We start from the raw sequence: 72,089 nt of genomic DNA on the forward strand, positions 1-72,089 counted from the left end.
GCTGAATCCTTCCACTTCCAGATTTGATTTCATCAACAACTTCTGTCCAGTTTATGTGCTGAAGTGCAAAAGAATGGACACCCCATGATACAGTGATGAGCTTTATTCTGTTCGCTTATAACATGGAGCAGAGCACATGGACTGTAGAGGAGTTTTATTTCTTGGCTTCTTTAACACAGAATGTTACATTTGACAGAAACGGGTATTTACCACACATAAATGCATCATCATCATCATCACAGTCGTTGACAGTTATTCTGAGGATGGTATCCGTCAACCACGGCTCGTAAAGTGCATGTATTAGTATAATAGAAGACAAATGCAGAGCTCCACAGTAACGTCTGTGATTCGCTGTGAAAGCTCTGATCCTGTTTATATATTCTGACTGGCCTGTAAATGAATAAATATAAAAATATTTCTGGTTAAACAGTGATTTTTACAGCTTATTGTGCTACATGCAGTAATAGATTTTCACACGTGATGCTCTGCAGGGTTGATCTGGGTTAACTTCTCACAGATGTGTTGAAACAAGAACGTCACAAATTAGTCAAATAAATGATCTAAGGCAGTTTGGAAGTAGAGAAGACGGTTAATCAGCTGTTAGTGTTAAATGAATGAAACAGAAACCAGCAGGAAGCGTTTGAAGACTGAACACATCAGGACTGAAAACTCTGAAAATATTTCTTACTAAGTGATGTAATTTGGTCATGAAGATCTAAACATGTTAATTCATTCAGAGCTGATATTGTTTCTGCCTCTCACCATGTTTATTCGGTACTGATTAATTGTTTCAACCACAGGTTTCTGCACTTGTGGAAAAAAAGAAGCCGTGTTAAAGTTTTCAGTTCTGATTGAACTGCAGTCAGGCAGTGTTTCAGCTTTCTTCTGTGCTTTCTACTGAAATCTGCCATCATGTTCCAGCTGCCTGCACATCAGAAATCTGACCCGAAGCAGAACGTCAGCACAAATGGCACACGAGGAAAAAGATGCATGATGTCTGGGGAAGATTTGCAGGTGACATGAGGGTTAGAGGGATCTGTGCAGCATGTAGAGCAGGAAACTGGACCTGATCATTACTAATTAGGTTATTGTTACCCACTAACACTTTTAATTGTCAATAATCATTAATGACTATTTCATGAAATCTAGAACACAATTTAACCATGCACAAAGGAGAGCCAGTATGTTTGAGATTAAATCATGTCGACTATAAAAAGATGGCGCTTTTAGCTGTCAGCTGTGCAGATTTACTGCAGGATGTCATCAGATGAGGAGCAGCACTCCTTCTGAAGTCTGTACTCTGGAGGACGACAACACAAGCCAGCAACAAAGAAGAGAAACAAATTCAATTAAATGAAAATAAAGAAATAAAAAAGTAACCAGCAGCACAATAAATAAATAAATAACACCCATCTCAACGTTTCTAGTGTGGAAGTTACAGAGGATGTTTTCACTGTGGCGTCAGCTGCTTCTGAACCAGTGAAATAAAGAAAATGTTCACTCAGTTTTGTCTAAAAACCCTGCAGAATCCTGCTGGGTTGGCTCCACCATTCCTCTGATCCCAGAAGCATGACTCCTGGGTGATAGATTTCAAATACCAAACATCCCCAGATAATATTCTGGTTGGCTTGGGCGCTGCATGTAGAATCATTCTGAGACTATGGAAAACTGATGAGACTGCATCCTATGAGTCCATGCTGCACAGCCTAACAGGAAATGTGGAAAAAGAGTCCACCTGCTGGGATCCCTTCTGGAGTCAAGCACCTGTTTCTGAATCTGTTTCTATATAACTGCAGTAAATCATCATTCCTGCTGTCCTGTCACTTTGGTCTGGAAGAATTGATTTAGAGGAGGTAATGAGGTGTTTGTTTGTAGTTAATAAAAGTTTAAATGACCCCCCCCAAATAAATAAATAAATAAATGAAGGGAAGAGAAAATGGTCTTCCACTTAAAAAGCATTTCTAACCTCCTCAGTGTGCTCCAGGAGGATGAGACTTGCTGTTGGTGGCTGCAGTCCCAACAAAGCAAACTTCTGAGCAGAACCAGAACTCGTGCTGCGTTCTGAGGGCGACCGACTGCTTCCAGCCAGATGTTTACAGACTCCTTCAAATAACTGACGAGTGTGGATTCACTGCACAACCGGACCAAACTTGCTCCACAACTTCATTAGGATCTAAACTACTGGACGAGATAATCTCAAGGGATCACAACGGCAGAGTACAGATTATTGTTTATATACACTGGTTTTCTAGGTGATAAAGTCCACTAACACATACTCTAACACACATATCAAATTAAGATGGAACACATCTTTCTCAGGGTGAATCTTTAACATTGTTCTTCTGATAGATAGATTCTGACAAATCCCTCCAATCAGACTGGTAATTAATAAATCTTTTAGACTCAGATTTTTTTTTGTATCTTGCGTTTGACTTTTTCCAATTTACTGTCATACATGACTACAGATTAATCTTTCCTTCCCCACTAATCACATCTCCTTTGTTCCATTTTATTATCCTTTTTGTTAAACTCCCATCCTCCTGGCTGTTACTGTTGTTATCATGCAAATACTGCAGACATATGGCAGCAGCCCCACATGGCTGTTGGTTGGGGAGAGATCACTTTAGGTCGATGCCCTGGGACACGGCCTTCTCCTTGGCCTGAAACACACACAGGAGACAACACACACCATGATGAATGTGTTTTACATGAAAGAAAAATCCCGGAACCAAGTCAGTGACAGTGAGTCCACATGACAGGATGTTGTCTTGATCATGTTTGCATGAGACAGTCATTTCACTTTTTAATAAGTCAGACTAATACAGTTCTTACTCTGACATTTATATCTGTCTGCCCTCACTACCTGTAAAGCTAAAACAAGTCAGGTTTTGGAAGGTGTTGAGAAAACCTAAGTAAAGGTATGTTTAAGGTATGTTCCTACAGGTTCTAAAAGTAGAATGGAGACAGAACCTCCAGTTGTCAGACCCCTTTCTGTGGAACCAGCTCTCAGTTCAGCTTTAGGTATCAGACCCCCTCTCTACCTTCAGATCATCTTCAAACTTTCCTTCCTGATAAATCTTAGAGCAGGTCTGGCTTGGTGACTCTGATCCATCCTCTAGTCCTGCTGCTATAGGCCGAGGCTGCTGGAGGACGTCCCATGATGCACTGGGCTCCTCTCTGCTCTCTTTACTCTCCGTGTTATTAATCTGTTTCTCTTCTTTCTCAACAGGAATCCCTGGATTAGAGTTATGCTGCTGGTTGACCCCTTTTTCCTGTCCTCCCCCCCCCAACTGGTCCAGGAAGCTGGCCGTCCTTCCTAGTTCTGGTTCTGATTGAGGTTTTCCTCTCTACTGTCTCCTCGTGCAGCTCAGGATGGAGGATTGAGCAAAGAAAAGATTTGATCCAGTCCGTTGGTTTCCTTTGCTATGTCATTATTTCATGAACTGCTTTATATGAACACTGTTAATATAAATTTGACTAATGTGGATAATATCATGGATTTGTTTTTGTGGGATCCTAACTGGGCTACAATGAGATGGATTTAATTGGTCTGTGTCTGTAAACGTACCTGAATGGTATCTGTTTTTATAGAACATTTATGGTTTAACTTACCTTCAGAGATGGCCGAGGAGGCCTAACTGGTCTGACTGGTCGCAAAGGCTCTGCTATTGGGTTTTCTTGCCTTCTGACCAGGGGCTCCAGGTCATCAGCTACATCGGGACAACCCACGTATCCGCCAGCACCAAACACTGATCCCAGGTCATCTTCTAACAAGCTGTGACATTTTGGAGCAGTGGAGATATTACAGTCCTGGATGGCTGAGATGCTACTGGGAGCCATGCTGGGAGGGTTGGCGGTCTTTGTGGTGGCAGCAACACGGAGCTCTGGTCCTTCTGGGTCTTCAGATGCCAGATCACTGTCTGAGCTGTTATTGGTGGAGGAATCTGGTTCAGTGATGTGCTGATGGTAGTTCGCTTCAGGTTTGCTGTCCTTACTCAACAAATCCAGCACCTCCTGGTTGTCATGGCTACATAAATCTGCCTGTTCTTGGTTTTCATGGTTGTCTGAAGTAAGAACTTCTTGATTTTCTTTGCTGTAAAAATCCAGTAGTTCCTGGTTTCCATGGTGATCTAAATCCAGGACTTCCTGGTTTTCATGGTGGGAGAAGTCCAGCAGTTCCTGATAGCCATGGTTATATGGCTCTAGCACTTCTTGGTTTTCATAGTTACTAGATTCAAATACTTCATTCCTGCTGATATCAGGACAGGGCTCCACCATCTCTTGGTTGTCATGACTACTAAAATCCAGGAGTTCCTGGTTTTCTTTATAAACCAGCTCCCTGTTGCCAAGGTCAGGTGGTTCAAGCATTTCCTGGTTTTCACTGTTACTACAATCTACCAGTTCCTGGAAATTAGTTGCAAAATGTTCCAGCACCTCTTGGTTTTCATAGTCATGTGGTTTTAATTCTTCCTGCTTGTTATAGTCAGAGTTCTCTGCATCGTCATTCTTGTCAGAGGTGCAAAGGCCTAAAACCCCAAAGTTATGATGGCCACAAAGATCCAAGACCTCCTGGTTCTCCTCCTCACCACTGAGCTTAAAGCCATAGGGGTCAGAGTCACGTACCATCTGAGAGGCAGTGATGTCAAACCCGTACGGATCAAAGTTCAGTTCATGTGGCTGAGAAGAGGAGGGTTCAGGATCAAAGCTCAGAACATTTTCAGCAGGTTCTGGGCTCAGTTCAGCTTCATCTGGGTCTAGCAGGGTGTGACTTGAATGCTCTGGACTGAGTTTAAACCCATAAGGGTCGCAGGAAGACTGACTGACAGGTTCATAACTCAATTCAAAGCTGTTTTGAGATGAGTCAGGCTGGACAACAAGGTTCTGGGAATCAAGCGAGTTCTGGGGCGTTGCAGGGTTTCGGGGTTCCTCGTCCCTATCCCCCGCCCATTTAGCTGCTTTACTTGAAGTTAAATGGTGAGGAAGATCTGGCTCTACACCACCCTTTTCCAACAGGACACGATCTTTGTGTTCAGGGATGGCTGGAGCTGAACCAGAAGTCAGACCTAAAGGAAGAAGAAAACGACGAGAGGTTAAAGCTATGAGGTTAAATATTCTGACAAGGGAACATTTATGACACAGGGTGGTCATGAAACAATAAAAAGCTGAAGAATCATTAGAATCAGCCTCCTCATACCCGAGGGTTTAAGGAAACTGAGAGAATCTCAATGTTTACTATAAACATGAAAATGATGACGGATCATGCTCATTGAGCTTAAAAGGTGAAACAACAGAAATATTCATCAAATGTTCATCCAGGTCTTTGAAGGAAAACACAGTCTACAGCTCCAGAAAAATCTAAGAGACCCCTGCAAAATGATAAGAACGGAGGTTTTACCTTTTATATGTGCCAGTATTAGTGAACAACTTTGCCTTATTTTTGTGAACTCCTGACAATATTTCCCTTCTTTAAAGGAAATGATTTTATATCTAAATAATAGAATGATGAAGTGTTTATAAAACATCATAAATTCAAAGAAGTGATGAGCATGAAATGCTTTCCAGCATTTGGGCCTTTATGTGTGAAGCTCTCAGGCAGGTGTGGTTTCCACAGTGCTAGACAGATGTACAATCCTCTAATAAGCTAGCAGCATGCAGCCTTCTGATATGACACTATGTGCTACTGAAAGCTGTATCTTGCCAGAAGAGACAACTGTTTTATAACAAAGAGGATAACATGCCAAATTTTTAATGACAGCTCTGGACAATCTTCATAATTTAGTGCTTAGATTCACTCCTTAGTGTGGCTGAGCAAAGCTAAAGGGCCAACACAACCGGGAAAATTATAAATGACTGTACCTTGCTGTAATCCTGTCACTGTGGTAGCAGTCTCTTCTGTAAGAGATCCCAGACTTTGTTCTTCTATGTCAGAGGGCGGGGAGACAGTACCGAGATCAAGCTCATACCCATTAGGGTCTGACTCCACAGAGTGCTGACCCTGGGACCTCCAGCCCTGCATCAGTTCTGGACCCAGCTCGTCTGATGAGCTCTGAATGGGTTTAAAGCCACAGGAATCATGACTCAAAGCAATGGCATCCAGGTCCTCTCTGCTGTAGCTGATCTCTATGTCACTGTCTTCATCTGGGAATTCTGACTCGAAGCACTGAGTTCCTGTGGAGGCTTTGTTCTCAGCACAGGACAGACTGGTGTCGGCTTCGTCACCAGGGTTTCCTGCTCCCTCTTCTGCCTCTGGGAATAACATATCAGCTGCAAATGGGTTGCTGCCTTTGAAAGGGTCTGAACCAAATCCATCTGGAAAACAGATCATTGCATAAAGACTTCATATCTGAGGTTCTCGACAGAAATATTATTATTATTATTATTATTATTATTATTATCATTATTATTACTCACCAGACGAGTCAGTTTTAGGGAAGAGGTCCTCATTGAAGAGATCATCTACAAATCAGGCCAGAAAGAAATCAGAAACTCACAGATTTTTCTAAAACCAAAGAATTATGGGCAGAAAATCAATTAACTGCTTTTAGAAGCTGAATACTTCTAATCCCAGTCAGCATCAGACATGATGTTTCTCAGCTGTCGGATTCTGAGGCTAAAATGATGTAAAATGAATGTATGAATAGATATAGCAGCATAGAGGCAGACCAGAACTTTGCAGAACTAACAAACAGATCAACAGTGACCAAGTCTTTTCTCATCTTATCATTCTCTCAAGTCGGCTTTCAGGAGAAAAAAAATATTGGGATTGAAACAACCACACAACAGAAACTATGTACATATTTACACTTTAAATAAAATAAATAAATAAACTGGCAGCAACAGCATCTGGCAACTGAAACTAAGGACCTTCATCATGTGTGAACCCGAAGCCGCTTGGTCAGACTGCAGGTTGTCTTCATGTCATGACGGCTCTCTGTTATCCGGCTGTCTTACAAGCTTTTCTCTATTTAATATCTTTTTGTGAAAGATTTCTTTAACGACACCCCGGGCTCACCTCCAACTGGATGTAAAGTCATGTAAAGTAGCCCATGATTTCTTTACATAAAAACAAAAGTGCTACAGTAGACTATAGAGTATATATATATATATATATATATATATATATATAGAGAGAGAGAGAGAGAGAGAGAGAGAGAGTGACACTATCATGTAATCTCCAGATACAAACATATTAAAACCGTACAATGTTACCTGGGGCTACTATGGAGTACTTAAGATAAATAAGTGTCTGTAAATAAACGTGACTATAAATAGTATCAGTATTCTAGTGTTTCCCATGTCATGTTTGCGATAATTTGTCCTTATAAAAATGTTTCGGAGGGTTAGAAGGTACTGGGTTGAAAATAAATTTCAAAGGAAGTACAGTACTAAAAAAATGAGATATAATAATTTATGAAATGTGTATCTTGAAATGGACGTTTGTGGATGAAGCAACTGATAATAAAATAATGACCAATACCAAACAGGTAATACCTGCCAACAATGTTATGATTTTGGCCCTTAAATGTTATAAAGCAAATAACATAAAAAGATTTAATTAATAATGTAAAAAGCTATAACATTATTGGCTGGTTATCTAATATTCAAAAGCAGTCAGTGATGGAAAGATAAACAAATAGGACTGCATTTCTTGGAAATTAAAGATGTGTTTTTATAATTTTTATGCAGTTTTCTCATTAAAATAAAGTATAGAAAATAGAAACTATAGAACATAGTTCTCACATTTATTCATCAAGCAGTGTCCTCTCTCTCTTTATCTATAATTATAAGAGCTGATTCCTGAATTATTTGTTGTACAAAATCTTTATTGAGAACATGTTTTATGTGCTTAGATGTATAAATGAACTGAGGACTGTTAAATTGTTATTTGGATTGTTATTGGGATAAATAAAGCTGACTTTGACTTTGACTAAATTCATTATTTCATGACTTCGGATGTTGCATGGGCTAATTAATTTAACACAATTTTTTAAAAAGCTTTTAATTAAAAAAATCTTTGAAACATTTCTCATGAAAATGGTTAAATCAATTCAGACTTTAAAATAGCTTGAATTCTCACATTGCTGTTAGTTATTGGTTACCACAGTTTTGGTTTTGGTCATAAAATTGGTCCAGACTTTTTTATTGGATCGAATTAAACAACAGAAACTGTTTCTCTTGTTTGAAGCTTTGCAGTTTGTTTTTTAAGTTACAGCTTTTGTTAGTAAAATTACTTGAAAGATGATCGTTTTTTCTTCGTTTAGACGTGTAATTTGCATTTAAAAAATGAAACTTTAAGAAATAAGGAGTAAATCCCACCATCTTCCTTCTAATGTGTGATACGCACGGTCAGTCTGGCAGTGAGTAAACGGGTTGTCCTGGTAGAAGTCCAACTGGCTAACAGGGTTTGGGTGAAGCGTTGTCTCTTTCTGTCCTCTGTCTATGTCCCCTTCGTTGTGGATGTCATCTTCCTCTGGATCATCCTCTATGTCAGATCTCTCCATATCCTGTTGAAAGTTGTGATATTACAGCGTTAGCAGATATGATCAGATAAGATATATTCCAACGTTATCCCTGCTGATCCTTTTAACCTGCTTAAAAGTGATCATTTTAGTTAATAAACCTAATTAGTTTAGTTTGTTCTGTTTATAATGTACATTAATCAATATGTCAGTGCCCATGTGCCCAAATAGCAAAAGCGCTGATGTTTTTCCAAAGTCCACTGGCAGGTCAACACAAGAACATCGTTTATACTTTACAGTTTAAAGATTTTCATTTTGTCTTCTTATCTCAATGATATAATGTTCGTTTTTTTCTTCTGTTCAGACAATAATAGGATGTTGTAACATACCTGACGTGTTTCAGCTGTTACCTGCAAAAATAAATGTAATTTCAAAGTTCTTGGTATATAAAAATGCATAATAAGGTAAAAGATATATTGGCTTGCTGTTCATGAGTGCAAGTTTGATTACTTTTAATCTATGTGAATTCTTTGGCTTGTTTAATAGCTGGTGCTATTCCAGTAGTTTTAGGACTGGTTTTCCAAACTTACTGCTGTTTGCTTGAGACCAACTTCTAAAACAGTGGGATATTTTGGAAAAGATCACAGCATGCATGAAAAGGTTGGCGGCCTCTTGGTTAAATATGCTTTAATGTATTTAAAATCAGATCTGGGGCCTTTCTCCTTCAATAAAACTATCAGGTTGCTGTGTCATTGTGGTTTTAGACAGTACATATGAGTTTTCTTTTATCAGTCTTTGGCCGGGACTGCAGTTAGTTTATCTGCAGCTTGTTTGTTTTCTTCGTGTACATACAGAACTGTTTGGTCACATTCAGATGTTGACCAATAAACACACCGAAGGCAGATCATTAGTCTAGAAACTAAACATAGTTGGTCCCAATACTGACCCCAGGGGGAATTCAATATTAAAATATGTAGAATATATATAATCTACGCTTTGTTTCTTAATAGATAAGAGCTTCATTTAATGGCATGTATTGAGAAATTAATAGAGGATAGTTTTGATAACAGTGTCTGGTGGTACGCAGTGTCAAAAGCCTTCTCAAAGTTCAAGATCACTGCACCTACATCACCACTTTTATCTCATTTTGATTTATATTTTCAAAGAACTAGCAGTAAGGTCTGGCACACTCATAAAGATTACCAGGCTGGTTTTTTCCCGATTCTACCCCTTCCCGACCAATGACGGCAAATGCCCGATTATCTTGAATCTTACAAGGTTTTCGTATAAAATTATCATTTGGTCTGAGGTGTGTTAAGAGTGAATTTGTCCCGAAAATTGGCTCCAAAATGGGTCATGGCCGACAATCCGAAGTATTAAACGTTCAATATTTATGACAAAATATCTGCATGTGTGAATGGAAAGCCGACGACTCCTGAGCTGTGACTGTGTGACATGGAACAGAACGTAGCCAATCAGAGAGCAAGCTGACTGGAGAACAAGGAAGGATATAAAGTCTGTGTTCACGTTGCCTCCAGTCTGTTCATTTTTTCATTTCTGGATTTTTCTGTTAATAATAGCCCCAACACCACCATCATTCCCTCGTCCTGTATATCCTCTTCCATGTTAGGTGGTGTGTTTTCGGTTGTTGCTATCTTTCTTCTTATTCATTTTTTTTACCGGTTGTTGCTTTGGTCCTTCTACATTTTTGTTAGATCACGTCATTTTGGTCATGCGAGATTTCTGGCTCGGAGGACTAGACTGTAGATCAGTTGTGGGACAGCATCGTTGTGTGTGTGTTGTTCCGTGATGAGATTATTGGAGTCACCACACACAGTACGATCCTGATCCTTTCTCCTCACGTGTGAGGTCTCGACCTGAAAAAATCTCAAAAAAACTTTGTGTGTACCAGGCCCCAGCTGTCTTTGTGGACTGGTTGGTGAGGAATCCAGATGCATTTGGTGTAGAGGGTTGTGATCCAAGTTTATTACCTGTCTGTAGGATTTTTTAAAATTATGACTGCAGTCTAACATAGACCAAAATGTTTTCCTCTACATTATCACTTGCATCATGCATCATATACCATCAATACCTTCGGAGAGCTGGTTCCGCTGTCGTCCTCCTCTCTGGTACCTGCTAAGTTGTTGCAGAAAGATAAACCGTTGGCCCCCTGATGGCATCAGAAGACAGAGAAACAAAGACATTCAGAGAATGACAAAGACAATAGCAATACTAACTGGATGGAATTAATTGATTGTTTATATGTATGATGGAAATGGGGACAACTCAAGCTGTATAACCATAGTAAGCCTGAAAGAAATTTTCTTATTTTTTACACTATAAATTATTACTGGAACTAAATACAAGGGGTCTTGTTCATGAGCAGAGGTGAAACACAGCAGGATGCTGACAGAAGGAGTGGGGTCAGCATCTGTACTGCTGTGTGGTTTGTTTAATAGCTTATCCACTTTGTCAGATCCAGCTTCTAGTACCAGGATGGACCCATTTTTTCCTCCAGAACTGCCTTAATTTTCGGTGTGAAAGATTGAATAAGGTATTGGAAACATTCCTCAGAGGTTTTGCTCCAGACACACACTGATGAGTCGGATTGACAGGTTGACACCGCCTCAGTGAACATCAGCTGGTTTAAACATACACCATCTATTTATAGATGAATCCAGCAGACATTATGTCTTTTGCTGCTCTGCCTCGATGTGCACACACTGCTACCAGCGGACAGACAGTAAAGATCTGTAAGTTTCCAAAGTTGGCTGGGTTTTCGGCTCATTTCGGCCAAATCCCAATCATTCCTTTGGGACAAAATGTCTCAGTTTTTTGAGAATTACGTAAACGTCATTAGAGATTTGTACAGCAAAAGTCATTACACACTATTCCCTATCAAGGTGCACATTTAGATATAACTTTTATGGGGGTTGAGTCGATGCTATGGGTGGAGTTAGATGCCAAAAGTCATGACAAATTGAGAGTACTGTATGTATGCCTTGTGCTGACAACACTGACCCCCATAACTATTACATTTGCTTTTCCCTGAGTCTGTGCATGCGGAGATCATGTACGAAGCTCTGTTTTAACTCTTTGAGAAGGTCAAGAGAGAGATATGTGATTAATCTGAGAGCACTAGCAGAAGGTTGTGGTTTACTGCGCCTAAAAGTACATTCTCAACATTGTGTTTTATGCAGGCCATACAAGGAACCACCGTTTCACAGGTGTGTGTCATGGCTGCCACTTTAGCTCTTCTGATTTCACCCCATGAGGAATTTTCTAAGAACTTCTATAATAATCTCAGTTATCTCAATTAAATCATGTATAGCAGCATGATTAAAGTTATTTACCATTATTAGGTCAGCATAAGCAGGCAGTGATTGGCTCCTCCCCCATGGCCTCATGGGAAGCAGGTCATCATCAGTGGTGTCTGCAGGAGATGCTGACTCTTCGAGCTGGCTCTCTGGAGTTACTACACCTCCTGATAAAGAACACAGAGTATTCTCCTCCTGCAAAAACACAAGCGTGAAGTATGAACAGTAAGTTCTTGTCATGTACCAGAGAAATAGTCCTCATCTCTTTTTCTAATAATCTTTTAAAACTGAGAGGGATTCTATACAAGAACTTCTTTGGTCAACTTTATTTACACATATGCTGGAAAAGTAAACGGCTCCTTCTGAGTATTAAGATCTTAATTTAAGAGATCAATCAAGATCAATTACTGAAATACAAAATAACCTCTTCCATGAAAATGAAATGCATTTATGATCTGTGTAGAAACAAATCATATCTCAGCTGAAACATCATCAAAACAAAATGGCTAAGTGTTTATGATTTATTGTATTATAGAACATTATCACTGAACTGAGGCAACAAGAACATAATAAAAATAAATAAATAAATAAATAAATAAATAAATAAATAAAATCAGAAACAAATGGTAAAATAAATTATGTAGGCTCAGAAACAAAAAATAGCAGGACCTCACGTGGTTTATTGTATTATATGAATTGAATGTAATACAGTCACAAGCAAACCACTGAAGAAACGTAGCAACATCCGGAAAACACATGACCATGTTTGATATTCCCAGTTCTTGGCTACGACCTGTTTTGGAATGGATTATTGGGACAAACTGCTCGTAACACACCTCAGACCCAATGATAATTGTATAGGAAAATCTTATAAGACTCCTTGATCGGGAAGAGACAAAATCGGGACAAAAACAGCCTGAAAATCCTTATGTGTGTACCAGGCCTACTAAAAATATTATCCAGTTGGCTCAGTTAAAAAGTTTTTCTCTGATGTGCCCAGCTTTGTTTGATTTGTTTGTGTGGAAAACACTAACAATGCAAATACAGGAAAACAACTCAAAAAGAGAATCCTCTAAAGCTCTAATGATTGGGATAAGGAGCAGTTGCATTTTCATTACAGTTTTTTCGCAAATTAAAAGTGATATTTCCAAAATTTTGACAAAGTGTAATTGCGATATGCAGGTGTTTCCATTGAATGGTGTTTAGTGCACTAGCCGTTACTCTCGTAAAATCTTGTTTCACAAGACTCCACTTTGAGGAGAATGGAGATTTCTAATTCTTTGTAAAACTCATTTTGCTGTTGTTATCAAGGATGGCAGCTATATTTTTTTCTTTGTTTGTAAAAAGATTTCCGTCACCTCCCGTGTCTACTCATATCACGCCACCATTACTTGAAATGAACTGGTCCCATGATCCCCTTTATCATATTTGTAGGGAGTCACATGTAAATGCAAACGTATTTGTAGTACCCTTTTGCGATATACTTCTATATTGACATAACTGAAAATCCACCTCATAAAGTAAAAAAATTTAGCTATATTTAAGAGGTTTGTTGAAATTTAGGCATTTTCATTACCAGTTTTTTATTGCAATATTTAGGTTTTGCACAATTCTAGGGGCAATGGAAACGCTCCTAATGTGTTGGCTGACAGTAGACTTATGATTTCAGTTTTGTCTTTAATTATTGCTTTATAATTTTACTTTTACAACTGGGTCAAAACTAACCCTAACAACCCTAAAAACTAATAATTTTATCAAGAGCATGTTATAATAAAAAAAAAAAAAAAAAAAAAAAAGCTTTATTTTGATGAAAAGAGGTTCCTGACAAAGTACAAAAAAACATAGAAATATTTATGTGGTTCTTTCACTCATTTAAACCCTAAAAATGGGTTGATGTCGACCCAAAGACAAGAGGAAGGTTAAACGTGGATGCTGTTGATGGTGATGAGATTGACATTAATATTTTCATTCATATCAAATGTTGCTCTGAAAGATTGAAATAAACATCTGTTGTCAGCCATGATTGAGAAGAAAGAAGGTAGATGGACCAGAAGGCTGGAGAGACACAGGTTGACAAAAAAACTAATGGAGCTGCAAAAAATGCTGCAGCAAAGGTTCTGATGAGAATTATCATCATAAATTTAATTTCCCCACTTTTATCTTCTTTTCACCGGCTCCCTGTTAAATACAGGAACAAATTTAAAACTCTTCTCCTCACAAGATCTCAGTGACCAAGATCCATTGGCTCTTTAAGCCAATGGATCTTGGTCACAGTTACAGATGTTGCCCATCAGAGCACTTCACTCTCAGACTGCATGTTTACTGGACATCCAGAGGTTCAAGAAGTAGAATGGGATGCAGAACCTTCAGTTATCAGACCACTCTCCCATTTTGGCTTAAGGAAGCAGACCCTTAGGTCAGGGTTGCGTGACATGGAAAGTATGGACCCAAATGCAGGCAGATGAGAGGTAGGGGGGAGGCCGTGCAAGGTTTTAATAAACAAAACTAAATGAGAGTACATGAACAAAACTTGGCATGAACACTACTATGGACTGGCAATGTGAAAAGGAAACCAAGGGGTATGTATACAAAGATGGATTAATGAGGAACAGGTGTAATAAACGAGCAAATCAACCAGCTGCACTAATGACAAGAAGCAGAAAGCAAAACAGAAAACACAAAGGAAAGAATTACAAATTAAGACCAGGAAAAACAATACAACAAGGCTAACAAAAAACCCATGGATCTTGACACCTTCAGAGGTTTTCCTGTCCTCTATTTCCACGTGCAAGTCAGGATGGATGATTGAATCAAAGAGAAGATTTGATTCAATTCGTTGGTTTCCTTAAATAGGTCATTATTTTATTAATTAATTTATATGAACACTGTTATTATAATTTGGACTCATGTGAATCATGTATGTGTTTTAGTTTGAAACACATCCAGAACCAGGCGGAACAGGAAGTGAGTACAACAGAATACACAATAGGAAGACCTCCAAAAGACAAAACAGCCAGTGAGACTAACAGTGGTAATTGACAGCAGAATCCAGAACACAGAAACCCCAACCTTACCAGAATCAGTTCTTACAATACTTACTAGCATATTTACTCAAATACAATAAAAAATTACAATGACCTAAAGATTAATACTACCCAACTCATATGGACTAAATTCAGATATAATCAAACCAGTTTGAAGAGCCTTAAGATCAAACGTGCTGTGAATTGTCACTACATAATAAATAGATTTTAGCAGGTGGGCGTCTCCTGCAGCAGGCTGTATGTTTTTTTACCTGTAAGATCTCTTCATAGGACTGTCTGATGGAGTCTTGTAGAGGGGTGTTCCTCTCTCCAGCCTCCTCCACCTTCCTCTTAGCCTGCTTCACCTCTTCCCTGAGTTTCCTCAGCCTCCATCTAGCTCTGGCAAGTTCTCTTTCATATTCCTCCACCTGGCTTTCCTTCTGTGCCTCTTCTGCCTGCAGAGATAAGATCTGCCAAAGAAACAGAGAAACTCAGAGAAAAACAGACTTTCATTCATCTACAGATTCAAATGAAAGTGTGTAAAAGGACAGTGTGCATACATAGATTGAAGAAACTGTTGTCCACCAGAAACTATTAATCCAGCTGCTCCGTTTCTTGGGATGCCAATGGAAACTACAACATTTTCTAACCCATCAAATAGGTTTTCCTTTTTTTAATAAGACAAAGTCAGATTTTTATGGGTGGATTGATCATGATGGTCAGATGAGTTCAAAACTGTTTTTAGAATGCATTTGGGTCAGAAAATTAAATCAAATTGAGATGCTTATCATCACATCAATAATAACAATGACAGTTTGCCATCCGATTTTCCATTTTGGTTTAAGAATCCCATCTAAACATCTATTTTCTTGCCACTTTTCCGGGGTTGGTTGTAGGGGCAGCTGTCTAAGCAGTGAAACCCAGACTTCCTTCCCCCTGGCCACATTTGCAAGCTCGTCCGGGGCCATGTCCTGGGTCTTCCTTGGCTTCTCTTCCCAGTGGGATGTGTCCAGAATACCTCACCAGGGAGGCATCGAGAAAGCATCCTTACCAGATGCCTAAGTAACCTCATCTGGCCCCTCTCGATGTAGATGAGCAGCAGCTCTACTCTGAGCCCCTCCCAGATGATCAAACTTCTCACCCTATCTTAAAGGAAGAGTCCAGCCACACTGCGACGGAAACTTATTTAAACCACTTGTATTCAAGATCTTATTCTGTTGGTCACTACCAAGAGCATCACGGCCAGATGAAGCCAACAGAACCACTATCTGCAAAAGGCAAAGACCCAATCCTGAGGCCACCAATCCCCTCAACATCTTTGCTGATCCTAGAAATTCTGACACTGGTTGTACAGGGACTAGACAGCTCGCACAACAGGACTCAGTACTCATACACTAAATCCACAAAGCACATGAAGACTGGTTGGTCAAACTCCACTGCACCCTCCAAGAGCCTAAAGTGGGTGTAGAGTTGGTCTATTGTTCCACAACCGGGACTAAAATCACAGTGCTCTTCCTCAATCTGAGGTTCAACTATTTGACACTCCTCTTCAGGACCCTTGAATAGAGCTTACCTGGGAGGCTGAGGAGTGTGATCCTTCTGTAGTTGAAACACACCCTTAGGTCCCCCTTCTTAAAGAGGGGGACCACCACCCAGGTCTGACAGTCCTGAGGCACCGTCTCCGATGATTACTCTGAGCTGTCTAGAAGAAATTCTCCATGGCCTCTCTGAACTCCTCCCTGAATTTTCTCCTCAGCAACCACTGAAGCAGTGTTCTGCTTGGCCTATCAGGCCTTTTTGGCCTGTGGGACTACTTCTTCAGCTTGATGAAGTCTCTCACTGCTAGTGTCCACCAATGAGTTTGGGGATTACCACCGTGACAAGCACTGACAACCTTACAGACACAGCTCCAACTGGCTGCCTCAACGATAGAGGCACTCAACACTGTCAACTCAGACTCAATGTCCCCTGCTTTACCCAGGACATGTGGGAGTGGGAGTTGCAGCTCTTTCTGACAGGGGACTCCGTTAGACATTCCCAGCAGTGGCCACAAGGCTGATGATAGGACTACAAAGCCGATCATCAAACTCAGCCTAGAGTGTCCTGATGCCAAGTACGCATGTGGACATCTATGCCTGAATATGGAATTTGTTATAGACAATCCATGACAAGCACAGAAGTCCGATAACGAAACACCACTTGAGTTCAGATCAGGCTGGCCATTTCTCCCAATCAAGCCCCTCCAGATCTTATAGTCATTGCCTACATGAGCATTGAAGTCCTCTAGCACAACAAGAGAGTGCCCAGAAGGAGTGCTACCATCCAAGCACTCCAAAAAAGGTGGGTACTCTCAAATGCTATTCGGTGCATAAGCACAAACGACAGTCAGGACTCATCTCCCCCACCTAATGGTAGAAGGAGGCCACCCTCTCGTCCACTGGGGTAAACCTCGATATACAGGTACCAAGTCAGGGGGAAATGAGTATGTCCATACCTGCTCAGTGCCTTATACCGGGAGCAACTCCAGAATGAAAGAGAGTCCAGCTCCTCTCAAGGACAGTGGTTCCAGATCCCAAGCCATGCATCGAGGTGAGTCCAATTATATCCAGCCAGAACTGATCAACCTCACTCCTTCCCAGCAGCGGTGGCGTTCAGTGTCCCGAAAGCTACCTTTGACAGCCGAGAATCAGACCGCCAGGGTCCCCACTTTCGGCCACCACCCAGCTTGCATTGCACCCGACCCCTACGGCACCTCCTGCAGGTGATGTGTCCACAGGAGGCAGGGTGCCCATGTCAGTCTTTTGGGCTTAGCCCAAGATGCTCCATGGGCAATGGCCCAGCCACTGGGTGTTCATCTCAGTGTCCCACCCCCAGGCCTGGCTCCATTGGGGGACCCCGGTGACCTGTGTCCCCGGCAAGGAAAACTTGGCTGTGATGGTTTTGTTCATCTCAAAGGTCTTTTTTTTTTCAGGAAAAAAAAAGAATAGGAAAGTTTTTTTTATTATTATTATTTTAAAAATTTATTTCAAAAGAAAAACAAACTTCCTGAACATACACAGACCCCAGCAGCAGCTGTTGATCAGTAAAATGTGGTCACCTGCTGACTTTCTTCATAGCAGAGCTGTCTGGTTGTCTTGATTTGCTGAACCAACTTCTCTTTGTGTTTCTCTAACTTGTCCAGGGTCTCCTCCAGCTCCTTCCGATCCGACTCCTGCTCTTGAAGTTCCAGGCTCTCCACCGCTACCATGTTCTCCAGCTCCTGCACACACAGAGACTGGTTACACAAAGGATTCAGCTTTTTGTGAAAAAAACACATGAAGAAACAAACACATGTTTATGTGTGAATATATGTTAACATCCCAACATACCAATGACAGAAAAAGAGTCTGACATGAAATGGACATTAGATGGACATGAGGTGGACAAATGATTAACATCAGATGGAATTGTGATGAACATGAATCTGACATGAGCTGGACACAAAACTGAGGTGATTGTTTTTGAAGCCAAAGAGAATTGATTAAAGGTCAGCAGAGCTTCAGTCTATACACCTAAAAACCACCAACCAGGCCAGAAATCTGGTGTAGTGATGGACTCAGAACTTAACTTTGAATAACACATAAAGTGAATTACAAAGTCAGCCTACTATCACCTTAAAAACATATCAAAGGTAGAAGATGTGATGTCTCAGCAGGACCTGGAAAAACTAGTCCAGCTTTCATCATTAGTCGGTTTGATTATTGTAACAGTGTTTTTACAGGTTCTACCTAAAACATCAGTGAGACACCTGCAGCTGATCCAGAACTCTGCTGCTCCAGTCCTCGCTAAGACCAAGAAAGTGGACCACATTAGTCCAGCTCTGAGGTCTTTACACTGGCTGCCTGTTCGTCAGAGGATAGACTTTAAAGTTCTGCTCTGAATGGTTAAGGAGCAAAATACATCAGAGACCTCTTGACCCAGTATGAACCTACCAGAGTCCTCAGGTCATCTGGATCCAGGTTCTTATCAGTTCCAGAATCAGAACCAGACATGGAGAAGCTGCATTCAGCTTCTATGCTCCACATGACTGGAACAAACTCCCAGAAAGCCTCAGATCAGCTGAAACGCTCAGTTTATTTAGATCCAGGTTAAAGACCCACCTGTTCTCTGCTGCATGGGACTAGTTTTTATTTAGAGTCCAGATCTGCATCTGGTTCTGTTAAGTTTGAGTTTTTAAACTTGATCATGTGTTAATACTGTCTTTCCCCACACTGGAACTTTATTTCTTGAATTTTATCTATTTTATTTTAACGACAAAATGTTGATCCATTCTCTTCTCTCCTGGACTGACGGAGCCCAATATACCTGCAGGCTGCTTTCACAACGATGCACCATCACAGACATGATCTGGCGTGTCTGCAGCCCAGCGTCTAAGTTTCTGTTGCCACGGTTCCCAACTACCGTTTAGTCAGCGCAATAATTTACAACAATAAGCATATTTGACCGGAACTTCTTTCATAGGTGTCCATTATCACTTTTTAATGTTCACCCTTCAGCCAATCAGAATAGAGTATTCACCCAGACCATAGTATAAATCTGTCTGTCTATCTATCTATCTATCTATCTATCTATCTATCTATCTATCTATCTATCTATCTATCTATATATATATATATATATATATATATATATATATATATATATATATATATATATATACAGTGTTGGGGTAGTTACTCTAAATAAGTAATTAGTTACTTTACTCGTTACTGCATTTGAGAAGTAAAGTCATCTTATTATTTTACGTTACCATTTCTTAATTCACTGTTGGCATGGACAAACATAGCCGAATCATCACTGCCTGTCTGCAGAGTGTGTACTGCATATTGTAATCAAAATGGCTTTAAAACCACAAGAACAACATCCCTGTCTGTGGGAAGAAATGGACACACTTGTCTCATCATCATTTTATCTAGTATTTTTCTTTGTAACGTCCTGTTTTCACAAGTAACAGAAACAACAAGCAAAATGCATTCTTGACAGTGATGGACACATTGCAAAAATAAAGTATTTTAGTTATAGCCACAGTCTTTATCTGACCCTGATCATATAGGTGGAACAGCTGTTTTCATGTGGACAGATAGACCATATATATCATATACACATAGATCAGTGAACATACTGGCTGCCCTTGTATGACATGTATCAGATCATATCTGCTGGAGGATGCATATATATGCTGATTTTTACGGCGTTAACAACATGTGGAAAACATGTTTACAGAAATTCTTCATAACATGTGTTTCTGATTATTTATCTATGTTCAAGCCCGTAAATAAACCAGAAACAAACAGTTCAGGGTTAAACACACAACAGGTAAAATCATGCATAAAATAATGCATAATAAAGGACTTAATTAATTTCATAGACACATGATAATTCGTTAAATGACACAGCTCACAGCAACATGACATCATAGGGGTGCATTGTGGGAAATGAAGTGATGGGAGAATCCTAAACTGGAAATAGCATGTGATGGATGTTCTGTTAAAATGATTAATAAGCCTAAATAAGGAAAGTCATGATCAAAAAGCACATATACAGAAAAACCCAGTTGACAGAAACACACACAACACAAGAACACACACACCAGAGCTAGATGCTGCGGTCTTCTTACTCTGATCTCGGCTGCCTTGGCGAGGACTCTGTCATCTGTTTCCATGATGTCTGTATCCCTGGGAGATGACCAGCACAGAAAACAGGAATGTTTAAGAATGGTGGAAAGGGAGCATTCGTTTTTCCAGTCTGCCTTCCCTCCATCATCCCGCCGTTCCTGTGATCCCTCTATTTTTTCCTGCTGCACTGCTGCCTCCTCCATTGCTACCCTCCCCGACTGTCCCTACACTGCAGAGGAGGCGGAGCTACTTCTGAATGTGTGTGTGTGTCAGTGCAGATAAATGTATGGGTAGGATGTTAGGCTGCACCACTTCAACAGCACATAGAAAGGAGCGAATGAATCAGCGGGTAAAAGCAGTGATCCTCCTTTTCCTCAGGCTCCCTGCCTTCACGTGTTTCCTCCATTTTCCATCCATCCATTAGGTTGCTCACTACTCCTCACATCTCTCATCTTCCCCTGTATTCCCTCCCCCCCACTTCATCACCATCACTAGCCTCTGCAGTATGCATCAGTCCACACACCAAGATCCGGAAAGCTTCAAATGAGTCATTCATAAAAACTGCAGCGAGCACAGCAGCGCTCAGGGACAGAGATGGAACCATAACTGTTCAATAATCATCCACAAAGGGAATTAACGTGACCTGATGAGTACAAATCATTTATCAACTGATTTATATTTGCTGTGATTTCATCACAGTTACTACATATGACTGTTTGAATTCATCTTTTCAGAGCTTTTTATTAAAAAAATAAATAAATCAGTAATAACATAATGAACATTGAATAAATAATTGATACTAAATTTAAAAGATAGATTATAGTATTATTATTAAATATATATACAGACATGGAAAAATTGTTGACATTACTAGGTTAATGAAAAAACAAAAAAACAAACACACACAAAAGTCACTGAAATAATAATGCAGTAATGGGGGCAGTTGAGTCTTGTGGTTACAGAGGTAGGCTTGAGTCTGGAGAAACTTTGTTCAAGTCCCCGGGTAAGGTAAACCACTGTGGGCCTCTGAGCAAGGCCCTTAATCCCCAACTGCTCCCTCGGTGCTGGAATCTGGCAGCCCACTGCTCCTAGCAACTAGGATGAGTTAAATGCAGAGAAAAATTTCCCAGCTGGGATTAATAAAGTAGAAATTAAATAAATTAATCTGAAAAGAAAAAGTAAAAGTAAATTGTGGCAAATTCTAGTCTGTGAGGGAATGCCTTGGCCCACCCACATGATGGCTATAAATTAAGGAATGATAAATTGCATTTGCGATAATATCGCGACAAAATGAGATTTTCTTTTGGAAAATTTGGATTTGGATGGTTGCGAGATCTGGTCACGTGACTTGCGAGTGGAGCGCAGCGATGGAGGCAGGAAGAGAAGTCAACGCTGTGCTTTAACCTGTGGCACAATGGCCTCAAGCTCGGCAGAAGCCAACACTGCACAAAGTTTAGTACCAAAGTGGAACAACGTCAGTTGTGTGGAATTATTTTGGGTTTAAAAACAAAGATGCTGCGCATCGTCAGGTGTTGTGCAGAATCTGCCGTGCTACTGTTGCTACCTCATGAGGTAACACTACAAACCTTAACCATTGAAAAAAACATCACAACGCCATGTACGATATTTGCATGGCTAAAACACCATCAACCAGTGCTTCTACTTCAAGTAAGCAAAATACCAGCTGACAGGGATCACTGACTAAACTGTTCGAAAGTGTTACTCCTTACGAACATAACTCGAAGCGGCACGCAGAAATACCTCAGGCAATAACGAAGTTCATAGCTAAAGACATGATGCCCATTAGCACAGTGACCAAGCCTGGGTTTACGGCTTTGATCAACACAATGAATGAGGGGTACAGAATTCCGTCACGCACAGATTTTAGCCAGGTTGCTATACCTGAGCTATATAAGAAATGCAGACAGAAGGTTGCAGCAGAAGTGAAAACAGCGGAGTTTGTTTCAACAACAACTGATCTGTGGTTCAGCTGCACAGTGGAGCCATACCAGCGTCTAAAGGTGCATTACACTGACGAAGACTTAAACCTTTCCTTCAAGCATCCTACTCCCAAATTTCCCTGAGGACTCCCAATTTTCCCTGATAAAGTATTTCTATTCTATTCTATTCTACTTCCAGGACGACCACACGGGAAAAACATTGCATCCGGCCGGAGAGATGGGCTTGCTAGCTGGGATCTACAGGAAGAAAACCACGTCTGCGTCTGGCAGCACAGCTAAATGAATGGACAAGACTCCAGTGTTTTGGGCATGATTGTGTGTGAGCAGACAGAGACGGCATGTGTGTGTGATAGGTAGGTAGGTAGGTAGGTAGGTAGGTAGATAGATAGATAGATAGATAGATAGATAGATAGATAGATAGATAGATAGATAGATAGATAGATAGATAGATAGATAGATAGATAGATAGATAGATAGATAGATAGATAGATAGATAGATAGAATAATTAATGGATAAATTATGGTGCTTAGATCAGTACAATGCACAAGATATAAAACAAAAAACTAGAATAGAATTGAATTATGAATAGAAGAGTTGGAGGCAAGGAGGGAGGAACAGAATGTGAGTTTGTGTTTATTCCCAAATTGATAACATTGTATCACACAACTTTATAAATTACTGTTCTATTATTTTTATTGCAGGACATGCACTGAAAAACGACAGAGTCTCAAGAGCAATAGGACTGTGCAAGAGGCTGGTGGGACTCTTCCCCCACAGTTATAAGAAGAAGGCTGCAATGACTGAAGCACAGAAGGAGCTTAAACTTCCTGAAGACAGCCTCATCACAGGCCCAACAAGATGGAGTTCAAAGCCATATCTCACGTATTGTCAGGTGACTGATATTCATGCTCCTTCATCCCAACATGGCAGGATATTGAGATTTTGGAGTCTGTTCACAACGCTCTGCATCCTCTCCAGGACTTTACAGATGCTCTCTCTGGAGAGAACTATGTGAGCATCTCGTACCTCAGGTCAATCAAAACCAAGGTCCTGGCATACCTTAATGACAAGTACAATGACCCCAGGACCCAGGAGCTTTTGGATGTTGAAGCCTTCCTAGACCCCAGGTTCAAAACCCTGTACACCACCACAGACAACATTCTTGCCATTAAGAACCGAATCAAGACTGAAATGCTGGAATCAGCAAGGTGTGTGTGTTGTTGTTGACCTGCCCACTGCCCAGCAGTCTGCTCCTCATGTTGACTTGCCTGTGGTCCCTCTGGCATCTCCAGCTTCCAGCGCCCATGAGAATGAAAGTGCTGCAGGTTTAGAAGCTGTGGATGAAGTGTCCCAAGTGGCTGAAGAGGACGCTTTGGCTGTGGCTACAGTGGAATTGGAACCTGCAGTTGACTCCAGGGAGGAACAAAGGCCTCTCCAAGTCTGAATCTATTCTGCCTTGTAGCATTAAACCTGAACCAGACTTACCTGTTCAATCAGAACCATTATGTCCTGAACCAACTCTATGTCGTTCTGTCCTCACTAGGCACCCACCAGACTGGTTACAATATTAGCATCTTGGCCACCCACTGCTAAAAAGCATTAATAGCCTCCCTAATAGGGGGGGGGAGTGTAACCCATGTAAAGTAACGCTTGGCTTCCGGCTGTGCTTTTACTTTTGCGGGCTGAGTTCTTTTTAGGAGATTTAGGAGCTCTGTGTCACTTCCTCCTGCTCCGCAGCTAGCTGCTTCCTGGTTGCTGCTCCTGCTGTGGGCTGGTGTTTTGTCAGTTTAGCATATACATCCGAGTAGCATACATTATGTTAATACGCATGTGGGTTAAGGTTAGGGTTAGGATTAGGGTTGGGTGCAGTCGTCAGTTTGCATTTCCACTGAAACTCTATTGAAGACGGTTTTTTGTTTTTATCTTTGTTTTTTTGCTTTTCATCTGGTAGGAGAAGAGGTCTCGCACAGAAACCACTCCAAGGCCTGAAAGTGTGTAGCCCTCTGGCAAAAAGTGAAGAAGTCTCTTGGTAGCTTCTTCAAGCCCATTGTGGCGTGCAATACTTCACCCTTGCAACTTGAAGATGTTGCTGAGGCAGAGTTAAATAGTTACCTCATTGATGGAGAAGATGAGGTGTGGATGTTGTGGAAAGTGCACAAAATTAATTTTCCACGACTGTGCAAGCTGGCCCATAAGTATCTCTGTGCCCCTGCCACGAGTCTTCCTTCAGAGCGTCTTTTTAGTGAAGAAGGGAATACAGTAACTTGCACTCGCTCATCTTTAAAACCAGCAAAAGTTGACATGCTGGTTTTCTTCGCTAAAAATCTTGGAGCTACTTAGAACTAAACAGAAGAATCTTTCTGGCTGACTATGCCGTTCATTTTGCACTGATGTGTGTTGTTTGCTGCCGTTACTGAGTGAATATAAAATTTTAATTAGTGTTCAAAAAGTTTTTTTCTTTCTTAATGTTTAATAAGAACATACACTTGTTTATATTTGTTCATTGGGACTTTGATTTAATAAAAAAAAAAAAAAAAAACTCCAGAACATATTTAAGGACATATTTGTTCTCCTTAGTTTTCCTACATTTCAGCTTGTGTGATGTTAATGTTGGATATCGCTAAGCTTTATGTTTTATGTATGTATATTTTATTTTAATTATTTATAAATTTATTACTTCAGTTCAGACAGTGTTTAAGACATGTTCAGACAGGTTTACATACGTTTAATGAAACATGAGACTTGGAAATGTTTAAGTGGTAAAGCCACAGATTTGTTTGTGTCATTGTTGTAATCTGCTGCACTTTAGTTTGTGTGACTTATTACTAACTTACACTTATATTTACACCACACTAGTTTGGCTGAATTTTGTCACCTTGCCATGATGAATGCTTACAAGACTGCAAGTCAAAGTATTTAGTAAGTTTACAACTGTAATTAAAGTAGATAAATGGTCTTTGTTACATATCCTTCGTCTAGGGGTAAAAGGGAAGTAACATAAAAGTATACAAAAAAAACAGGTATCACAATTTATTTATAACAAAATTAAATATACAATATGCCAAAAGGATGGAGTCCTTAAAACCAAATATTCACCAAAATAAATATCAAAATCCAACTAACACAAAGCTCACATAAACATAAACCAAGAATTTTCAACAAAACAATAAAAACCAAGGATGTCCCTGAAAGGGTCAACACCCACAGCGACAGATACTAAACAAGAAACTCAAATACTCAGAAATCACCTCAGGCAGGAATATAAGTCTGTCCCAGACAACCAAACAAAAATTACTACTACTTACACCAATTTAGAAAACCCACACACACGGGAAAACTCCCAGGCAGGCAAACTGTGTCCCACTTGTCCACAGCTGCCCCGAATGAAGTGATGATCCAAGTTTATAGGAGCCCACTCTTCCTGATTGGACAGCAACCCTGAACATGTGTTGGCCAATCTTGATGGAGGAAGGCGGGTCCCAGCTCCAATCATCACGGAGCACTGGCTTCAGTCTTCATGGCACATACATTCACAGGCTGGGAAGCCTGCGGCCATAACAGTCTTTCTTATTCATTCCTGCTTCATGTGTCTTTATCTTAATATAAGCCTAATGTATAAGAAAGAACAATTTATATACAACAAATCTGATTGTTTATTATTGTCCAGATTGATTTATTACTTGTGTTTGCTGAAAAATACATGAGATGAGGATGTTGAAAAATAATCGCAAATGAAATCGCAATTGCAATATTGAGGGGGGAAAAAAAATTGCAATTAGATTATTTTCCAAAATCTTTCAGCCCTGCTATAAATGGTCAGGTGAATAATAAATATTCATCACGTCATTTCCATGATGGCTCAGGAGGGAAAAAGAGGGAAGAAGCAGAATTTTTTGGCATGTGAGACTGAAATCCCGATGGACCACATTGACAAACACAAAAAGGTTTTATTTGCAGGGCACACCGTGGGCATTACTTGTGTCAGAAAGTCAGAATACTGGCAGCAGGTGGCACGCTGTCATCACAGTGTCAGAAGGGAAGACACGCCAGAGGTATCGGGACATGTGGCTGGCTATCTCAATCGGTAGAGCATCTGTCTGCCATGTGGGAGATCAAAGTTTGAATCCCACATGGGTGAACAGTAAACTGGTAAATGATAAATGAACTGACTGGTAAATATTGGCAGCAGACTCTTCACCTCATCATTTCCTTGATTCTATTCTGTACCGTTGGTGTCAGAGTTTCCAGTTTTCCCAGATTTTGTGAGTACGCCATGCGTATGTCAGAGTTTGCATGGAGGTAGGAACATTCTTCCACCAAGTTTGGTTTTTATAAATCCCAAAAGTTTACTGTCCCTAGTCAGTGAGGCCTGAAAGGGTTCCTGGACACGTTGACCATTCACCAATTAAAAAAAAGAAAAAAAAAAAAAAAGAAAATCATATTTCCATAAATAAGTAAATAAATGTGGATAAACTGTTGCCATTAGTCTCCCCAGGGGAAACAGTTTTTTATGCAATTCCCATTGACTGTTTTTAGAGGAGATTCCTCCTCATCATCATGTCTTTATCCATCCATCCATCCATCCATTTTCTTCAGCTTATCCAGAGTCGGGTCGTGGGGCAGCTGCCTAAGCAGGGAAACACAGACTTCCCTCTCCCCGGCCACATTCACCAGCTCATCCGGACGGATCCCAAGGCGTTCCCAGGCCAGCCGAGAGATGTAGTCCATCCAGCATGTCCTAGGTCTTCCCCAGGGCCTCTTTCCGGTGGGACGTGCCCGGAACACCTCACCAGGGAGGCGTCCAGGAGGCATCCTAACCAGATGCCCGAACCACCTCATCTGGCTCCTCTCAATGTGGAGGAGCAACGGCTCTACTCTGAGCCCCTCCCGGATCACCGAGCTTCTCACCCTATCTCTAAGGGAGAGCCAGGCCACCCTGCAGAGAAAACTCATTTCGGCTGCTTGTATTCGCGATCTTGTTCTTTCGGTCACTACCCACAGTTCATGACCATACGTGAGGGTAAGAACGTAGATCGACCGGTAAATCGAGAGCTTTGCCTTTTGGCTCAGCTCTCCTTTTACCACGACAGACCAATGCAGAGTCTGCATCACTGCAGACGCCTCACCGATCCGCCTGTCGATCTCCCGCTCCATCCTTCCCTCACTTGTGAACAAGACCCCAAGATACGTGAACTCTTCCACTTGGGGCAGGACCCTATTGCAGGAGAGAGCACTCCACCCTTTTCCGGCTGAGGACCACGGTCTCGGACTTGGAGGTGCTGATTCCCATGCCAGCCGTTTCACACTCAGCTGCGAATCGCTCCAGTGAGAGCTGAAGATCATGGCCCGATGAAGCCAACAGAACCACATCATCTGCAAAGAGCAGAGACCCAATCCTGAGGCCACCGAACTGGATCCCCTCAACAACTCGGCTGCGCCTAGAAATTCTGTCCATAAAGGTTATGAACAGAATCGGTGAAAAAGGGCAGCCTTGGCGGAGTCCAACCCACACTGGAAACGATTCTGATTTACTGTGGACCAAGCTCTTACACCGGTCGTACAGGGACCGGACAGCTCGTACAAGCGAGTCTGGCACTCCATACTCCTGGAGTACCCCCCACACGAGTCCCCGGGGGACACGGCCGAATGCTTTCTCCAAGTCCACAAAGCACATGTAGATTGGTTGGGCAAACTCCCATGCCCCCTCAAAGACCCTGAAGAGGGTGTAGAGCTGGTCCACTGTTCCACGACTGGGACGAAAACCACACTGCTCCTCCTCAATCCGAGGTTCTACTATCTGACGGACCCTCCTCTCAAGCACCCCTGAATAGACCTTACCGGGGAGGCTGAGGAGTGTGATCCCCCTGTAGTTGGAGCACACTCTTCGGCCCCCCTAATTGAAAAGGGGGACCACCACCCCAGTCTGCCAGTCCAGGGAAACTGTCCCCGATGTCCATGCGATGCAGCAGAAGCGTGTCAGACAAGACAGCCCTACAGCATCCAAAGCCTTAAGGAACTCTGGGCAGACCTCATCCACCCCCGGGGCCCTGCCACCGAGTAGCTTTTTAACCACCTCAGCAACCTCAGCCCCAGAGATAGGAGAGCCAGCACCAGCTACCCCAGACTCTGCTTCCTCATAGGAAGACGTGTTGGTGAGATTAAGAAGTTCTTCGAAGTATTCCTTCCACTGCCTCACAACGTCCCAAGGCAAGGTCAGCAGCCCCCCATCCCCACTGTACACAGTGTTGATGGAGCACTGCTTTCCCCTCCCAAGCCGCTGGATGGTGGACCAGAATCTCCTCGAAGCTGTCCAGAAGTCATTCTCCATGGCCTCCCCAAACTCTTCCCATGCCTGAGTTTTTGCCTTAGCGACCGCTGAAGCTGTGCTCCGTTTAGCCCACCAATACCCATCAGCTGCCTCTGGAGTCCCACAGGCCAAAAAAGCCCGATAGGACTCCTTCTTCAGCTTGACGGCATCCCTCACTGCCGGTGTCCACGAACAAGTTCAGGGGTTACCGCTACGACAGGCACTGACGACCTTATGGCCACAGCTGCAGCTGGCTGCCTCGACAATAGAGGCACGGAACAAAGCCCATTCGGACACAATGTCCCCCACCTCACCTGGGACATGGTTGAAGCTCTGCCGGAGATGGGAGTTGAAACTCTTTCTGACAGGGGACTCTGCCAGACGTTCCCAGCAGACCCTCACAACACGCTTGGGTCTGCCAGGCCTGACCGGCATCCTCCCCCACCATCTGAGCCAACTCACCACCAGGTGGGGAACAGTTGACAACTCCGCTCCTTTCTTCACCCGAGTGTCCAGAACATGTGGCCGCAAGTCCGACGACACAACTACAAAGTCGATCATCGAACTGCGGCATATGTGAACTCTCTTATGTCTGAACAAGGTGTTCGTTATGGACAGTCCATGACGAGCACAGAAGTCCAACAACAAAACACCACTCGGATTTAGATTAAGGGGGCCGTTCCTCCCAATCACGCCCCTCCAGGTCTCGCTGTCATTGCCCACGTGAGCATTGAAGTCCCCCAGCAGATCAAGGGAGTCCCCGGAAGGAGTGCTCTCCAACACCTCCTCCAAGGACTCCAAAAAGGGTGGGTACTCTGAACTGCTATTTTGTGCATAAGCACAAACAACAGTCAGGACCCATCCCCCCACCCAAAGGCGGAGGAAGGCTACCTTTTCATCCACCGGGGTAAACCCCAACGTACAGGCGCCAAGTCGGGGGGCAATGAGCATGCCCACACCTGCTCGGCGCCTCTCACCGGGAGCAACTCCAGAATGGAAGAGGGTCCAGCCCCTCTCAAGGACAGTGGTTCCAGAGCCCAAGCCGTGCGTCGATGTGAGTCCAACTATATCTAGCTGGAACCGCTCAACCTTGTGCACCAGCTCAGGCTCCTTCCCCATCATGTCTTTATATTCAGTCCAATTTAAAACCACCCAGACTAAACGTAAGTGGAGGAGGCTCGGTTACATTCCGGTCCCTACCAGTAGCGAACTTAGCCATTTGAGGGCTCCAGGCAAAAAGTCATTTGGAGGCCCCTGCATCTACCAGTCTAATGTATCTACATGTACATTCAATGGATATTACAAATTTTCATATTTTATGAAAGCATGGGTTGTCAAATGATTAGTTTTTAATGAGATTAACCATAGCTTTCAAATTAATCGTGATTAATCACCATCCGTGACTATGCCTGAAATCTACCCATTTTTACTGTATCGTATCAACAGAATTAGCCGATGCTACAATGTTTGCTGTTAACTGACCTTCTCTTGGGTAAACGTCAGATGTCCAATGGTCAGTAAATGCAGCATGTAATGTATTTCTATGTGTTGTTGTACATCATCTCTACAATGTTTTAGATCATAATTCATCTCAACAACTGTCTCCATGATGATAATTTCTGTCCCAAAACCAGCAGATGTGGCGACTGACGCTAAACAGCCAACGTTGATGTAGAAACGGATAAAACTGATGATCTGGATAAAAACAGCTTTTTCCTTTTATCACTGAAGTGTGAGTGTTTGTGCAGCAGTGATAGAAGTCCTACAGTAGCATCACCCAAAGTAAACACCCGCTGATAAACTAGATGTTTAGTTGTAATAATCAGTTCAATATTTCATAAAATCTATACCTAAAAAAAAGGTCTTATCTGTGCCCGCTTTTCCTGGTCAGTGCTCCTGCTTGGCCCCCCATCAGAACTTTTCTAGACCCGCCCCTGCAAAGCTGAAGTATAAATCGTGTCTACCACCAAAAACATTGTTGTTTTGGTTTTGATTCTAACTGTTATGTATTTTGTGAAAATGATATAGAATCTACAGATCATCTGTTCTTTGAATGTGTGTACAGTAAAATATTTTGGGAGGACATTCATTACTGGCTTTTCCCCAAAATTATGGACTTGCGTCCGGATCCGGACCGGAGTTCAGAGGATCCTTGCTGTAAACTAACAAATATCTGTTCAGCCTCCTGCCATTTTTAATTAATATGTAATAGTTTGCTTTGTGAATCTGAGGCCATTTGCATTTTGTGGAAAAATTAACTTTAACTTCGACTTGCCCCATTTCCACAGCTAAGCAGCGGTGTCTATCAGCAAGCCACACGTGTCAGAGTGCTGGGTCGTCCCGCTGTCATTGAGGAGGGAGAGAGGGAGAAATGCTGTCACTCACCATAACTTATGCACCGTCTTATCCGTCAGTTTGTGGATCGCTGCTGGCTGAGCCCGAGCCACTTGGATTGACAGGAGGACTGTCATCGTTGATGGGAGGAGCTTCAGCTGCAACGTTACCAGTCAGGAGAGCAAACTGTGTAGGTTTCTCTTGCTCCACGGCCGCCGAAGGTCCCTCTGCCTCGCTGCCACAGTTTCAGTAAAAAGCTAAAAAGCTTTCGCAGCTTTGAAACAAGCTGCTGCCTTTTGTCCCTCTTTTTCTTCTTTTGTGAGATATTTTCGTATGCCCGCTTCATTTGGATTTCTCTCTTTTACCGTTTGTTTGTATTTTGATTTTACATGCCGTAATAATTTCTGCTAACATGTAGCTTGATACGTAACATGGAAGAGTCCATGTAGTGCAGATTGAAAGGGTGCCCCGTTGGTAGAAAGACCTTCAAAACACAAGCAATTAGGTTCGGTTACATTCTGGTCCCTACCATGGAACGCGGGGGAGGCTCGATTACATTCCGGTTCTTACCTTCGAACGTGGAGGAGGCTCGGTTACATGCTGGTCGAGATGCCAAGACCGATTCATCAAACAACAGTTTATCTACCAGATACAAGGCGAGACTAACCACCCAGCTGACCAACACAGAAATGTTAAAGTCACTACCACCCACTCTCCAACATTTATCTGATCTCCAGGTAAATGACATAGATTCTTTGGTTTCCACACATTGGCTTTTGTTTAGCCACATTCCCATACGCACTCATATAATAACCCATGACACTGATGTAGGAAACGCCAAACCAATAAAGCAGCACCCATACCGCTGTAACCCGACTAAGAGAGCACAAATGAAGAAGAAACTGACTTTATGCTACAAAATGGATTTGCAAAACCAACCATTGGAGTTCCCCCTGTTATGTTTCATCAAAACCCAGTGGGACTCCCAGATTTATTACAGATTATTGTAAGGTTAATGCTGTGACAATCCCAGATGCCTATCCTTTACCTCGAATAGAGGACTGTGAAGACACTATTGGAATGGCCCAATATGTCAGTAAGCTGGACCTACTAATATGATACTGGCAGGTCCCCCTTACTGATCGTGCATCTGACATCTCTGCCTTTGTCACACCTGATCGATTTCTACAATATACTGTGATGGCATTCGGCATGTGTAATGCACCCGCAACATTTCAGCGTCGGACACATGGGAGGAACACATGTCCATTTTACATGAGGTGTTTGCTCGTCTTGTAAAAGCATTGTTGACCCTGAATATGGCTAAGTGTGAGTTCGGGAACGTGACTGTGACATATCTAGGTAGACAGGTTGGTCAGGGCATGGTGTGCCCTGTTGAAGCGAAGATCGCTGCCATAGCTGACTTCCCTGTCCCAGAAACTTGGAAAGCCTTAAGATGCTTCCTAGGGATGACCGGCTATTACAGAACGTTTTGTTCGGAACTTTGCCACTGTAGTCCACCCTTTGACATCATTGTTAAGCCCAAAAATGGAATTCCTGTGGACCCCTGAATGTCAACATGCTTTTGAGAGAGCAAAATCACTGTTGATACATGCACCGGGTCTTGTTGCACCGGACATGTCCAAACCATTCAAGCTAGAAATAGACGCTAGTGCTGTAGGAGCCGGCGCTGTACTCCTACAGACCGAATGGGATTGATCACCCCATCTGTTATTTCTCACAGAAGTTCCTTCGACACCAACTATATTATTCCATCATTGAAAAGGAAACACTGTCATTGCTTTTGGCATTACAACATTTTGATGTTTACTTGGGATCCAGTTCTGTGCCCACTCAGGTGTTCACTGATCACAACCCTCTGGTTTTCCTCATTCGCATGTAAAACCAGAACCACCACCTAATGCGCTGGGCTCTTGTTGCACAGGAGTACAGTCTTAATGTTGTTCACAAAAGAGGTGTAGACAACCAATTCGCTGATGAATGATTGTTTATATGTGTTTGTGTCCTTACTGTGGAATGCGGGGGAGGCTCATTACGTTCCGGTCCCTACCGTGAACTTAAAGGAAGCATGTTTATTTGCATTGCCGCATCTTGAATCTGTGCAGGGTACAATGAAATCAAAAGACTATCAAGACTTTCTGGAACAAAATGAGCTGTCTAGTGATCATGGGTCTTTTAACAGGATAATGACCCAAAATACTAATAAAAACAACCAAGAATTGCTATGGGCAAAACACTGGATTACTCTGAAGTGGCCTTCTATGAGTCCTGCTCAAAGTCCTATTGAATATCTGTGAAAGGAGCTAAAACATGCCATCTGGAGAAGGCATCTTTCAAACCTGAGACAACTGGTGTCGTTCTGACAAGGAGTAGAGCCAGAATACATGTTGACAGGTGCAGAAGTGTCATTGACAGTTACAGAAATCCTCTGATTGCCTCAAAAGACTGCAGCAAAAGTTTCCCTGCTGGTTTTCCCACCCGTGTCTGAACAGTCAAAATATAAAAAAAAAACATTACTGAGTTCACAATCTTTTTTTAAGGTGATGGGTAACACATAGGGGTTAGAAACTGCTTCTACAAGATCATCGAGCAGCCCTGCTGAGTTGAAGGTAGCTTTCTGGGCCATCTCTCTTTGCAGCTTCCTATTCCCTTGCTTCCCATTGCTGAGGAGCATCTGATCACACTGGGTCAGGTGCTGTTCAACTGTGGCCTGCATGTCTGCAGACTCTGATAAGCTGCTTCTTGTTCTCTTGTCTAGACAAACGGTAGGAGAACTATTCACAAATATTTACACATAAAACTAATCCTGGCCTGTTCATCTGGAATGGTTTTGTCCATTTGTCCAACCATGGAGGCTATGAAAGTTTAACTTTAGTATGCCAATAAACTGGACAAACTTTTAAACATTGCCCACTCTCCATAGTGACAGAAAACCATATGACTCATAGCTTCTACAAATTTCCCAGGTTTTATCTTAATGCAATATTGCCTCATTTTAAACCTTTTAAGAGGCATTTTGTATGATTTGCGGGAGTAGGACTTTAAATATTTGCACAAAACCTGAAAAAATGGTTTTATTTATTTAATTTAATTATTTTAATTATTCTTATTTTTAATTATTTATATTTTATTATTCTCAAGTAGGAAATTCTTTCTCTGCTTTGAACCCATTCTGGTTTTACCAGACTCAGTGGGGGCTGCCAAATACAGAACACGCACCGACATCATCAACAAAATTGTGGGAGTCTGTTTACAGCAAACAGCTAAGTTGTGGCCATCAGTTACTGTATTACTTGGAAAAAATCAGACAAGATAAAACACTATTGTGCAGTCGGCTGCACATGGAAGTCTCATGACAAGCACACCAGAAAGAAATTACCCAACGGAATCTCATTTTACCGTTTCCTGGCTTGGAAGCAAAGTGAGGCTGAACAGATGAACTACCTAACAAAGACATGTCGTTTGGCTTGGTTGTCTGCAGTAAGACGCACCAACATAAAATCTGACAACCTCTCTGAGTCAACGAGAGTCATGTTCTCTTCACTTTCACTCTAATATGTACGCTTCAATTTATGTTACACCCAGCTTCCTCTGGTTAACATAGTGGCTTACCACCTGATTGTTATGGACTGTGTATTCACATGTGATTGCATTCATTCTCTGAGAATCGAACCCTTTGTGTCCGTGCTGTGTTCGATAAGTAGAAATGCAGACAGATGGTTTAACTAAATAAATATATTTGTGATGTAACAAATATTATTACATTTTAAATATATCAACCTTAATACCCTTTATTTCTGCAAGCAAACCTGTATATGAAATGCAGACCTCACATCCAGACTGGGCATCAGACTTATTGTTCTTTAAAATTAATATTAATAAATGAAATGTTAATAAAAATAAAAATGAAAACATAAATGAAGGCATCCACCACAATAAGTAAAATACATTTTTTGTTTCAGAGCATTGTTTTCTGTCTGGCTGTCATGGTCTTTCAAAACGAAACTTTTGACACAAGTGCAAAGGACACACGAGCAGTGTGTGTCTAAACGTCTTGCTGAATAACATTCTGTCTGTGTTACTTTTGTTTCTCACATATCACAACGTGTTTTCTCAAATTCGAAGTTGAGTTTTCGTAGGCTGAAATGTCGACTTGTTTGGGCAGACACAGATTATTGTGCATGACATACACTTTCCCAGGCCACCCCAAGTCATATACTGCACACATATGCTCACATGCAAGTGCACACAGGCATGCATGCACATACACACACACGCGCGCACACACACACACACACACACACACACTTAGACCAAGTAATCACCAAAGCTCAATATTCTGTATAGACCAACATTCACAAACAACTATGAGCCACCAGTCCAGAGCTTTTCTCTCTCTTACTCTCATCAAAAGACTCAATACAACAGTCACAGACTCCACTATTCATATCATGATTTGATGTTAATCTGAAACAACATGACTGAGCCATTTGTCAGCAAATAATTTAGATGCCAGTGTGCCATAAATTTAATTTGTTAACATTAATATTCACTGCAACAGTAAAAACAAGAAGTGGTCAACAGCAGTTTCACCTGATGTGATTCAACTAACATTCGAAAATGAAAAAGTCAACTCAACGTAGACAGATAAGAGACTGTCCAACCTTTAAGAGGGGTTCCCAAACAGTGTGAGGCTCCGTCAAGTCTAATGCAAGATGGAAAGGATCATTCCTGTCAGCAGCCATTACCCTCCGGAACATGGCAATATTTTCTTCTAAATAATCAGTATTTTTTTTATTAAAAACATTGTGCTTTCTCTAAATAAAAATTTACATTCATTAATATCCCATAATGACCACCAGAGGGAGACATACACACATACACAGTTATTGTTGTCATTTCCAAGCAGCAAACATGTGGTGCTTTTGTTCCTTTTAGAAACGTGTATGGTATAATAATAATAATAATAATAATAATAACTAAAACTGTTCATATTATAAAAAATAATTTCACGTTTATTAAAGATTATTATTATTATATCACTTAAAAAATACAACAACATTACAATTTTTCTTTTTGGTTTAATAAAGTACATTTGATTTTATGACACTGTAAAAATTGGTATACTATGAACGGTTATGGTTATTGTCGTCTCAGCTGTAGTACCAGTACTATTTACAAACGGGTCCTAATGAGGGTTTTGGGCTCCGGGTCTGCTGAGGTGTGAGCTGAGGTTAAATAAAGGTTAGAGGTTTGGATTAGGCCACAGTCAATACAATAAGAATTGCATTCTGTACGTGTGTGTGTGTGTGTGTGTGTGTGTGTGTGTGTGTGTGTGTGCGTGTGTGTGTGTGTGTGTGTGCTCGCGCGTTCTCTCAAATCCACAGTGACATGACCATTGTTCTGGTTCACAGATGGTCTTTTGTCCGTAGCCAGTGAGGCCTGAAAGGGTTCCTGGACATGTTGGCCATTCACCAATAAAGAAAAAAAAAGAAGAAAAAAAGAAAACCATATTCCCATAAATAAGTAAATAAATGTGGATAAACTGTAGCCATGAGTCTCCCCAGGGGAAAAAGTTTGTTATGCTATTCCCATTGACACTGAGACCTTAAACTTGTAATGTTTTCATGGTTCAGCAGCGCAAATCTGCACAGGGGCTTTTATTTTGAAAAATACCAGATGCTTTTAGACTGCTCCCGTGTCTGATTTCCTGTCTGCCCCTATCTGAATTGCAGAATTGATGAATTCTGGGTGTGTGAAGCGTCAAACATAAGGTGTGTCCCAATTCAGGGTCTGTACACTTCAAAGTGCACAGACTTCGTAGGCTACAGAGTGTCCTCCGTGGTCTACCCACTTCGAAGTCCGCTTAACGCTTGTGAAATGGGACAGCTTACCTAGTCAACAAGAATTTCCCATAGCAACAACACAGGACGTTGATTCACTTAAACCTCTGAAATTACTCATAGGACACTTCAGTGGACGTTAAAACTGACCCTTAACACCGACAGTAAAACAAAACAAACAAACAAAAAAAAAAACATGGTCTGAGGCTCCGTTGTTTTCCGGCCGGTACACACGTCATTAACCCCTTATCCACGAATATCAAATATTACCGAATTTTATTGTTACCAAAACAAACATGTTTTTAATGTACTTGGTGTAGTTTTTTAATTAGACTGAAACCTAAAATGTACTCTTTCGAGCTCGGTTTCTGATTCGCCACCGTCTTGTGCGCAGTGAGTTCTGGTAGAAGAGAGGCCGCGAAGGATGCATCACCAGCAGCCTTCATTTGGGGTCAAACGAAGTGTGGATTTAAAGGGTGGATTCAGAGGATCCCTTAAAATTCTGTGAATTGGGACAGTACTTCGTGCACCACAGTGACATATGTAGCCGACGAATCCGCACTTCAAAGTGTGCAGACCCTGAATTGGGACACACCTATAGAGTAAATTTAGCCGAGCACCACAACAACGTGCTTCTGGGACGCTTCTGATACGCGCTGCGGTGCACCCGGTATAAAACAAACCCTTGACTAAAAAGGCCACGAATAGTAGTGGAGGGCTCGGCGCATCCGTAAAGTGCCGCACACGCACCCAGTGTAAAACAGCCTTTAGTCTCATATTAAAAATAATCAGCTGTGCAGGAGCAGCCTGGTTGGAGGTCTGCAGAGAATCACATATTCTAATTTTTAGTCCAGCTGAATAATTTGTAGCCAGGACACACCTGTGAGTTCTTTTAGAGGAAAGTCTGTTGTCATGGTGACAGCAGCTGTGTCCCACCTGAAACTGCCTGAGCTTCGGGTCAAACCTTTCTGTTGAGAGCAAGATGTCTTCAGTCTCGTTCACTATGTTGTTATAATCATCTTTATCTGGTGGATGTTTTTTCTTAGTGGTCAGTTATTTAAAAAATTTCCTCCTCTGAAGGAAGCAGCGTAACAAAATGTTTGGACATTTACTAATAATGGATTAGTTTTATACAGCACTTTTCAAGGAACCCAAAGTGCTTTACAATTTATCCACTATTCATTAACTCACACATTCACGCACTGATGGCGGAAGCTGCCATGCAAGGCGCTAAGCAACACCACAGGGAGAGCTAAAAGACTCCACCAAGCATTGGCATCCAAATCAAACACAGTTCAATCCCCAAGCAGTTTAGAGCTTCTACTAATTTCTCCACTTCAAGCAAGCCACACAAACAAGGAGTCACATGACAGCAGAGACTCTGCTGGTTACAAAGATGTCTGTCTCATCACGGTGGGACAGAAACTCTGGAGCTAGCTGCCAGAATCAGAAGTCATATCTTACTTTTGCTGCTTTGTGGTGAAAAGTTTGATTGTGTGTACTATGACTCTGCCTTTGTTTTTAATTAATCATGAAGGTCCTGCTGGTTTCCATGGAGATGAAGGATTCACTCTTCCTATCATAGACTATCTTGGGCCTCACTTCTCTCTGGATCCTCATAGTGTTTCTTTTTTCTTTTCTTTTCTTTTTTTATACCGGTCCTGTCCAGCATCATAGCAAGCAGAATGATAGTCTGGTTGCTGTGCTGTGCCGAACAAATTCACTTTGCCAAGGAAGACTTATGGGTATAAGGCTCCTCTTGATAATGTGATTTATTTATTTACAGTTGAATTGAATCATCGAATCTATGTAATCTTGTTGGACCTGACCGGATGGGACAGAAAAACAAGGAGCAAAAAAAAGCAAAAGGGAAAGAAGAAAGAAGAGACAAAAACACTATAGACAGAAAGCAACGACCCTTGCCTCGTAAAACAAAGATGTGAAATGCTTCGGCTCTGGAACCAATTATTAGGATGCCAGATGATAGGTTGACTAAAAAGATCTTGAATTAGGATAAAGCCCACAATCCTCTATGGTCCAGTGACATTTATGAAATATTATCCTCCTGTGATTTGAGTCATATTTATAGTAATAATTTGCAGTGTGAGATAGATATTGTAAAGCAAAAGTTGTTTTATTTTCACAAGAAACAGTGGAAGGAAAAGATTTGGTCAAAGCCTAAAATTAGAACGTATGTTCAGATTAAAGAAGAATATTTTACGGAATCATACTTAACGCTGCATTTAGAGAGAGGTCAGAGGTCACTGTGTTCACAATTAAGAGCTGGAACGTTGCCCCTAGCGATTGAAGGAGGTAGGTATAAAGGTACACCCGAAGAGATGCGATTATGTGTTTTATGCGATCCGGAAGTTGTTAAAGATTAACTTCATTTTTTGTTTCATTGTCCTTTGTACAATGAAATTTAGGAAACTTCTGTTTGAAAATTACAAAAGAAGAAAGCTGACCTATTTTGGATGTCCGAATTTGATATGTTGAGTTGGTTATTTCAGAAGGAGGTTTATATGCTATCTAGATTTATTGAGTAGGCCTGGAATTTAAGACAGAGAACACAGTATCCTACACAAGCACTCTATTTTTCTATTTGATAATCCTGATCCATGTTGTTATTGATGTTTAGGTGGATGGTTATATGTATTTTGATTTTGGCTTTATGTTTATTCTTTTTGTGTTCAGCCATCTTGGAATTGTTTGGGCTGGGCACATTCTGTGCATGACACTGAAATAAATAAACCAAACCAATGTATATGAACACACCAGAAATTTTTCTACAGCTTTTACAGGAAAACAGAGCTGCCAGTAATTAAGAGTTCTTAAATAATAACCAAATCAAAAGACATATCACAAATGTAGCACAACAACAATTGAAGTACCAGACACACACTCAGAAAAAAAAACTAAAGTATCTCCCACTGGACAACTCAGTGTCAGCATGCAGAGTATGAGGAATGAGGCGTGATCAGTGAAGAGGAGTGGTGAGTGTAATCATGCAAATGCAACCACACCTCTATGGATGCTAGAAGCAGACTAGGCAGCCCAGAGACCCGGGTCATCAGCAGCAACTCTGGAGCATGAACCCAAGCTACCCCACCCCAAAGATGACCCCAGTCCCAACTAGAGAGTGACAGCGTAAAGTCCCAGCCAGGGCCCCCAGCAGTCCTGGGGCACAGGCCCCGGCGGGCCAAGATTCACAGCCGTCGACCCCGCCAGGCACCAGCAATCCAGGGCGGCCCAAGCAAAGGGTTCAAGGCCCAAGAGCCCAGAGGCACTCTCTCCCCAGCATCTCCCCCTCCCTCCCATCATACCCTGTGGGAGACATCCTCGGCGGACCAGAGGACAGCGAGCCCCAAATCCGGTCTCCACCGCCACCCCTCTATCACCTCCCACCCAGATGCTGCCGACTGTTCATCCCACAGGACCGGCAGCCCCCCATCAGCGCAGCCACTCCGGGTCCCGGCTCCCGGGGCAACCACCTCCTTTGCCTGTCCCCGGTGGCGCCCCGGGGAACAGGGGTGTGAGAGGTCCCCATTGCCCTCACTGTCCCTGCTCATGACTGTTTGTGATGTGTGTGTTGTTTGTAATTAAAACTGAGGGGCAGTGACCACATTGTGCTGGGATCGAGCCAAGGAAGCCACTTGGGTGGCCCTCTCCGCTACATCCTGAATGACGTGAATGCCTCCCAAATCCCTAGGTGTGTGTGTGTATGTGTGTGTGAGTGAGAGCGAGAGAGAGAGGGAAGAAGAGGGTTTTGGGGATGTGAGTTTAGAGGGAAGCAAACGTCCCCCCTGGATGGTGAGCTGCTAGCAGCACTAGGCACCCCCCAGGGCAAGATAGGCCAAGAACAGCCGTCCCCCACGACCGGACCACACAGTGACCACAGCCAATAAGCGGCCACTGACCCCAGAAGCAGCTGTTGCACAAACACAGAGACAGCCAGAGATCCTCCAGAGCAGACACATTGGTGCAAAACGCAGGATAAGTTTCAAAAAGAATGCGGGAAATGTGTGGGTGTGGAACCCGCTCACCGGGAAAAGAGTTTGTGTTAATACACCCACATTCAACATGGAGGCAACATTCATGGGTTGCTCCATTAATGCTGTTTATTCTCAAATCCATCCATAGAACCAGCTGGCTGATTCTTCCATCGTGTCTCGCCACGTCCTGCAGTCATTCTCAACAGAGAAATGACGGATGTATGGGACATTATGACTTTATGCTGCACATGCGTTAATTACATTAAAAATTTTTAATGCAATTAATGAATTAACGCTGTTAATGCGTTTTTTTTGACAGACCTACTTATTTCATTTCTAGGATTACTTTGCTCATTCCTAGGATTACTTTACTCAATCCTAGGATTATTTTATTCATTCCTAGGACTACTTTAGTAATTTCTAGGTCTACTTTAATCATTCCTGGGTTTACTTTACCCATTCCTAGGATTGCTCTATTCATTCCTAAGACTACTTTACTAATTCCTAGAATTACTTGACTCATTCCTAGGATGACCTCATTCATTCGTAGAATTATCTCACACGTTCCATGGACTGCTTTGCTCATTCCTAGGGTTAATCATCCCTGTGACTACTTAATTCATTCCTAGGATTGCTTTACTGATTCCTATAATTATGTTACTTATTTCTAGGACTATCTAACACATTCCTAAGACCACCTTAGTCATCCCTAGGACAACTTTACTCATTACTCGGATTACGTTACTTATTTCTAGGACTACCTTACACATTCCTAGGACTACTCTACTCATTCCGAGGACTACTTTACTCATTCCTAGGATTACTATACTTATTCAAATGACTACTTTATTTATTCCTAGGTCTACTGTACTCACTCCTAGGAATAATTCACTCATTCTAAGGACTACTTTACCTAATCCAACAATTATTCTTTCCTATGATTGCTTCACTCATTCATGAATACTTGATTATTTAACTTATTCCTAAAACCAGTTTATTCATTCTTAGGATTACATTAGTCATTCCTAGGACTATTTATTCCTGGGACTTATTCTTAGGACTACCTTGCCTATTACTATGATTACTTCACCCATTCTTAGGATTACATTACTGCTTCCTAGGAATACTTTACTCATTCCTAGAATTACTTCACTCATTCCAAATACAACATTTCTCATTCCTAGGATTACTTTACTCATTCCTAGGACTACTTTAATCATTCCAAGGTCTACTTTATGCGTTCATATAATTACTTTACTCATTCCTAAGAATACTCATTCGTAGAAATGTGTTACTTGTTACTAAGACTACATCGCCCATTCCTAGGATTAATTTACTCATTTCTATAATTACTTCACTTATTCCTAGGATTAATTTACTCATTCCTATAATTACTTCACTTATTCCTAGGATTACTTTACTCATTCCATTGACTACTTTAATCATTCATAGGATTAATTTACTTGTTCCTAAAATTGCTTGAATCATTTCTAAGACTACTCTACTCATTCCTAATAGTGCGTTACTTATTCCTAGGACTACCTTACACATTCCTAGGACTACTTTACTCAGCCCTATTTTATTTATTTCCAGGATGACTTTACCCCAGGGGTGTCAAACTCCAGTCCACAAGAGCCGCTGTCCCGCAGGTTTTAGTTATTTCCTTGCTCCAACAAACCTAAATAAAATCAAATGGATCTAAAAGCTCCTTGTTAACTTCTTTATAATAACCCATTAATTTCAGTCAGGTGTGTTAGATCAGGGAAACAATGAAAACCTGCAGGATACTGGCACTCGAGGACCTGAGTTTGACACCCCGGCTTTATTCATTCCTAGGACTACTTTTCTCATTCCTAGGTTTACTATACTTATTCTTATGATAACTTTACTGCTTCCTAGGACTACTTCACACATTCCTAGGATTACTTCACTCATTCCAAGGTTTGCTTAACTTATTCCAGGACGGCTTTACTCATTTCTAGAATTAATTTATTAATTCATAAGATTAATTTACTCATTTATATAATTACTTTCCTCATTCCTAGGATTAAAATGTTGCTGTGACATCCACTATCAATCCTGGTATAATACAAAACCATCTCAGCAAATGTTAAGATAGTCTTTGTAGACAGTCGGCATTGTATTTTCACACTTGTCTCAACAATGTCTCAACAACTTTTTTTCTGAGGACTACTTTACTCATTCCTAGGATGACTTCATTCATTACTATGTCTACTTTAATCATTTCTTGAATTACTTCACTCATTCCTAGTATTGCTTTACTCATTCCTAAGACTATTTATTCATTCTTAGGTCTGCTTTTCTCATTCCTGGGACTATATTACTCATTCCCAGGATTACTTTACTCAATCATAGGTCAACTTTATTTATTCCTAGAATTACATTAATCAGTCCAAAGATTACTTGACTTATTCTGAGAACTACTTTACTTATTCCTAGGATTACATCACTAATTCCAATGATTACATTATTCATTCCTAGAATTGCTTTCCTAAGAGTACTTGACTAATTCTTTGGATTACTTAACTCATTCGTAGGACTACTTCATTCATTTCAAGGATTATTTTAGCCATGAGTTTGGCTGCTATCCTCTGGTTTTCATTGAAAGTAATGCGGTTTTCTTCTAGGAGGAGATATCCATTTACATTTGCTATGGTTTTCAGGTGATTTTACTCTTGCACAGTAACACATATCTGAATTCTGACACTTCTGTCATAATGGCACACGTCTCAGCTTTTTGTAGAAACCAAGATTATACATGCAGCCATTTTAGTTGTGACGATATACTTCTTTTTGTTTTGCGGATGTCATTTGAAACAGGAGGCAGTAAAAATAAGCCTTAGTAGTTATATGTTTCTGATCTGACCCAGCTGTCCTTCAGTCTGATCTAAAAATGTTGGTGCTGGGCTCTGAAGCATCCAGCAGAGGGCGGTGAAGGAGCAGGAACCGGACTAGGTCCTGCTCACACCAATACAATTGTATTTATGTTAGATAGAATCAGCATGGAGACGAGGATGGACCACCAACACTTTTAGTAAAACGAACGATGACTCATCCGTACGGCTGAAAGTGGATGACAGGACCAGAAACCAGATGTTAGTCATATGTTGCTTTACATTTTCCACATGAAGCAGAGATGATGGAAACAGTTGGTCAAGATTTGCAATTTGTATTTTTGCTCCTTGTTAGACTAAACACTGCATCTAAAGATGGAAGTACAAAAACAAACAAGCAAAAAAAAAAAAAATAAAGAAATAACAAAGATGTTTTCAAGCAAACATGTATAACATAAAATAAAATGAAAAAATTATGATTTTTAAATTTTATAGTTTATTCTGAAACTAACGTGTATAATGAATATTATTTTTTATTTCCAACATGAACTCTTCTTCTACTGGAGGGATGTTTGCTTCATGGATGGAGGTGAGCTGTAAGTTGAGAGCAGTCTGCTGATGGTGTCATTGATCCTGCATTGGTTCCCTGACTGGCCCAGCTGTCAGTCACTTCCATGTTGCTGCCGGGTCACAGCGCAGCTCCAGACGCCCGTCTGGGCTCAGTTCAGCCTCTCTCTGCCACAAGTGATCATGGAGAGCTGGTTTAGAGGGAAGAGAGAGGGGAGGGGGGCAAGGCAAAAACAGGAAGAAAACTGGAGCAAAGAGAGTGGATGGAAGGCTGGAGCTGAAGAAGAGGAAAAACAGAAAGAGTCTGATAAGTAATCTTAGTCTGACTCTGCTTTCACACACATAGATTTAAGTTTGATTAATTAAAAATAGGAGCATATTGTTTAGCCCCCAGGGCAGACTCATACAGTAGAGAAGCTACGCCAGAGAGGAAGGGGGGGTGGGGTCACACATCCAGCCACCAACAGAGATATCCAATAGGAGGAGGGGCTGGGATTATGCAGCTCAGTCAGACTCTGGCAGATTATGTCTGACCAAAACAGACTCCGCTGGAGATTAACAACTATTTCTAAATAGTTTTGTTGGGTGAAAACAATCAGCTTTGTGATTAATGAGTGAAATACAGGCATTAAACCAGCCCACAGATGTAAAAGTGGATGTATAAATCGTTCCTGCAAATCCCCTCAGATCAATTGCTTTAATATGTTTGGGATTTTACTATTTAATTGGCTTCATCTTCTTAACCCAAACAAAGATGAAAAAAGAGAGCTTAAAAAAAATAAATAATTATTAGAAATCCTAATTATATCATGAGCAGTAATCCAAGTTAAACTATTATTTTTCAGATTATAATCTGTATTAAGCAGACTGAAAAAGTCAAGTTCATTTATTAATTCAGCCAACGTTTCCAACCAGACCAGCTAACTGGTTTATTCCAGGAGAGGCTGAATAATAGTATTATTATCATTGTTTTTTTGTTTTTTTTTATCTAATTAATTAATTAATTTTTAAATTAATGTATTTAATTTCTTATTGTACTATTATTTATATATCTAAAATATTTATATATAATTTAATTTGACATTGTACTTAACATTTAATTTGTGAAATATCTATATAATATGTAATATATTGTATACACACACACACACACACACATATATGTATATATATATATTGTCACTGTTGTTTTCCTATTCTCTTCTGAAACTTTTTAATATTTTTCCCACTTTGGCATTTTCCTCACTTGGTCTACCACTGCAGCTTCATTTGCTGCTAAGACTACCATCAGTGTCACGGTCTCCAGCAGGTGACGATAACCAATCAGGGATGCAGACAGGTCAGGGGGCATTGCTATGAAGTAATAATGATGAATGATTGGCTGAAAGTTGTTTCAATAAGGTTAACTTAAAACCACCAAACTTACTCAAACCCACCCAAAACAAATTTTACCTGGAAAATCAGAATGGAAACCACCCAAACTGAGCGGGAAGCCGCCCAGTCTGGTAACACTGCTGCACTGTTGGCGATGCTTCCATTGTTGGCATGTTTACAAATTCCATGGTGCTTTGCACGGTCGTCACATTCCCAAGCTCTACTGCTCATAACATCCGGGGCTAAAGCCCTGTAAAAATCGTCTGACGACGCCACTGATATGTTGCATCAAACCTGGTGATAAAATCAATGATCAGATTATTGATAATCCTGTAATAATCAGAGATCTTGATCTTCAGGTGATTGAGCAGATAAAAGCACCATGTTTGTGAATTAATGTTTCAGTGTGGCTGAAAAATGGTTTATGGTAAAAAATTTTGTAACAGCTAATGATTTGTAAAGTTTTAAAGATGAAAAATTAATGTTATAATGTTTTACTGATGCAACCAGTGGTCAGGATGCAGCTTAAACCTCCCGTTGGCACAGAGATGATCATTATTATCACAGAGTTCTTGAGCATATAGCAGATCTAAATATGCTGCTTTGCTTTAATTTGAGATTTCTTCTTCTACTCTCAAAAAACTTTATTTGAGTCTCATTTACATCATTTGGTGAATTCAGACACTCCTAAAAAGTTTTTAAGAGAGCAAAAATTCATACGTGCCTTTTTCTTGGTCAGAGTTTAGTTCTTCTGCTTCTGGTCACAGTCTTCCAAGGCCTGCTGGATGATTGACCTCATTCCAGTCTTCCTTCCTATCAAAACCCAGACCACCAAGAGTAAAAACTGAATCACAGAGAAAGATTAAAGTTAAAATAGTCCCAGCTTTAGTTTTGTTAGCATAGGATGCCCGGTGTGGAATAAGAAACTAAAAACATCTCAACCCAACTCCATCTTCAAGACAAAGCTCAACCACCAGCTCCTCTCACCGTATAATTAATTTACTGATCATATAAAAACAAAAATGATCATAAATGAGTTGATTGCTGCTCCGTTGTTATTTCTTTTTCATTTTATTAATTTCTCTCCACAGGTCTTACATAAATGCAAGAAGTTCCTAGGATTTAAAGACATGGGGGGGCTTAACTTTCAGGAAATGTCAGGCAAAGTTGCTCCTTTCAGCCAGTGGTGAAATCGTGATGATGAGGAATTAAAAGCAATGATGACAAGTAGTTCTTGTGATGTTATATTAGACACAAAGCTGTGTGGGGGGAAGTGACCAAACGTTGGCCCTGGCTGACCCTATCCAGGGTCACTAACTCTGACTCTGATGGTTAATGCAGGATCACTAGTTAATGTGCAGTTTGTTGGAGACTGGGAGAAAGTCATGTATATACACTAAGAACACATAAACGCCACAGAAAAAGGCTCCAGGATTCAACCAGGAACCTTTATGCTGTGAGGAATCGAACAACCGAGCAGCTTTTAACCTGCTCTAAAGAAAGTTAATGTCTCTGCTAATATGTGCTCTGCAGTGAAACCTTTACTTTCACGTAGAAAACAGCAGAATAACCCAGGAGAGAATTTAAAGTTCAGGCTGAAATATGACCAGATGGAAATGTAGAAAAAAAACAATTTATTTTCCAGACGTATCAGGTGTGTCTTCATCTTCATTATTAGCATGAAACAGGATGAAATGCTCTGCTCTGTGGGCAGATGTCCAGCATCATCTATCTGGTCCTGTAGCTTTGTTTCCTAAATCCGACCCAGTACTGGAAGAAGTTGCTCCTTCTATCTCTGGATCTGTTCCCGACTTTTTCTCCAAACATCTGCTCCACCTTCTCTGTCTCTGGACCGCCATGTCCTCTCTAACAGACAGGTTAACATCATTATAACATCACTGGAATATAGAAAGAAAAGCCCACACACTGAGGGTCAGACTGTTTTATATATTTACCCGTGATTAATCCATTCTGATTCTTTCTTCTCTACCTGAAGAAACTGCTAAATCCTAATGATGCTGAAACACCACTCAGTGTTCTTTATTTGAACATGAAAGATGACTACAAAGATTCATTTTCTACTTCTTTTTTTTCCTCACTAAGACTGCAGAAAATAAACAAAGATCAACAAAAACTGCCCAGAAAGTAAAGTGAACTTCTGGCAGCTTCTACAGGTGAGACATGCATCAACAGGTTTTCACTGGACCTGCTTTTACTGAGAAAAAGAGGCCCTTGGTGTTGGGCCCCTGTGGGCAGAGTGTGGTGGAGATTCAGGACTGGATGATGACTGACACTCTGAATGCACATTCCACTTGATTTGCTCAGAGATTCAATTCACTGATGGTAGTCCTTTCATCCTATTAGCTCCAAATTCCTATAACTGGGTCTCTAAATACACGGGCCCCATATCAGGGCCGGCCCCTGCTGGGAGGGCATATGGGCTGCTTTGTTGGCAGGAAGGGAGTGTGTGTGCAGGGTCCACCAATCACTGCCCTCGCCTAGGGAGTTAAACAAATTGATTGGCAGGCTAGAGGCGGCCAGTTCCAGACACTGTGGTCCTCATTCTTTTTCAGAGAGCCCAGAAAGCCGACCAGGATGAAAGGCTGGAGGCACAGATGGAGGAGACGGAAAAGAGACTGGTTTATTCTGTAACTTCCACATTTACTCCCAGCTGAAGGTAGCTGTTTGAGATTCAGCTGTGAAGCACTGAGTCGGGTAAAACATCAGGAAGATAGATCTGAAATATTTACTGAATACTGTAATATAAACCCTGTCTTACAATCTGTCTCCCATATATCTGTACCTGCAGTTTTCCACAGCTTTTAACCCCTAAAACCCACCTGGATCTAGATCACTTCTACCATCACCAGTTTCTGTGATAACAGCATTATTTATCACATTTCATCATAAAAACATCAGTATCACTACTATGTTGCTAAGAGACCTCTATTTAGACCTGGACATGATGATGAAGCCACTTCCTGTCAGACTTTCCACCAATCAGAGAGCTTAGATTGACGGTAACGTCCAATCAGGAGCAGCCAAAGATCAACCAGTGAGCAGAAAGTTCTATGTGTGTGTGAAAAGAAGAAAAATAATGCTCCTCTATGGCTGGAATAAAGCCAAGAAGACGTTTCTGATGCATGGTGGTGCCACAAAGCAGCTGAGCTGGAGTTGGTTTAGTGAGGATAGCAGGTAAATAGTAGCAGGAATAACTGGAAATGAGGAAAAAGTGGAAACATGGAAATAGTTTCTGTTGTGTGTTTGTTTCAATAACAATATTTTTCTCCTGAAAGCCAAGACTTGAGAGAACGATGAGATGAGAAAAGGTTTGGTCACTGTTGATCTGTGTGTTATTTCTACAAAGTTCTGTTAGTAATAAATTCTGCTTTCTTCTTCTGGTCGACCTTTATGCTGCTATATCTATTCATATATCTATATCATTTTAGCCTCAGACTCTGACAGACAGCTGAGGCTGTCCTGACATTGGGATCAAACCTGGTTGTGTGCATTTATACAGGCTAGTGGCTGCTATGCTACGCTCAGCAACAATAAAACCAGTTATTTTCCTCTTCTTTCCATCTGGTCTTTTTGCTCCTGAAGCAACATTTTTGAGGGTTTAGTAACCGTGTTGCTCTGGTCTGTTGCCTCCACTGTCTGGGAAAACTCAGACAGAAACACCTGGTAAACTTTCCTGCTTCCACTTTCAAACCAAGGTCGGGAGGTGAAGGAGAGGTGAATTTTCCTGTGTGAAGCTGCAGCTAGCTTCAGGGTTAGTTCCCTTCACTTCATCCAATAGTGGTGAAGCAGACATGAGACTCGGTAGCAAAACAACCGCTAAACAGAAAGTTTCTCACATCTTCCTCTGTTCCGACTTCCCGCCCACCTCCTCTGCGCTGTGCTCTCTCCTCCTCTCCGGATCTTCTTTTTTTTTTTTTAAAACCTGTCCTGTCTAGCATCATAGCAGCAGAATGATAGTCTGGTTGCTGTATTGTGCCGAAAAAGGGGAGGCTTATAGGGATGAGGCTCCTCTTGATAATCTGATTTATTTATTTACTTTGAATCATGGAATCTATGTAATCTTGCTGGACCTGACCAGAGGGGACAGAAAAAGAAGGAAGACAACAAAAATAAGCAAAAGGGAAAGAAGAAAGAAGAGACAAAAACACCACAGATAGAGGCAATGATCCTTCAATCCAAACTATCACCAGACAACAAACTGTTACACTTGTACATAAACACACCAGAAGGTTTCCTGCAGCTTTTACAGAAAAACAGAGCTGCCAGTAATTAAGAGTTCTTAAATAATAATCAAATCAAAACAACTCTCCAGCTTTTAAGGGGCCACAGTGTTTTTTTTTAATAGCGATGGAAACAACATCATGTCTCTGCCCAGTAAGACATAACTCCTCCAAACCAAATGTTGACTTATATATATATATATATATATATATATATATATATATATATATATATATATATATATATATATAAGCTCTTCTTTCTGGTCTTCTGCAGCTTGTACAGAACGCAGCTGCACATCTGTTGACAAAGACCAGAAAGACGGCCCACATGACACCAATTTTAAAGTCTCTGCACTGGCTCCCCGTCAGCTTCAGAATTGATTTTAAGATTCTTTTATTGGTTTTTAAGTCTCTTAATGGTCTTAGCCCACCTTATTTATCTGATTTGCTTTTATCTTATGAGCCCACGAGACCCCTCAGGTCCTCTGGTACTGGCCTTTTAACTGTTCCCAGAGTAAAAACAAAAACCCACGGCGAGTCCTCCTTTTATTTCTACGGCCCTCGTATGTGGAACAGCCTGCCTGAGGACGTGAGGGGAGCACCTAGTGTGGATATCTTTAAAAACAGACTTAAGACCCACCTTTTTAGTTTAGCATTTTAATCATTTCTTTTATTATTACTATTGTATTTATTCATTTCTTTATTCTTAACACACAGGCTGTATTCAGCTTCTATTTATTTATCATTTATGTATTTGTTTTATCATTTTGTATTCTCTTATTTCACGGGTTCTCTTATTTTATGGGTCTTAGCAATATTACTTTTATACCCAGGGTTGGTTTTTAGATTGTTTTAGATTTGGTTTTACAGTGTTCTATCTCAGTGTTTCCCCACACCACAAGACCCCAGAATTTATGACAGTGTTTCCTTGGTCCTTTTAACTTGCTTTTACCCTCTGTGTTGTGTGTGTGTGTTTAATGGGAAGGGGTGGGCTGCTGCTCTTGGGTTGGGATTCTGGGGGATTTTACTCTCTGTAAAGCACCTTGAGTTGCTATTTTATGTATGAAAGGTGCTATATAAATAAAGTTTGATTTGATTTGATTTGATATATATACACACACACACACACACACACACACACACACACACACACACACACACACAGTCTGCATTATGTACTACAGATACGGATCCTTATGTCAGTTTTCTTCGTCATTTATGTGTGTAAATTGATCCGTTTGTGGATGTGTACCTAGCAAATGAAGTAGTACAACCAGAAACCATTGGGGCTAGTGTTGAGCAGTACAGCTGAGGTGTGACCTGCAAAAGGAACAAAGAAGAAGAAGCCGCTGTGATTTTATTAGCTGCACAGACCGACACCATCAGCTACCCTACCTCTTTGTGTGTCTCTTTCTGAGAATAAACGTTATCATCAAGTCGTCCATGGGCACCATGTTTTATTTTTTATTTGTTTATTGTCTGAAACTGATGTCAAAATGCAGAGGTGACCTCTGAACTCTTCACTGCCTGCTGGTGGATGCGTTGGCTAACAACCATGAAAGCATAAAGGACGTATGAATGTGTGAGAGCAGTGATGTTTGAAATGGACGTACCTATTCATGCACAGAAAGGGAGCAAAAATGGACTTTAAATGTTTGTTGATTCACTAATTATAACACCGTTATAATTTGAAGGCAAGTTTATTTGTAGCACAATTCCACAACAGGGTGATTCAAAGTGCTTTACAGAGACATTAAAACATCAGAAAATAATAGCATAATTGAACATTAAAAACTAAAGAGAAATTAAATAAAAATTTAAAAATGTAAAAAATCGAGCCTAAAAGAAACAAAGCAGATTCGGGATTTTTATAAAAAAAACTTTTCATATAATAATATGAATAATTGTTATTTAAAAACTATATATAAAAAAAACTATTAAAACAATTCTTTAGACATGACCCATCTTTTTAAGATTCATATGACCAGCACAGCTACTGGTGGTGTAGGAGGATAAAAACCAACCACAGCTCGGTGGTTCGGTAGTTTCAGTCGCAGGTTAGTGATCAACAATTAGTTCCAGCCACACAGGTGTGAAGTCCTACAGCGCCAACAGGCCGGATCACAGCATCAGGCTGGAATGGTCATCTGCTGGGTCCAAGGTTCAGTGCCCACACACACCAACAGACCAGCAATTAGCCAGCGCCAGCAAGCCAGCAAGACACTGACACCGTAACAACTACAGCTGACCAACCAAGCACAGCACACACACCGAAACACACAGAAACACAGAATGAGGCCCAGCCAGACGCTGAGCATTAATCCCTGAGTGATGGTTGTGTGATATCTTTTGTTTGGCCTGTTTATGATGCTCTGTCATGCACCCACACACTCAGCCTCATGAAGCGTGACTTCTGACACTGCTTCAATTGATTTTTTTCTTTCCTTTTTATTTCCTGGTCTTTGCATTTCACTGTTCACTGTTTTCACTGTGCATTTCATTTTGCCAACCTGAATGGAAGTGGGTCTTATGGGGGCCTTTTGTTGCCTCTGCTGCATTGAAAAGCTTCTGGACTCATTCCAGTTTAGACAAAAAGGCCTCTTTCAGTTTCTAAGAAAAGTGGACATGTCCTTTACGCAAATATGATCTGGGCTCTGAAAACAGCGCTGATGTCTTTAGGAGAGAGAAATAGAAAGTGAAGCTAACAGTTCATGAAAGGACATTAAAGGACACACAAGTCATGATTCAGGATGCTGCAAAAATCTGAAAACTCTTACTGTGTGTGTCCATGTATGATCTGTAATTTAGTTTAACTTAGTTTTATTTATGCAGCACCAGTTCACAACACAGTCATTTCAGCTCCCTTTTAGAGACACAGTCCAATTCAGTCCAGTTCATTGTGGCTGAAATATTATCCAGTTAAAACATCCATTATATAATCTACATTAGTCCAATAATAATAACTGGTTCATATAAAGCAGTTCATAAAATCATGACCTAGCTAAGGAAACCATGGGTTTGGATCAAATCTTGTTGATTCAGTTCTCCATTCTGAGCTGCACAAGGAGCCAGTGGAGAAGAAAACCTCCATCAGAACCAGGACCAGGAAGGAAAACCTCCTCAGGACCAGAACCAGGTAGGAAAACCTCATTCAGAACCAGAACTAGGAAGGAAAACTTACAGCATAACCAAAAACAGGAAGGATGGCCATTTTCCTGAACCAGGTGGGGGTGGAGAGGACAGGAAAGAGGGGTTAACCAGCAGCAGAACTCTAATCCAGGTATTCCTGCTGAGAAAGAAGAAGAGAATGGAGAGTAAAGAGAGCAGGGAGGAGCCCAGTGCATCATGGGACGTCCCCCAGCAGCCTCAGCCTACAGCAGCAGGACTAAAAGATGGATCAGGGTCGCCAAGCCAGACCTGATATAAGATTTATCAGGAAGGAAAGTTAGAAGATGGTCTGAAGGTGGAGAGGGGGTCTGATAACAGAAGGTTTCTGCTTTCTGAAGTGTCTGATAATTAAATGCAGCTCAAGATGGAGAATTGAATCAAAGAGAAGATTTGTTCCAATCCATTGGTTTCCTTAGCTGGGTCATTAGTTTGTAAACTGGTTTATATGAACCCAGTCTTTATACTGTAGATCAGGGCTACTCAATTCGGTCCTACGAGGGCCGCAATCCAGCAGGTTTTCCATGTATCCCTGCACCAACACACCTGAGTCAAATTAGGTGGCTCTAACAGCCAATCAGGTTCTACACAATAACTCATTAATTTGACTCAGGTGTGTTGGTACAGGAATACATGGAAAACCTGCTGGATTGCGGCCCTCGTAGGACCGAATTGAGTAGCCCTGCTGTAGATCATAGAATGGACTTTGGTTGAACTGGACTACAATGAACTGGATTGAATTGGATTGTGTCTGTAACAGTGTCTCGAGGTGACTTTGTTTAGAAGTGGTGTTCTATAAATAAAGCTGAATTGAAGAACTGAAGATCATACATGGATACACACACTATCCATGCCATAGACACTAATGACCCTTAATGGTCAGTCCTACATTTACATGTTAAATTGAGTGTTAGGAAGTTAATTTTAAATTACCTGTGGGGGACATGCATGCACTGATCATATTTATAGAAAGTGACAGAATTTGTTAAGAATGATATAATAAAATAAAAAAATAAATAAAAAATAGGAGGATAATTATAGCTGGACTGTTGTTAAATTTAATGATCTTTTTCTTCACATTGTACAGAAGTGGTCTGGTTCTAGAAATGCGGCTTCCAGTCTGAAACTGGTCTGAGTCCAACCTGCAGTGTTTAACAACGCATGTATATTTGACTACTGCTGGACTTGTGTGGGAGCTCGGTGAGAGAAGACAAACAGTTTACAGGTGAATTCACAGCTTCAAGGGCTTCTTTATCTACCACAAATATTTGACTGCCATTCAGCATGCTTATGCAACTCAACCAGCCACCTCAAGGGCTCCAGTGTAAACACCAACAAGATTAATATCCATCATATCTGCCAGTGACTGAAGAGGTGCTCATTGCTCGTGACAGCCTGTACTTCTCCTGATGTTTCAGGGCAAAGGACATCTGAGAAAGGCAGTTTAGTGCCTGTTGGATTAAGATTATAATGACTGTAATATGTCATCATTTGTTTCAGTCACAATTAAGATTTTGGCAACTTTCATAAATTTTTGTCTTACAATTGTCTTCTGGAATGAATTTACATAAAATATTCTTAATTAGTCAAGTAAGATAAAGAAAAAGAAAAGCATGTGTGTTCACATCTTTTGCTTTGAAGCACTAAGTTATGACCTGATGCTGCCAATTCAAAGGTCACATAAACTGAATGATCATGTTACGTAGTACTTGGTTTGATTCCTCAGCTCTGCTGAGGTGGACCAGTGAGGCTTTGGTCAGTCCATGTCATCCATGTGGCTGATATTCACCAAGCTCTGAATCTGTATCCATATGATCAGTAATTTGCTCAGTTCTTCATCCATTTTTTTTTATTGTTTCCATCCCAGTGGTGAAACTAGACTTTTATACATGTGCAGAGCATAAAGAAATGTTCATTGAAAATGAATTATGTCATGGTTTCCACACATTAGGTTAAAACTAATGTAGTGCTAGCAAATATCGCAGTCTTAATGAAGCTTAAGCATGTTAAGGAAGCTAAGTTCAGTGTTTGCACCAAGATGTTTCTTATCTTCTGTCAGTCTCTAGTTGAAAGTTCAATCATCTTTGTAGCATCTGCTGGAGCAACAGAACCAGAGCCAGAGACGCTGGTAATAACTTTGGTTCTGTACTGGGGATAACTCTGGTTCTGGTTCTGTGCTGGGAATAACTCTGGTTCTGGTTCTGTGCTGGGAATAACTTTGGTTCTGTGCTGGGAGTAACTCTGATTCTGGTTCTGTGCTGGGGATAACTCTGGTTCAGGCTCTGTGCTGGGAATAACTCTGGTTCTGGTACTGTGCTTGGTTGAACTCAGGCTGGTTCTCTTCTTGGAGTAACTCTGGGTCTGGTTCGATGATGGGGATAACTCTGGTTCTGGTTCTGTGCTGGGAATAACTTTGGTTCTGTGCTGGGAATAACTCTGGTTCTGGTTCTGTGCTGGGAATAACTTTGGTTCTGTGCTGGGAGTAACTCTGATTCTGGTTCTGTGCTGGGGATAACTCTGGTTCAGGCTCTGTGCTGGGAATAACTCTGGTTCTGGTACTGTGCTTGGTTGAACTCAGGCTGGTTCTCTTCTTGGAGTAACTCTGGGTCTGGTTCGATGATGGGGATAACTCTGGTTCTGGTTCTGTGCTGGGAATAACTTTGGTTCTGTGCTGGGAGAAACTCTGGTTCTGGTTCTGTTCCGGGGATAACTCTGGTATTGTACTGGGGGTAATTCTGGTTCTGTGCTGGGGATAACTCTGGTTCAGGCTCTGTGCTGGGAATAACTCTGGTTCTGGTACTGTGCTTGGTTGAACTCAGGCTGGTTCTCTTCTTGGAGTAACTCTGGTTCTGATTCTGTGCTGGGGATAACTTTGGTTCTGTGCTGGGAGTAACTCTGGTTCTGGTTCTGTGCTGGGGATAACTCTGGTTCAGGCTCTGTGCTGGGAATAACTCTGGTTCTGGTTTTGCATAGCTAAAATCGCTGGTTCTGGTTCTTTGCTGAGGATAACTGGCTGTGGTTCTGTGCTTGGAATACATTTAGTTCTGGTTCTGTACTAGGGGAAACTCTGGTTCTGGTTCTGTGCTAGGGATAACTCTGGAGTTATGCTAAAAATAATGGATGATTTCTTACACCATCAATAGATAGTAAAGAACAGTGTGCTCAATGTGAGGCTTGATCAAGACAGAAAGATACCAAAGATCATTCCTGCCAGCAGCCACAACGCAATATCTTATTCTAATTTATTATTATTCCCTTTTTTTTTTTTTTTTTTTATCAATTTCATTCATTTAGCTAGGTTTGCACTGCTATGTAGCTAATGCTAACATCATGTTAAAAGTCTTACATAACATTAGTAGCTGTACTAACACAGGATGTCTATATGTTTAACCCCAATTTATTTATAATTATGTAAAAACAAAACAAAAACTCAGGATAAAATAAAAAAAATAGAAAATAAAACAACATAAAGAAAAACTTGAATAAACTAAAATACAGTATTTGAATAAATAAAAAGCAATAAATAAGGATGATAGATAGATAGATAGATAGATAGATAGATAGATAGATAGATAGATAGATAGATAGATAGATAGATAGATAGATAGATAGATAGATAGAAAGATAGTTAGATAGTTAGATAGATAGATAGATAGATAGATAGATAGATAGATAGATAGATAGATAGATAAATAAATATATAAAGAAATAATTAAAAACAAATAAATGAACTACATAAAAAGAAATAAAATTGAAAAGGGCCAAAAATGGTTTGTGAAATTTTTGGTGTCAAGGGTTAAAGGACGTCTAATAAGAAAACTCCAGTGCCATGTTCTTTCATTTACAATATTTACATTTCATGTCTGAAAAGAAGTAGGCAGAAATATAAACGTGTGTAGCCCTACCTCATTTCTACAATACACTGTAACACTCCAATCTATTACACAACTCAAATGTCCTATTTCGCAACAAAAAACATTTTTTATGACATTTATTTTATTCTGTTTTTTTATTTGTTTTTATTGTGCTGGAAAAAGTAAATATCTTTATATCCCCACTGTATCCTCTTGCATCTCAGGATGGAGGATCGAATCAAAGAGAAGATTTGATCCAATCCATTGGTTTCCTTCTCCAGGTTATTATTTAATGAACTGGTTTACATGAACACAGTTATTATAAATTGGAATAATGTGGATCATATAATGGATCTGTTTTAATTGGATTATAACTAAAAATAAGCTGGACTGTGTGAAAGTACATGTTGTGAATTGGTTCTGTATACATAAAGCTGAATTGAACTGAATTGGGAATGAATGGAGTTTAGGATGCCATTACTAAGTTTATTAACAGACTGACTGCGCAAGGATGAAAGTCTGTGCCTGGGGAGCGTTTACTTCCTGTCAGCAGCTGCAGACGGAGCATGTTGACCTAAAGATGTAGAGTGAAAAAGAAAAGCAAAGAGCCAGCTGCTACAAGCTTTCTTTTATGCTAATGTGACTAACATAGAGGACCTGAATGTAAACGCTCACAAAAACTTTGAACTCAGCGGTTTGGAGGTCAGAACCTGGTCAAGACCCTGTCAGGGTGAAGAGTAGCCCTGTGGGTTCAAGTGGATCATCCAAAGACCAAAGGACCAGGAACAATGGGGCCTGGATACATACATCCTTCCCTCAAACATTTCGCTGCATGTCATGGCTTATTTTCTGTCTGAAACCTCATTTGCTCCAAAATAACGATGGTGGTGTTAGTGGATGGTCAAAGCTGTGTCCAGGAACCATGTCAGGACCAAGGTAAGACCCTGTTGGTTAATTAAAGAAACTTTTCAATCACCAATATGTCCTGTTTCTTCAGACTTCAATTACCCAGTCCAATAAATAACACTGAACAAGCAGCAGAATCATCTGTTTGGCAGAGAAGGTCTGGACAGGTTTTCATGTTCACAACACACATACTCAACTCTGCTGCTCATCCCACAAATACATCATTGCTGAGAAGCTTGTTACAACCAAGAAATAACCCACCAAACACTCATTTATTGACTTTTAAACAAAGATTAGTTCAAATGATACATGCTTCCACTAATGAATGATTCTAATTCATTAAACTTGAAGACATTGAAATATTTATTCCGTGTTTTAATGAGAACATTTGACAGACATGAATTTGTTCCTGAACTGACAGGTTTCTGTTAGTAGAACTAGTTTTATGTTTGTGACAAAGAGTGTTGGATGTGGAGGTTTGTGTGAACTGCATTATTCTACAGTACAGCACATTAAATACACCGTGTTCTGGGATCTCTAGCACACATCTCTTAAAGATGCTGCTGCTGTTTCAATGGTTTTCATACAATGACCTAATTTTTCATATTCTTCCAAACCAGCTGCTGGATTTTTTTGCCTGCATGGATCATCTTCAAAGATGCTGGTGACCTTGTGTACTGTTGGCTAGAATCTCAACATACGTGCGTGATAGTGGGCTGATCTGATTCTTTCATTCTTTCAAGCAATAACTTGTGATTATTATGACATTTTTGGCTTATAAACTATTTGGTGGTGTTTTCTGAGTTTGACATTTGTTTACCTTCAGTTGAAAAGAAAAGTACTCAGAAGTAATGCGTCTGGTGGAAACCATTCCTCCATAGACCTTTCGTGTGCTGGTTGCATACAGATTAACCTGCAGTGTGTCTTTATGTCCTGGTTGTATTTGAATCTGAAGCCTTTATTGAGGCCTTAACAAAATGTAAAAAAATAAACAAATAATAAGAAGATGAAGATGATGAAGGATCAAGGCTGGATTTGGAATATAAAAAACATAAAACAAACTGAGACTTTGCAGTAAACAGGGTGGTGAGCTAATACTCCCAACACTGTAAACAAAACAGATCTAATTACTGAAGGAGAAGCAGATGACCATCAATCTGTCACCAACTTTTTAGAGATGGTACATTCGATGTTGTTCACGCCATGTCTGGGCAGCAGCAGATGGACCGTTGTGTTCAAGGGTCTGTTGTGGTCTCTTCATGTTCTATAGTCCCTTCAATATGTAGATTCACTTCAGCACCTTTTAAACACCAGCTTGAGTGTGCTGTGGGAAACGTCCTGCCTTGTTCCAGTACCTATAAGATCCCAACCATCTGAACCAGATGACTGCAGACCAGTTGTCCTAACATCTCACATCATGACATTCCTGCAGACTGTTATTGGTGCACCTCAATAAACAAATTAACATCTTTAAGGACCTATTACAGTTTGCTTATCATAATGATCTTTGGGTTGAAGATATCATCATCTACCTGCTTCAGAGAGCCCATGCTCACCTGGACCAATCAGGCAGCACTTTGAGAATCATGTTCTTTGGTTTCTCAAGTGTGTTTAATACAGTTCAGCTGCTCTGTAATGTGAGAGGCTCTCTAATGACCTAATAATTGGTGAACACACTCAACGCACAGCAACAACAATGACGGACCTCTATGTCATGTTTGTGCTGCTACATCTTTTTAAGTTATTTGGCCTGTTGAAGTAAAACCTGTTTCTAGTGGAGTATTTGTGCTGTTAGCAAGACGCAGAGGTTACACCCACCTGACTAGTAGTTGGTTGACATATAACACTTATGTTGTTGTGTTATATTTTGCAGCCTTATAAGGATGTGGCCCACACCTGGGTGTCTTGTTGCAAAGTTTTACTGCCCACTAGAGGCCTGGCATGCTCACTACATCATTTCTGGTCCTCTTCGCATTTCCTCCACCACGGACATAGTTTCATTTCGCTATTGTGTAAATATATTTGTTTATTTTTTTTATTTATTTATTTTTTTTTTAAAAAAAGCAAAGGAAAAAATCTTGTGTTTTATGTGGAAACTGTTGTGCAAACAGGACCTAAAAGCTGCAGGACAGCTGCCCTCAAGAACGCAATGGTGATACCTGTATTAGACTGATTCATATATTACATAATTTACCTTTAGGGGTTATCTGAGTTTAATTTCTGTTTTTTAAATATTGTTGTAGAGATCAGTAGGTGTGTCCCATTTCAGGGTGTGTATACTTGGAAGTGTGAATTATGTGTATCACACCACATATATATCGGCTACATATGTGGTCCGTCAAGCAATGTCCCAATTAGGAGGATTCAAAGGGGCCTCCGAATCCACCCAGCAAATCTGCACTTCGTTTGACCTCAAATGAAGGCTGCTGGTGATGCATCCTTCATAGCCTCTTTTCTCCCAGAATTCATTGCGCACAAGTCAGTGCCGAATGAGCAACCAAAATTGGAAGAGTATGTTTTAGGGTTCAGTAATGTTTTGTTAAAAAAAAGTACTTTTTTAAACTACACTTTAATAGAAATGTTACAAAACCAAATACATTAAAAACATGTTTATTAAACAGTGACATTAAATTTCTCTCATATTTGATATATTGCTGTCAGTGTTACCAGTCAGACAGACAAACTGGACTGGGTTAAGAACACTGCTGCACTTTACAAGAAGGGGCAGAGTCGTCTGAGGTGGTTTAACATCTGCCAAATACTGCTTAGGATGTATATGAGTCTGTCGTGGCTATCCTGTCAGTGCTATTCTCTATGCTGCTGCATGCTGGGGCAACAGGCTGAGAGTTGCAGACACAAACTGAACAAACTGATCAGCAAAGCCAGTAACATGGTGGGATGGACCTGGAGTCTCTGACGGTCGTGTCGGAGAGGAGAATATTGTCCATAATAAAGACAGTACTGAACAATTCCTCCCACAACCTGCTGATCAGTCACAGGAGGACGTTCAGAGAGAGACTGATACCACCTCAATGCTCCACTGAACCACACAGGAAATCCTTCCTACCTGTGGCCATCACACTGTACTCCTCCATATAGCAGCAACATCCACTGTTATACATTTACACTCTGCACTACATTTACATTTTACTGTCTATCATATTGATAAAAATGTATATATTACTCACTGGCAGGATTTATCCGGGATCTGTTGTTTAGATACTGTAACGAATTTGTAATTTTTCTTATTGTGATTGCTATCTTTATCTTATCCTTTCTTTTTAGTATTAATAAAGTATTCTGATTCTGAACCATCTCCAGAGTTTTTAGAGAATCGCCTGACAAAGAGAAAATATCCAGTGAGCAGCAGTTGTCTGGACCAGAATGCCTTGTTGATGTCAGAGGTCAGAGGAGAATGGACAGACTGGTTGGAGATGATAGAAAGACAACAGGAAGTCCAATCAGCACTGGTTCCTACCAAGGTCTGCAGACCAGCATCTCTGAACACACAACATGTCCAGCCTTGAAGCAGATGGGCTACAGCAGCAGAAGACACACCGGGTGCCTCCTGCCAGCTAAGAACAGGAAACTGAGGCTACTGATGCTACTTCCAGCAGGAAATGCAACATGTCATAAAGCTCAAATCATTTCCAAGTGCTTTCTAGAACCTGGCAATGAGTTCACTGGACTCCAACGGCCTCCACAGCCACCAGATCTCAGTCCAGTAGAGCAGCTTTGGGATGTGGTGGAACGGGAGATTCTCATCATGGATGCAGCCGACAAACCTGCAGCAGCTGTGTGATGCTGTCATGTCAACATGGAGAAAACCTCTGAGGAAGGTTTCCAGCACACCAAGAATTAAGGCAGTTCTGGAGAATTAAGAGGGTCCAACCCGATACTAGAACCTGGACCTGATAAATATGTTGTAAATATCATCTCCCTGATAATGAAGAGACACCAAACAGATGCATTGGTTTTATTGGATGCTAGACAAGCCAAGACAATGCAAGGCAGTTTATTTGTACAGCACATTTCATGTACAGGACAAGTGCTTTACATAAAACAAAAGCATTACAGATATTTAGGAATAGTAAAAGGCAGCAACACATAGCAAGAATCACAATAAAATCATAAATTACATTAAAATGATTAAATCATGCTGGCTTTTTTTTTTCTTCTTTTAATGCACCACCTAGCTAGTTAATAAATGACACGATGAAGGGATAAAACACACAGAGAGTGGGTGATGTTGGGCTACAGCTTTGAACCTTTATGATGTGGTCTTTTAGGTTCCCGGCAAGCTGACAGTAAAATACTGATAACAATAGTCTGATAGTTCTACCTGGAAGACAAGCCGACCTCTCGTGACTTTCTGATGATTGATGTATATTAAACCTAAACAGTCTCAGAAAAACTGACTTTCTAATTACTGAAGTAATTTTCAGTTTTCACTCACTTTTAAATGACAATAAACAAATGCAGTGATGTAGAAACACAGTAAAAGCTGGAAGTCATGTTTACTATTGCAGCAGCTTCCTGAACAGAGTGCTCAGTCAGAGACATCTTCATCTCCACGGAAACAAAGAGCACCTCAGAAAGTCAATCATGCCGACAGCAGGAACCTGAGCCAGCTAAGATTGAACCCTCCACCAACAAAAAACACAGTGGAGCTCTTTCTGAAATATTTCTTTTAACCTTTTTATTTCTCACTTGTCTCTGTCTCCGGTCTCAGCTGGATCTCTCAGAACAAGAACCAAATTTGAGTAGCAGGCAGCACAATATTCTTCCTAAAGAAAGATCAGAAAACATGGCATTTCTAATATTTCTAATATGACTACTATAATGAAGAAAACTCCCCTCCTGCGGGCTCACCACCTGTGGGAGGTGCCGTAGGGGTCGGCTACAGTATGAGCTGGGTGGCAGCCGAAGGTGGGGACCCTGACGGCTGAGACGTCGCTAGACCCCATTAACTGGGGCACGTGCCCCAGTATAAATGAGCTTTCCCCCAGTATAAATGCTACGATTAATTTTTGTCAATAAATATTTATCATTCATTAATTCAGATAATTCAGACAGGAGAAGATATATATTGCAACTCAAAAGCGTAGCAAGCGCGTTAACTCCAAATAGAGGAAACAGTTCAGGGGCTCATTCTGTCTGTGCACGTCACCGTGCACGAGCAGCAGGTGAACCACACACACATCACACAGCTCTCCGTGTGTCGGGAGAGTGCACAGGGGAGGGGACATTAGTGACTTAGGGGAAAGCATGATGGTCCTAAACAAGGGAAGTTGTCCCACTATCCCCACCACTGCTTTGGACTTAAAAAGCGTTCATTTAATTCAAAATTGTTTGAAAGCATTCCCTGGTTGGAATATTCTGTAACTAAAGACACAGCTTTTTGTTTGTTTGTTTGTAAGATGTTTGGTAAACACATGAAACATGACACATTTATGAGTCACAGTCAAGTGATTGACCGCTTTATGGAATTTAAAAATAGGCAGTATGCTTTAATGCTCAAAAATTAAACTGTTCACATTGAGTTGAACCATAACCCTGAAAACTAGATAGTAACCATTACTTTAGAATGTGTATAAAGAGAGTTATGACTTGAATTTGTTTGTTATGTCATTTATGCTTTTGCTGCCATATGAAAGTGTTCATGTTTGTTAAAATAAACATGTTCTTACACTCATTAAAATCTCAATTAGTATTTTTGGTAGGAATGTGGCAGTGGCATGGGGCAATGTGTGTGTGTGTGTGTGTGTGTGTGTGTGTGTGTGTGTGTGTGTGTGTGTGTGTGTGTGTGTGTGTGTGTGTGTGTGTGTGAGTGTGAGTGTGTGTGTGTGGGAGAAGGGGGATATGTGGTAGAGGGCCTGTCCTCAGTAGAGCTTTATGCCTAGCAATGTTCCTGCCTGACGGCAGAAGAAGCCAGCTCTAGGCATGTGCAATGTCACCACACTGGTGGGGAAGGAGCCTGAGCTGGTGTGTGAGGTTGAGAGTTTTCAGCTAGATATAGTTGGACTCACCTCGACGTACGGCTTGGGCTCTGGAACTAATGTCCTTGAGAAGGGCTAGACCCTCTTCCATTCTGGAGTTGCTCCTAGTGAGAAGTGCCAACCATGTGTGGGCACACTCATTGCCCCCCGACCTGGTGCCTGTATGTTTTGGTGTACCTCAGTGGATGAGAGGGTAGCATCTCTCTGCCTTCGGGTTGGGGGACGAGTCCTTTGTGCTTATTCACCAAAAAACATTTCAGTACCCACCGTTATTGGAGTCCTTGGAGGGGGTGTTAGAGGACACTCCTTCTGGAAACTCCTTTGTTCTGCTGGGGGACTTCAGTTCTCATGTGTGCAATGCTGGTGAGACCTAGCGAGGCGTAATTGGGAGGAACGACCCTCCTAATCTAAATCCGAGTCGTATTTTGTTATTGGAATTCTGTACTCATCATGGATTGTCCATAATGAACACCATGTTCAGGCATAAGAGTGTCCACATGTGCACTTGGCACCAAGACACTCTAGGCCGCAGTTCAATGATTGACTTTGTAGTCGTATCTTTGGACTTGCAGCCACGTGTCTTGGTCACTCGGTTGGCTCAGATGGTGGGGGAGGATGTCAGTCAGGCCTGGCAGACCCAAACGTGTTATGAGGGTCTGCTGGGAATGTCTAGCAGAGTCCCCTGTCAGACAGAGTTTCAAATGCCATCTCCAGCAGAGCTTCAACCATTTCCTGGGTGAGGCGGGGGACATTGAGTCCGAGTGGGCTGTGTTCTGTGCCTCTATTGTTGAGACAGTCAACTGCCAACAGCTGTGGCTGTAAGGTTGGCGAGGCAGAAATCCCCAAACCTCGAAATTGAGGAGGAGCAGTATGGTTTTATATGGCCTTGGAACAGTGGACCAGCTCTACACCCTTTTCAGGGTCTAGGAGTGGAAGGAGGAGTTCGCCCAACCAGTCTACTTGTGCTTTGTGGACTGGGAGAAGGCATTAAACTGTGTTCCCCAGGAACTCCTGTGGGGTGTGCCGGGTCTCCCTTGTACGAGCTGTCTGATCCCTGTACTACTGGTGCCAGAGCTTGGTCCGCATAGCTGGCAGTAAGTCAGATTCGCTTCCAGTGCGGGTTGGACTCCACGAAGGCTACCCTTTGTCACCGATTCTGTTCATAACTTTTATGTACAGAATTTCTAGGTGCAGCCAAGGTGTTTAGGGAATCTGGTTTGGTGGACTCAGGATTGGGTCTCTGCTTCTTGCAGATGATGTGGTTCTTTTGGCTTCATCGGGCCATGCTGGAGTGATCCACAGCTGAGTGTGAAGCAGCTGGGATGAGAATCATCACCTCCAACTCCAACACAATGGTCCTCAGCTGAGAAAGGGTGGAGTGTTTTCTCCAGGTTGGGGTGATCGACAGGTGTCTGCAGTGATGCACACTCTGCTTCAGTCTGTCATGTTGAAGGAGGAGCTGAGCCAAAAGGCAAAACTACTGATTTATCGTTCAATCTATGGTCCTCCTCTCACTTATGGTCACAAGCTATAAGTAGTGACTGAGATCACGAATACAAGTGGCCGAATTGAGTTTATTCTGTACAGACTACATCACTCGGCTGCCCAGGGAATGCCTTAGCATCCCGCGGACGAGCGGTAAATGGGGCCGGGTAGATGGAAATCTGGGCTAACACAAGTGGATTTAAACTTGTGTGGCGTCTGCGTCACCACCGTAGGCACTGCATAGCTCCACGGAGGCCCAACATGCAGATCTTACAGAACTGACGTGTATCCCTGCTACACAGAAGGTTATGCAGATGTACTCCCTTATCAATGTGTTTTTTTTCCGCAAGCTAATAAAGACACTGAACCATACTGGACAACATTGTTGTTTTAAAACTGAAAATATGTACCGGAACTGAAACGAACCATCAAAAGAACTCCGACCGATACTAGCCCTGCTACCATCTTCAGATTAGGAGCAAAACTGCAACATGTCAGCTAAAGCTACGCCGTAACCACCTGCACACGGATGCCATGCGAGTATATATCCGCCTTTGGGCAGCAGCCCCCACAACTCGACCCAGCCTCAGATCAGCTGAAACACTCAGTTTATTTAAATCCATTTTAAAGACCCACCTGTTCTCTGCTGCATTTCAATAGTTTTTATTTAGAAGTCAAAATCTGCATCTGGGGCTTTTAAGCTGGAATCATGTTTTATTATTGTCTTTCCCAACACTGGAACTTTATTTTCTGCATTTTATCTATTTTATTTTAGCATCTCCATATGTTTTTATTTCATTAATTAATTTCTTTTAATCTTTGTTTTTGTTTTTTAATGCACTTGTTTTGCTTTCTACACCCTGCTGAAATGTTTTATGTAAAGCACTTTACATAATAAATAAATTTGCCTTGCCTTGCCAGAAAAAGCAGTTGTGGATGGATGGATGGATGGATGGATGGATGAATGGATGGATGGATGGATGGAAAAGGTCTTTAAAAATCACAAATACTAAGTCATTGGGTTGAAAAGTGAACATTTTGGTTAAACATTAAAACATTTCAGTAATATTGTAATTGTAAATGTACAATTATTTTTATCAGGGAGATCATATTTCCCCAGCTTTATCTTCTCTTCATTGGCTCCCTGTTAAATCCAGAATAGAATTTAGAATTCTTCTCCTCACATATAAAACTCTGATTGACCAAGATCCACTGAGTTCCAGATTTTACCATCAGAACATTTCACTTTCAGACTGCAGGTTTACAGGTGGTTCCTAGAGGTTTTAGAAGTAGAATGGGAGACAGAACCTCCAGTTATCAGACCTCTCTGGAACCAGCTCCTATTAGCTTCAGGTATCAGACCCCCTCTCTACCTTCAGATCATCTTCAAACTTTCCTTCCTGATAAATCTTATAGCAGGTCTGGCTTGGTGACCCTGATCCATCCTTTAGTCCTGCTGCTATAGGCTGAGGCTGCTGGGGGACGTCCCATGATGCACTGGGGTCCTCTCTACTGGGGGGACGTCCCATGATGCACTGGGCTCCTCTCTGCTGGGGGACGTCCCATGATGCACTGGGCTCCTCTCTGCCCTCTTTACTCTCCATGTAGAAATATCTGATGTTGTTGTTGTCATTAATTTGTGTTTCTCTTCTTTCTCAGCAGGTATCCCTGGATTAGAGTTCTGCTGCTGGTCCACCCCTCTTTCCTGTCCTCTCCACCCCAAACCGGTCCAGGAAGATGGCCGACCTTTTTGGTCCTGGTTCTGAAAGAAGTTTTTCTTCTTGGTCCTGGTTCTGATGGAAGTTATTCTTCTTGGTTCTGGTTCTGATGGAAGTTTTTCTTCCTGGTTCTGGTTCTGATGGAAGTTTTTCTTCCTGGTTCTGGTTCTGATGGAAGTTTTTCCTCTCTACTGCCTCGTGCAGCTCTGGATGGAGGATTGAATCAGAGAAAAGATTTGCTTCAATCTATTTTCCTTAGCTAGATCGTTATTTTATGAACTAGTTTATATAAATACAGTTATTATAAATTGGACTAATGTGGATTTGTTATATTTGGATTATAAGTGTACTATAATAAAGTGGGTTGAATTGGACTGTGGCTGTAAAATATTGAGATAGATTTGTTGTGAACTGGTGCTGTAGGAATAAAGTTGATTTGAACTGAATTGAACAGAATTGATGAAGTATCTCAATCCTCTTGCAGGCCCATTAAACTCTACAGGAATTCTTTTCCGTGTTTATATAGTTGGACTTTCAGGAATCAAAAACTGACTAAAAGCAGAAGGACAATTTATTAGGAAATATTTTCCTAGAAGCTTTCTCAGATCAGTTAATCTGGATTTCCTGGTGAGAGGAAAACTGGAGCCGGTGAGTTTCGACCAGGTGGGATTCCTGACCAGAGGTGAGTTACAACAGATGAGCAAGAATTTGTTTCTATTTCAGTATTTACTCATTGAAAATGTTGAACTGTTACATAAAATGACTTTCTATCATATCCAGGATTTATTTCAAACCACAAATAAAGCTGCAGAATTAAAGTGACTTTTTAAACAGATTTGATACTGTTGTGTTCAAAATGCACCAAATTCTTGTCCCTCCATGTAAACTGAAGTGTCCTCCAGAACTGTGGACATATTCTGCTTATTTCTACTATAAAGTATCTGCATAAGCTCTTCCTTTAACCAAATGGTTTTTACTGTTGGGTTTGGATAAATCACCACAAATATTCAAATATTGGCAATGCTGTTAAATTTGACCTGAGTTTCTAAGACGTTAGTGATAACACACGAGGCTGACCTCAGAGGAACTGCTGGCTGGTTCAGAAACTGAGCAGGTGCAGGCTGCTGGTCCTCTGGTCTAATCCTGGCCAGTGTTTTCCACACGGCATTGTGTTGGACCTTTATGTCTAGTCTTAATGATGGGCCCCTCAGCCCGTGTGCACAGATACATCTTCAGCCTGGCCGCAACAATGCCACTAAGAGACCTGTTCAATAATCACTGGCCAGCCTTCTCTCCCTTAAGTTCAAATAGAAACCTGCTTTTTGAGTTTGCTCAAGAGGCTCTTTCCTAAGAGAGTTGAGCATAAACATGAACATCCTTCAAGACCTCTGTAATCACTAATCATCTTGTGGAAGACAATACAGGCTTTAGTACTAGGTGCTAAGAAGTGGTCAGTCTCTGCAGGCCCTCAGAAGGAGGCTTTGAGGGAATCAGGACCCACAACTGGATGTGAATACAGGTTTTTTTTTTTTTTTAACCAAAACAAGATCACAATGATTGAAGCAAAGACAGGTGATGCTTCAACATTGGTGTCTTCATTCTTCTTCCTCTTTTTTTAAGCTAAGTGCTGACTCTGGTGCTGACTCTTTGTGTAACATGTGACTATCTGACAGCTCAAATGTTCAGGTTTGTTTAAATGAATGGAATACATCTTAAAGTAAAGTGCTCTGAGTTGACGTGAATTGTTGCTGTACAAATAAAGCTTAACTGAAAATTGATTGAAAATCTGAACGCTGCAGGATACAATGTGAAATATAAGATTCTAGGTGAGCGAAATATACTATTAGTATTCAACAAAAAAGTCTACCAGCTGGGATTAAAATGTTAAAATTTGAATAAAATTATAAAGACTTTGAAGATCGAACCATACAGTGTATAATATTAAAACACTCAGAGAATCAGGAGGAATCTCTGTGTGTATGGGACACATCTGAAGGTCAAACTGGATGCTGGTGATCCTGAGGACCTCAGGCAGCACTGCATTAAAACCAGACATGATTCTCTACTGGAAATCACTGCATGCACTCAGGAAAGGATATCGGGGACTGTAGAGTCCTGCATCAGACCAGAATGGGACAACATTCCTCTCTTAAAGCTCCAGCAACTGGTTTCCTCACTTCCCAGATGTTTCCGGAAATGTTAGAAGAAGAGGAGATGCTACATGCTGAACATCACCCCGAACTACTTTTTACACCGTGCCAAACATCACCCTGGAACTACTTTTTACACCGTGCCAAACATCACCCTGGAACTACTTTTTACACCGTGCTGAACATCACCCTGGAACTACTTTTTACACTGTGCTGAACATCACCCTGGAACTACTTTTTACACCGTGCTGAACACCACCCTGGAACTACTTTTCCAGACGTGTTGCTGCATCAGATTCAGTATCGGCTCATATTTACCATCAATGGTAAAATGTCTCAGTTTCATCTGATGTTTTGTTTATCTTCTGCTGGGAATAAAATATAGCTTGATCAGATGTGGGAATCATTACATTTATTTATTTATTTATTTGTTTATTTATTGCATTTTAAACAGTGTACTAAGACACTGAACAATTTTTTAACAAATTTAATTGAAGAAAAAAAACGTATGCAGCACATTTGTGTTTAGATCTAGTTTACAATATCAAGTTTGTAATTTGTAAAAGATTTATTTAAATACTTTTATTCAGATGAAAACAGACCTGACATTAGATTGTTAAGTCAGTCTGAGACAGAAAAACTGTGTAAACATCCCAGTTATGACCTCCATGACATAAAAGTCTGTCCATCACTCAAATATTTGATCAACAACACCTTGCAGCCTCTGATCACAGCATTAGTGCTACCAGACAAAGAGAAAACACACAGGGACTGAACACACACTGAACTCCTGTAGTATTGATTTCTAGTTAATGTACAACTGTTGGTTCAGCACAGCGTTAACAATGAAGAGCATTCATGAGGGTGTCCAAAGCAGCGTTTAGGAAACACCAGCAGGAATGTGGATGGAAGGGTGCAGGGGGATCGTTGGAACATTAAACATGGAAACATCACATCTCACCTGAGCTGGAATGAGGAAACAACTGCTGGTGAGTGAAGAGCAGCTGGGATGTTTTACAGTGATGATGATCTGCTACTACTTTCTAAACATCCATCAGACAAACTGAGTCTGACCATGACAACCAAACAAAAAGTCGTCTTTTACACAGTTTTATCTGCTTTTATCCCTCACCTCCGTCCAAGTTAGTCCTTCTACAAATGGGACTGATGTCTTCATGGTTTTCCAGTTTTCAGATGAAAAGTCAGATCCACAGCAGAGGTGTGAGGTAAAAAATAAAAAAAATAAAATAAAAGGGTATTAAAATCTCACCATATTCAAGAAAACTTTTCATGTTTCTGTAAAAGTTCTGACAGCAGGTGTTTTATAGTTGTGGGGTTTTTAACTGGGTTGAAAAATGCCTTGTGTGGTTTCTGGTCATTTTGACCATCATCATCATCATTCATCATTCTCTGTACTGCTTAGTCCATTACGGGTTGTGGGTAAGCTGGAGTCTATCCCAGCATTTAGCAGGTGAGAGGCAGGTACACCTGGGACAGGTCACCAGTCCATCGCAGGGCCAACAACCACTCACACACACACTCACTCCTACAGGACGAATTTAGAGACCAATTAACCTAACATGTCTATTTGGACGGTGGGAGGAAGCCGGAGAACCCGGAGTGAACCTACGTATACACGGAGAGAACATGCAAACTCCACACAGAAAGGCCACCGCTCTCCAGGTTCGAACTTCCTTTGTTTTAAAATAAATAAATAAATAAAAATGTTTACCACAATAACAAAATAAAAATAAATCAATCTTTTTCTATCAGCTCCATCGCTTCCCTCTGTGCTTCTCTGAAACACTGGTTCAACAACCACATCCACACCAGCTTTTTCTTCAGGTATGTCATTTGTAAAGTTCATGTGTGTTATTATTCACCCACTCACGATGAGTCCATCAGGTTTCTTCATTAACCTCATGGACTCACAGCAGATCTATGGAGTCCAGTTCTACAAACTCACATCATTCATTCACAACTTTTCTCTAGTAAATTCAACTTGTTAGATTTTATTGACTTATCTAGCACTTTATACTCCTTATTTACAGAGCTAAGGTCAGTAGTTACACACTGGAGTAATTAGATTTATTCATTCCCACGGGATATGTTTGATAGACACAGTCCATTCCAGTCAGTTTGTGTGTAACAGCAGGTCTCCACCCAGACTCAGTCTGTGAATGTGACCAAATGCAGTAGAAACAGGTACAATGCAGCATTTTGACCAAGTGATGTTACATTTTTCAGGTTTTGGCTTCTTCTTCTGGTGACCCTGTTCAGAGCAGCTTTTAGCTCGGTCCACCTGTCAGTCCTTTCTGATTCTCCAAAGTGACAGATATCTGACTGCTGGGAAAAAAACTAAAGAAAGAAGAGGCCAAGTCTTTTAGAGCCTGAGTAATGATAAATCATCTGTTCTCCTGACATGATGACTATGAGCAAGAAATGCAGCAACGTACCTGCAAGCTTAAATCTGTTCCAGTGTCCAGAGTTTTGGAGGGCGTGACTTAATCTATGTTTTGGGGAAATTGGTAAAAACAGTGTTTGATTAGAATCTCCAGCATGTTGTATTATAAGACTCAGGGACTGACCAGCTGGGGAAAATCACTCAGTAACACCAGTGACATTCTAGAAAGCCCTGCTGAGGGTGTAGAGCTGGTCCACTATGGCCAGAACGAAAGCCACACAGTTCCTCGTGGACCTATCCCACAGACCCTCCCCCAGGACTCCCAAATAGACCTTACCAGTTAGGCTGCGGAGTGCGATCCCCCTGCTTCCTCATCAAATTAAATAAAAACATTTTGGTTGTTTGAACAAAGACAATAGAAACTATTCTATGTTAACTTCTAAAAAACTGACAGAT

The 72,089-nt window shown here is 41.1% G+C and overlaps 1 protein-coding gene across 3 annotated transcripts; it reads right to left on the minus strand.

Annotated features, from left to right (window-relative positions):
• Positions 1-2,573: 2,573 nt before the first annotated feature.
• On the minus strand, positions 2,574-20,664 carry LOC121645071. Of its 3 annotated transcripts, none has more exons than XM_041993381.1 (11): positions 20,456-20,664; positions 17,897-18,058; positions 15,072-15,269; positions 11,813-11,971; positions 10,552-10,629; positions 8,849-8,869; positions 8,345-8,504; positions 6,412-6,456; positions 5,857-6,309; positions 3,613-5,063; positions 2,574-2,660 (listed from the first exon to the last, which is right to left on the minus strand). In XM_041993381.1, the coding sequence occupies exons 1-11, from the start codon at positions 20,654-20,656 to the stop codon at positions 2,619-2,621; spliced, it is 2,970 nt and encodes a 989-aa protein (XP_041849315.1). In that variant the 5' UTR covers positions 20,657-20,664; the 3' UTR covers positions 2,574-2,618. The 3 variants fall into 3 exon arrangements, with proteins under 3 accessions (XP_041849315.1, XP_041849313.1, XP_041849314.1); XM_041993379.1 differs by having other exon boundaries at positions 20,429-20,664; XM_041993380.1 differs by lacking the exon at positions 8,849-8,869 and having other exon boundaries at positions 20,429-20,664.
• Between the last annotated feature and the right edge of the window lie 51,425 nt (positions 20,665-72,089).

Source organism: Melanotaenia boesemani, chromosome 8 (genome assembly GCF_017639745.1).
Source record: "Melanotaenia boesemani isolate fMelBoe1 chromosome 8, fMelBoe1.pri, whole genome shotgun sequence".
Lineage (NCBI taxonomy): Eukaryota > Metazoa > Chordata > Actinopteri > Atheriniformes > Melanotaeniidae > Melanotaenia > Melanotaenia boesemani.

What these genes read in the sequence shown, in the direction of transcription:
- LOC121645071 (XM_041993379.1), bottom strand. Translation starts at nt 20,656, where the DNA reads ATGGAGGAGGCAGCAGTGCAGCAGGAAAAAATAGAGGGATCACAGGAA. An exon ending in TACTCACTGCCAGACTGACC is followed by an intron (nt 6,457 to 8,344) that starts GTGCGTATCACA and finishes CCTGATTTGTAG; the next exon opens with ATGATCTCTTCAATGAGGAC. An exon ending in CCCTAAAACTGACTCGTCTG is followed by an intron (nt 6,310 to 6,411) that starts GTGAGTAATAAT and finishes TCTGTTTTCCAG; the next exon opens with ATGGATTTGGTTCAGACCCT.